This window comes from Sander lucioperca, chromosome 15, assembly GCF_008315115.2.
Source record: "Sander lucioperca isolate FBNREF2018 chromosome 15, SLUC_FBN_1.2, whole genome shotgun sequence".
Classification (NCBI taxonomy): Eukaryota; Metazoa; Chordata; class Actinopteri; order Perciformes; family Percidae; genus Sander; species Sander lucioperca.
Genome location: NC_050187.1, coordinates 10,382,094 through 10,454,182, shown reverse-complemented (window position 1 = coordinate 10,454,182; position 72,089 = coordinate 10,382,094). Strand labels below are relative to the sequence as shown.

The following is a 72,089-nucleotide window of genomic DNA, read 5'->3' as shown; positions in this document are numbered from 1 at the left end:
CTTTGGTGGCCTTCTGTAGGTTATTTTGGCCTACAATGGTTCTGGAGAAAGCTGCAAGCAGTAATAACACAGGCCAAGCAATCGGCCTGTTCCAAACAGACATGCACATGGAAATGCACTAGTATGTTAAAAGGAAAGGTCAAAATGTACAAAAAGTAAATGGAAATAAAATAAAATATTTATATAGATAGCCTACCACCACTATATTTGATATAATATCAAAAATAGTCAATACATTACGCACTATATTACATTTCAAGAAAAGTGGAGAGGTTGCAGCTCATGACTTTGAGAAAGTTGCTATTCTGACAAAACTTTTTTGTAGCAGTAGAATTATGTAAGTAAGTAAGATTTGGGTAAATTGGTAATATAAGAAGACAAGAAGAATACAATAAAGCACTGATTCTTCTAATAATCCCCAGTGATTTTGTAACCTTGTTGTAGACAAAACATCAATATACAATTTCACTATTTAACAATTATAATTCATCTTCCCTGCAAATATAAAATGAGATTTTTTTCACATTTAATGCCAATTTACTTGTCTGAAACCATTTTAAATATGCGAGAAGGCCAGTGTTTACTTCATTAATGAGTACTGTTAAAATTTATTGTAGATAAATGAGTATAATCCGCAAATAATATTGGAAATATAGTGTTGGACACTGCTGCAAGATCGTTTACTGTATGTAGACAAGAAACAGTAAGGGTCCTAAAATAGAACTTTGTGGTACCCCACACTGAATAGCTATCTTAGAATCTATACCATCTATTTTAACATATTGCTCTCTGTTAAAAAAACATAAATATTAAGCCACTTCAAGATATGGTCATGGAATCCAAATTTATGCAATTTTGCAAGTAACATGATCAACAGCATCAAACGCTTAAACAAAGATCCAGGAAAATACCACATGTAAACTCTCTTTTTTCTAAGGCAGTAGAAATTTTGTCCACTAGCTGTAAAAGAGCCATATATGCAAGTAATTTTTGCGGAATCAAGTAATTGTTTAGGTTTTTTTTAATGGTAAAATTTCCAAGAATTCTCTGCTATCTATTTTTTAGATCCCCGATTTTTTTTATGTTTCTAGACTGGCGCACAGATAAAAGGGCTGCTCTGTGGGAGCACTGACTGAGCTGTTCCATGGAAGTAGTTGAGATTTAGTGCCTTGCTCAAGGGTCTTTGTTGATAAGCAACTCTGCTACTCTCAAGTGGTCTTTTCTTCCCCACCCACTGAAAGATTTCAATCCCTCCTTTGAAGCCATAGTGACACCAGTGACTCCATATCCATTATGCAGATGATATATATAATATTTACAAAGATTGTCAAACTACAACCCATGGATGAAAGCTGAGATGAAAGTGTTGGTGCAGGCAAAGACAGAGCAGAGGAAAGAAGAAGATGACACACAACATAGTAGCAGAGGTTACGGTCCCAGAGGTAAAGGCGGATGTAGCCTAAAAACTGAGAGGTCTAGCAGGACCAACATAACAGGGCTTTACAGATGTTAGCTGGTGATTTACATAGGTTACCCCTTGACTCTCATATGAAAATAAATAAAAAAGTACAGACATGCCAGTTTTTATATGAGGTAAGTCATTTGTTTCATATTATAAAAATATAATACAATAAAAACACAGCACAATGATTGATAGACAAAGCTAAAACAAACCAAAACACAGAAATGAAGATCTAAAAAAGGCTTGCCTATAAAGATGGGTTTTTATAAGCCACTTAAAACAGTGTGTGCTTTGGCTTGGAAAGTTTGTAAGAGGGGACAGTGGAGACAAGGTACATACAACGAATGACACTACTATATGACAGGCATGTCATCCACATGTAAATATAAACATGGACAGGCAAAAAAAAACAGTGCCATCCATACCTATTTTGTTTCATGATGATAGTTAACTGTAGGAGTCACCCTCTTCTCCACTAAACTCTAAATAATGTATCTACAGGGAGCTTTTTAACCCTCTGATAAATCATTATAAGTTTTCATGCTCTCATTTAGTTAAAAAGGTGCATTTCAATCACCTTTTTTTATGTGCATTGTTAATTTGTGCATAAAACAATCTGAGTGGAAATGCCGTAATTCCCCAAAAGTCATGAAATACCAAAGGTATGGGAATGAATTACAATACATCTCACTTTTCCCTTGATAGTCCGAAGTTGCTAAATTTGTCACTAGTCACTTTTTAGAAATAAAGTTGCTAAGAGGGTCTGAAAAGTCACTAAACCTAGCGTCAAGTCGCCAAGTTGACAACACTGCACGGTTCACTCACTGCTGTGTTCAGGAGATATGGGGAGAAAACATGCACAGGGGCAAGGCCTTTTTTAAAGGTCAAAACATTTGACACACAAGTATTCTCTCATTTCTTGCACATAGGTGACCCATCTATAATGGGTCTGAAAGACCTTGGGTCTGTTTTTATTTTTTTTATTTAACCTTTATTTAACCAGGTAGGCCGTTGAGAACGGGTTCTCATTTGCAACAGCAACCTGGCCAAGAAAAGCATAAGCGTGCAGGACAACATACAGTTTCACATTCAATATAATACAGGAATACAGAATACAAAAAGCTACATAAAGTGCAGATTAAGTAGGCATTACAAAACCGGTGCAAAGTGATCTGTAAGTAAGACGAAAGATATGCAAAAGTGATATGGTAATAACACAATAAACATGAATAGACAGTCTATAACACTGCTGAGATGTAGTGAAGAGCCAAACAAAACAAAACAAAACAAAACAAAAACAGTTAGTGCAAATTATGATCTAGTTAGTGGTGTTGAATCAGTTATAACGCAATATATATGAATAGGCAGTCTATGTAAATGCTGAAATGTAGTGAAGAGTCAATACACAGTGCAAATTGTGGTCTGGTTAGTGATGTAGGTCAGTAAGAACACAGTTAACCGGAATAGACAGTCTATGTAGATGTTGAATGTAGTGAAAAGTCAATATACAGTTAGTGCAAATACTGGACTAGGTAGTGATGTAGATAGAAATAACACTATATGCATGAATAGACAAGTCTATACAATGCTGAGATGTAGTAATGAGTCATTATACAGGTGGTGCAAAGTGTGGTCTAGATGTTGATGTAAATCAGTAATATCACAGTAAACATGAATAGACAGAATATATATAAATGCTGAGATGTAGTAAAGAGTCAGTATACCGTTTGGTTGGTTGGTTGGAGGAATGACAGTTGAGCATACCTGGGCGGATGAATAGTGCAAAAGGACGTAAACAGAATATGATTGCAATGCAGGTGAAGATGTGCATCTGTGCAAATATGCAATGGGGCGTGACTGAGGTAATGGATTGCAGTAAGAGCATGAATGATGGAGAACAGTTAGCACGTACAGTGATCGGACAGGAGCTCAGACAGACGTACTTTGAAGGCAGTCAGTGAGATAAGGGTTTTGAGTTTCAGGGTTTTTTGAAGTGCTTTCCAATCATTTGCAGCTGAGAACTGGAAGGAGTGGTGGCCAAAGAAGATGTGGGCTTTTGGGGTGACCAAGGAGATGTAACTGCTAGAGCGCAGGTTGCGGGTGGGTGAAGCTATGGTGACCAGTGAGCGTAGGTACAGCGGGGCTTTGCCTAGCAAGGATTTGTGGAGTTGGTACCAGTGAGTTAAGCGACGAGTGTATAACGAGGGCCAGCCAACTAATGCATAGAGGTTGCAGTGGTGGGTGTTAAGAGGGGCTCTAGTCACGAAACGTATGGCACTATGGTAGATAACATCTAGTTTTTTCAGGAGAGAGTTTGAGGCAGTTCTGTAAATGACATCACTGAAATCGAGAATTGGTAAAATTGTCATTTTCACCAAGGCGAGTTTGGCAGCATGAGTGAAAGAGGCCCTGTTGCGGAATAGGAAACCAATCCTGGACTTAACTTTAGATTGAATGTGAGTTATGTGTTGCTGGAAGGAGAGGGAACTGTCTAACCAGACACCTAAGTATTTGTACACCGCCACGTTTTCTAGTTCCAACCCATCGAGCATGGTAATGCTAATCGGGTGGGCAGGGTTGGGCAGTGAACGATTGAAAAGCATGAACTTGGTTTTGCCAGAGTTTAGCAGTAGTTGGAGGTTTTGGAAGCAGTGCTGAATGGCGTTGAAGCTCTCCTGGAGGTTTGATAGCACAGTATCCAAAGAGGGGCCGGATGTGTGCAGGATTGTGTCGTCTGCGTATAGGTGGATTTGAGAATTCCCAGCAGCAAGAGCCACGTCGTTGATGTACAGGAAGAAAAGAGTCGTCCAAGAATCAAACCTTGGCACGTGGCACCCCCGTAGAGGTAGTAGGTTCAGACAGCAGGCCCTCGGATTTAACGCGCTGGATCCTATCAGAAAAATTGTTATTGAACCACGCAAGGCTGTTATGAGAGAACCCAAGGTAGTTGAGTCTGTCGATGAGAATACAATGGTTAACAGAGTCAAAGGTCTTGGACAGATCAATGTAGACGGCTGCACAGTAGGGGAAAGTGGGGTGTCAGTTGTGCCAGTTTTTACTCTAAGTGACTTTGAAGTGAGGCTATGACAGTAATTCCTTTAACTTAAGGATGTACATATATTTCAAGATGCGGTGCATCCCTGAGAACAATAACTTTGGATCTGAAATAAATTGTTTCAGAAATATAGCTTTTGGGAAAAAAGTGGTCTCATGGCACAACTTACCCCTGGTGCGGGGTAGGTTGTGCCTTTGGGGGAATACGTTGGGGTGATGGGGTGTTATGAACTGTAATGCTATATGAAAGCAAGACAAATTCAATACAAAATTACTCATTTAAGGTTTATTTTGATATTGTCACCCTATTAAACTGTTGGAATAAGTCATATTTTGTAGTTTTTGGGAAAACACAAAAAAACTTAAATACACAATCTATATTTGTGAAGGCAAAAAGGCTTTGGCAATAGTTGCCTGTTGACATACATAGAACGCTGTCTGTCAATTATGTAACATATAAGAATAAAGCGACTAGGCTAATTTCTAAACATCCTATTGTGACTTAGGCCACTTAAAAACTTAATAAAACTTCTCTTTAATAACATAGTGCAAACTCAAAACTGAAATCAGTGTTAGCTAAATTAAACAAATGGCAGGTAGGCCTAAGTCAAACGCTGATGAGGCATGCCCATCTCCTCACTTCTCCAGGTTATCCCCTGTGAGTATATAGGTCTAGGTGGTCTGGATCTGGCCTACTACTTAACATCCCACTTGTCAATGCTGCAGGGGAATATAAACTTCTGCTCCCTTCTGGCTGTATCACCAAGTTTTTGGGGTGTGGGTAGTTTCTTGAGCACATCACCTCTAGAGATGACTCCTTCATCATTTTGTTTAAATGTAAAGATGGGCTTTCCATCCACAGACTTCTTACAACTTTGCCTTAGAAACTTTGCGCTGATGCCTGCACCCTCAACCTTCTCCACTAATCCAATGTAGTTATAGGATTTTGTTTTACCAGCAAAGCTCACAATGACAAAGTCTCCAGCAGACAGAGCCTTGTCACCATCATCATCATTCTGGACATCTGAACTATCATAATCAGTGGTGTCGTTAAGTGGAATGGAGATGTACCTGACGTATGATCTTTCCCTGTTGCACCTCTTTCACTGCTCTGTCCAACTCCACAAGAGGAGTTGAAGCCCTGTCTGTCTTCCGTTTATAAGTGCGTGGCATGATGGGTTTTGGTCTAAAATTAAGAATGTCACATAGTTTAAGTGCTAAAATGTAAGAGTACAATGTACAATTACAAATTAATACTAGAACTGCAAGCAGTTATGACGGGGTCCAAGCCTCCAATGCCAGTCGCCCCTGACGCCCCGGGAAGCTGCGCCACTCGCCCCCGATGACCCGGGGAGCTGCGCCAAAGCGGGACCTAAAACATTACGTAGGGGGAGCAAACATTGGTGAATAGCGAGAGGTTTGATCCGCAAGGTCTGCAGTACGGTGTGAGCCGCGACGTCTGCGGTACATTGCTGTTGCAAATGTAGTGGTTAACAGTTCATCTCCATGCATACACAGACTACCTTTAACAATTCTCTACAATAAACAAACTTCTTAACCCCCCTGACCACAGGGGACAGCAGAGAGAAATGAGAGAGTGACTGAGAGGGTGAAGGGGGGAGGCATGTGTGGTGGTTGAAGGAGCAGGGGAGGTGGTCAGGTTGTTGTAAATGGTGTCATAGGCGCTGATTTATGTTTTCCTCCGTGGGTGCTCACAGGCGCACGCCCTTTAAAAAAAAGTAGTCAAAAATGGTTTGCATTTCAGAACCTTAGGAAATGGACAGCAGCCGATGCGAACACACACGCCTATTAACTCGATAATTAAGCCGTAAAGTAGGTTTCATCTCAGGACAGCGCCACTTCTCACAGATACAGATAGCATTGGAGATGAAAAGTTTAACTGACACGTAACCGCGATCAGCTTCGTGGGAAATTAAGAATCAATGTCACCGACATAACCAATCACACTATGACAGATGCTCCACTTAGCACCAACTGCAATGTTTAATTTTAAATGAATGTAGCCTACTGGCAGTCTGGCACACGTGGGTGCTCAGTATTTTCCGTGGGTGCTCGAACTCCGGAGCACCCATAGTATCGGTGCCTATGAATGGTGTTGATTTTTGATTGAAAAAGTGAGAGAAAAGAGTTGCATTTGTCCACTGTGAAGGTTGTAGAAACTTTGTCAGGTGGGTTAAGAAGTTTGTTTATTGTAGAAAACTAGGGGAGCACGCGAAAGCAAAAACCAAAACGTAACGGTAGGAGGTAAATATCAGTAAATATTGAGAACGAGCACCACAAGTTTCGTTGTAATTGTTTTAGTGTGGCAGAGATATTGCATATGCAAATTTCCCATTTAAATGCATTGAGTTATTGGCCAAAACAAATAAACGTTTCTTATAGTGCCCCCTAAAGGCTGAACTTCGCCAAATTTGGTACAGAGCATCATAGTGGCATGTTGAACAATGATCCCAAGTTCCTTGCTGATAACATTTAATTTGGCCGAGATATGATATGATACGTGTGTGGTAGCTAGCTATGAAAATTTGTTTGGTCGTCAAATGCGCATACTTTAATGTAGCAAAATTCCTTGAGTAACTTTTGGTCAGGTCCATCTGGAGATGCTACCTAACAGATTTCGAGCTGATCCGTCTCACGGCCTAGGACGAGTTTGAAAAAGTTGGTTTTGCGCATTGCGCGATATTGCGAAAAAGATTTTAAGCAAAAATGGGCGTGGCCTATATCATGTGATTCAGTTTGATTCAAGGAACACGTGGATATAAGTATTTCTAATGTGTGATGTGTAATGTGGGGGTTAAAGGCAAAAACACATTATAGCGCCACCTAGTGGTCCACATGTGTAACTTTTGGTAGGTGTGGTCCATGACCCATTGTCTATCTACCCTGTAAATTTAAAGTTGTTCACATTAGTGTAAGTGGTGAATCTAGACTTGGGTCCCATAGGCCACGCCCACTTTGACCCCTCAGTACCCCACTCTAGAGCTGGCCTCAGGAGTGTCCCTAGATGGTACCCATCAAATTTTGTAAATATTGGATGAGCCGTTCATGAGATATAAACTTTTTGTACTTGTAGCGCCCCCTAGTGACCAATTTTCGTAAAACACGTGAGGGACCTCCAGAGGGTAATGTCAAACAAGAATCTAAAGTTTGGTGTTGATAGCATATTTTGGCTGAGATATGGCAAAGTTGGTGTTTTAATAGTTAACTACACAAATTTGTTTGTGCGTAATATGCGCAATTTTTATCCTATAAAAATAATTTTTATTAACTTTTTGTCAGGTCGGTCTGGAGATGCTACGGTCCAAGTTTTGTGCAGATCGGTCGCACGGTCTAGGAGGAGATCGAAAAAGTAGGTTTTTGATAAATCGCGATTTTTCACTCATAAAAGTTAAGGCAGAAATGGGCGTGGCCTATATCACGTGATTCAGTTGGATCCAGGGAACACGTGGATATATGGTTTTTAAATGTCCGGTGTACGGTGTGGGAGTTATAGGGCAAAACGTGGTTTTTTTTTGGCTATAGTGCCACCTAGTGGTGGAAGTGGGTCAAAATTTTTGAAAACGGCAACCCCACACCATGTACGGTTTAGGCTGTAGTCGGAGTTTTAGGCAGAGAAGAATAATGGAAGAAGAAGAAAATCAGTAGAAAAACAATAGGGTTCCACAACTCCGCTGAAGATGTGAACCGCGTTGCCTTGCATTACTCTGTTCCCATGCCCCCTCGGGCTTGGACCCCTAAATATGTTGAAAATAATCATAAGTGGGGGTGAGTTGTGCCACTGGCACAACTTAACCCAGGCCCTTTGGCACAAATCACCCCAGACCCACAAGTTTGAAAAACTAGCATGATCCAGCAGTTAAGAGCTAACATCATGCTAACTCTATAGACTCATTGTGTAGCCTGCTAAAGCAGTAAAACATGTGTGAAATGTTTTCAAACTTGTCTATAATTGTTCAGACACTACAATCGAAAACACCTTAATCATAGAAATTTTACTTTGAAAGGAAAAAAACAGTTTTTTGAGCTAAAATGTGCTTACCTTTTATGCCAGGTGTCTCTCTTCCTTGGAGGATTAGTAACATGGATGGCTTTTCAAAATGATGTGGTCACATGACCAATTTCTTCTATGGTTTTCCAGAAACAAGGGGTGGATCTACTTCCCCTCTGGCACAAACTACCCCACTCTCCCCTAATGCTTTTTGTCAATGGCGACGGTGATGTCGTGATGTCAAGACACAACATCAAATACCTCATCATTAATCAAGGGGACTCCCCCTGCACACAAGCTACTACCTACTTTGTGATTGATCATCCACCATGAGACCTAATTGGACATTATGGAGAAGTCAGAGAGAAAAATAAAATCCAGCCATGGTGAGAACATGGTTCTGCAAAACCTGGGCACTAATCAATAAAATTGAACAGTAAAAGCGGGATGTTGATTTTAGGCAGAAGAGACAGCTTTACATTGATAGCCCAAAAAGAAGGAAAATAGCTCACTCGTTACAGGGCTCTCCTTTAACAATGGACTGATAGCTATATTAAGGCCTTTGTGTGTGTCATCATGCTCTCAGCGAGAGCCCAAAGATCTAACTGAGTGTGTCTCTAATGGCCTGAGCCCTAATGCGGCATGCCTTGCCTTCCTTGTAGCCTGCAGTGATTTAGGATCCCTTTGCTACGGTGGCCGACAAGGGCAAACGCCCTGCAACTTAAGAAAACACACGCAAATAGACAAAACACAAGCAAATTAAGAAAACAACTTCATTAATTTGACAACATATGTGCAGCATTCAGCAAACGCACTGCAAATGCACACAACACAACCAAATACATAAACGCACTGCAAATAAAAAACAATGCAAAAAGAAAAGCACGCAAACCCCGAAAAAAGAAGTGATGCAAAAAGAAAAACAACTTCATTAATTTGACAACACATGCGCAGCATTCAGCAAATGCACTGCAAATACAACAACACAACCAAATACATAAACACGCTCCAAAGACACACAACACAACCAAATACATAAACGCGCTGCAAATATGAAACGAAAAAGAAAAGCACACAAAACCAGAAAACAAATGCAATAAAAAAAACGCTGCATCCAGATTACACAACGGAAGTTCTCCAGACCTCTAGAGGGAGCAGCTAGTGGAACAGCTGGATTTACGACCCCACGGGGAGGGAGAGGGAGAGAGAGAGAGAGAGCGAGAGAGAGAGAGAGAGAGAGAGAGAGAGAGACTGCATAGACTGTAAATATTAAATCTATGTTTGAGATCTGTTTTCTCTCGTTTGGTGGGTGTGTCTCGGCTCAGGTCACAGCTGATACTCAATCAGCAGAGACGTCTGTAAACTCGTGGTGATAAAACATTTAAAACTGCATCAGCGTTTAACGTTGACGTTTGTTTAAGCCACATGAGAGGGTTTAATTTTGAGGTCCGAAATTACTGAAGTATAGGCCTCCTCAAGTGTAATATTGTGATTATGCAACAACGGTTATCAACAAAATAAGTGATTAATCTGTATTCATATTGTGGAGCAATTCGCTCTTGAAATACAAAAAACAGACAGGATTTCTTGTCCCTCCCTGTTTAGTAAACCAGCCGATTTACCGTGTACGGAGCCCCCTTGGTCCCACTTTGTCAAAAAAAATTAATTATAACTATCTCGTGGCCTCAAGATAGTAACTCGTGGCCTCAAGATAGTATCTCGTGGCCTCAAGATAGTAACTCGTGGCCTCAAGATAAGTGTATATAAAAGGAGAATGCACAATGGAGCAGCTTTTCTCTCCAAAGCAAAGAGTGCATCAAGACATTTAAAGGAATAGAAATAATAATAGAAGTTGGTAAATAAACAAGTATATACATGTAAAAAGTATAAATATAGGCTATAAAATATGAAGAATAATTATAAAGGACTATGGATATGCAGTCTCACGGCAGTTCGTGTAAATGTCACGTTATTTTCTCGGGGAAAGGACGCCGGGAGACAGCTGGGAAATGGCCGAAAATGATGCTCTGTAAGCTGGGAGGCCACGAGATACTATCTTGAGGCCACGAGATACGTATCTCGAGGCCACGAGTTACTATCTTGAGGCCACGAGTTACTATCTTGAGGCCACGAGATACTATCTTGAGGCCACGAGATATGTATCTCGAGGCCACGAGTTACTATCTCGAGGCCACGAGATACTATCTTGAGGCCACGAGATAGTTATAATTAATTTTTTTTACAAAGTGGGACCAGGGGGGCTCCGTAACCGTGGGATTTATCAAACTGAATAAATCCCGCTCGCACATATAAACACAAAACTGCTTTGCTAACTCCATCTTGTTGTAAGTAAGACATCTGCTGAAAAAGTTATTATATTTATTAGCATGATTGCTGTACTGTTTAGTTCACAAACATCCAACACACCAAAGTACAAACACATAGTGGACCAGACGCAAGCTTTTATTTTGAAAAGCCGAAACTCTGGGACGGCACCAGCCGGGAGGGCATGAGACGGGAGCATATACATAATAATATATATATTAATAATAATAATAATAATATTAATTTAATATCAGTTAATAACGGTCGAAAATCAAGCTGTTCCACTAGTTGCTCCCTCTAGAGGTCTGGAGAACTTCCGTTGTGTAATCTGGATGCTGCGTTTTTTTGTTGCATTTGTTTTCTGGGTTTGTGTGCTTTTCTTTTTGCATCGTTTCATATTTGCAGCACGTTTATCTATTTGGTTGTGTTGTCTATATTTGCAATGCGTTTATGTATTTGGTTGTGTTGTGTCTTTGCAGCGCGTTTATGTATTTGGTTGTGTTGTTGTATTTGCAGTGCGTTTGCTGAATGCTGTGCACGTGTTGTCAAATTAATGAAGTTGTTTTCTTAATTTGCTTGTGTTTTGTCTATTTGCGTATGTTTTCTTAAGTTGCAGGGCGTCTGCCCCTGTCGGCCACCGTACTTTGCTCCTTCTTGCTTCAGATTTACCCTCTTAATAAAATGACAGAGGACAAATTGTATTGCCTCTTCTAGTGCCGTGAAAGCACTTTCTTCTTTTTCTTCTTCTTCCACTGTGGCACTTGTAGAAGTGATGACAGAGTGCTGCTCATGTGTCAAGGAGGGCATCATTCACAGAGGGTGTTTGGTGTTTTTGCCCCCAACGTCGTCTTCCAGGCAGCGCTGCCTGGAAGGCACTAGGATTAGGCAATGGTTAGGGTTAGGTTTGGGTTAAAACACAACGCCCAGGATGGGCGCTGCGAGGGGCACGGGCGCAAAGGGACCACTGGTGTGAATAAAACACTTAAAAACCTCCTTAAAAAACCAGGTTTGGTTATATAAAAGCTATTTAAAAGAAGGCCAGATATTACAAGTAGGTTAAAAGAACCACTGGACAGGACGGACAGCGGAAGATTACAACTTTAAATAACAGGTCACCTCCACACCTGCCCTGGTCTCTCTTCTGGAGACATTACAAAATAAATAATTGAAATAAATAAAATATATATAGAGTTATGAAAATAAATAGCCCGGCGTCACAATACAAAAGAAATTCTATCTCAATATATATATATATATATATATATATATATATATAAAGACATATTATTTAACCTCAAAAATTAAAATAAAAACATATAAATGTATAAAATACACATACCATTACAAATTTGTAAAACTGTGTTTAAAAGTGCTTTAAAAGGTAAAAAGTGCCACACAATAAATAACCATAAATAATTTAAAATACATCATAGAATAACCACTGTTAATTCAATATGTAATAATTAGGGCTGTCAAAATAATACGTTAATTTCGATTAATTAATCGGAGAAAAAATAACGCGTTAAAAAAAAAGGAGAAAAAAAACGCAGATTAGTCTATTCCATATTGACGTTTGACCCGGAGCCGTTCTAGCCACCATTGGACTGTAAAATGAAGGAGGGAGACGAGAATGTGCTGCCTGGATCATTAATTGGAACATTTACTTGTAAAAATCTTCTTCCTGCCAACCCTGGCTACCGAAATCTGGTGCCACTGATATGTCTGCACTTCTCTCTGATGCTCTGAAACAGATGATACAAGCAACACAAACACTGCTGAACGTGACGCTAGTTAACACTATACTCAACAGCAGCTAACGTTAGCCTACCGCTAGCTAGTTAACACTATACTCAACAGCAGCTAACGTTAGCCTACCGCTAGATAGTTAATACTATACTCAACAGCAGCTAACGTTAGCCTACCGCTAGCTAGTTAACACTATACCAAAGCCCGTCTACGGAAAGCCGTTCCACTCCCTATTAAGCCCCATTGTACCTACTTTGGTTGCAGTTCCACCAGAGTTCCACTGAGGGTGATCACGGTCCAGTGCAAAATGAATGGGACCCTATGGAGCTAGACGGCTAAATTTGTCTCTTTTGCCTGATTGTCGATGAGAAATCTCAGATTGGATTGTAGTTTTTGCAAGTTCAACATGGATTATAGGTCGAAAGTTGAATGAACAAGTACTTATGCCCTTTCGATTTGTTACAGGTTGAGTCGTTGTTGCCCATAACATGCTAGCATTCTGCTAATGAATGCTGATTGGTCAGTGAAGGACAGATTACGATCGGAGATCCCGCTTGACGGCATCCGAAGCAGAACCAGAATGCCAGAGTGAATATTTCGGCGTGGTCTTTAAAACATTAGCAAACCTCTTTCTAGCACGTGTATTGACAGGGAGAGTCTAACCTGTCAGCTGTGTTGTCGATGCCTCAAGAGAAAAAAGGAAGCGACTCAAAGCTTGCCGTAAAGCAGAATCTCTGGCCGTATATGTGTATGACGTCATTGACATTTTAAAAGGCTTTTTAGAACAAAAAAGCCACTTTAAAAAAATCTAACACCCAGCAGTGTGTATTTTCTTAGCCTCCCCTTTCAAATGCAACATTCAAATTACTAGACATTTTGAGGGGTATAGCTCCATAGAGTCCCATTCATTCTGCACTGGCCTGTGAGCGCCCCCTATTTGGAACTCTGGTGGAACTGCAACCAGTTCAGAAGCCGGAAGTAACGAGAGAGTGGAACTTCTTCCCTTATTAGAAATTCTTTGACTATACGCAACAGCAGCTAACGTTAGCCTACCGCTAGCTAGTTAACACTATACTCAACAGCAGCTAACGTTAGCCTACCGCTAGATAGTTAACACTATACTCAACAGCAGCTAACTTTAGCCTACCGCTAGCTAGTAGCTGGATTAAACATGGTTAAAATGCTGACAGCTAACGCTAAACGGTGTAAAGTTTGACTGTGTTTTACTGTAGAGGATTCAACAACAGGATGTAACAATCTGCAGCTGCCGTTGGAAAAACAACACAGATGGTGCGTTCAATGAAACTGGTAAACTACAGTGTCGTGGTACATTTGAAGTTATTGTAAATGTCCTTTTCCCATCTGATGGTTGTTTTTGTCGTTCAACAGCAATTAACTAGTGAAATAAGTTTGTTATTGTTATACATTATTATTAAATCATTTAATTTGGACCATATGGCCTTAGCAATAAACAAGCTGTTCTTTAATGTCACCGACTCTTGTTTAGTACCCTTTTTCTTTTCTTTTTTTACTTTCTTAAAAAGTATTGGTTCAGGCACTGTTAATTATGTATGTGATTCATTTTGATTAATTAATCACGGAGTATGTAATTAATTAGATTACATGTTTTAATCGATTGACAGCCCTAGTAATAATAATAATAAATATTAGCAATAAAGAAAGAAGCACAATCAAATTATTAAAATATAGATAAGGCAGAATAAAAGTTATAAAGGACAACCAAGGCATCTTTAAAATATTTATTTAAAAAAACCCGTAAAAACATAAATAATAAATAAAATCTGAGAAGCATGCTATAAAAGACATAAATATGGAAATATTACAACAAATACAGTTATTATAAATCATAAATATGGATTAAAGCAATAAAAAAGTCATATAAAATAGAAAACGAAGGAAAAACAAGGAAAATAAAAGAAAGCATGCAGGGGGGTTAAGAGTTTGGGTAAGATGTGCTGCAAGGAGGTCCAGATAATACCTAAGGAGAGAGGAAACCAGAGCAGTGGGAGCTAAGTATTTCTAAAAATACCCTGTAAAACTTAGATTAAAAAGAGAAATGGATCCATTTCAGTATTTTTCATTTAGACCCGTAGGGTCTATGGTTTTTAAAAGATGGATCCACTTCCTCTCCGCCACCCGACGCTGAGCTGTGGTCCAGGCTCTTTTGCTCTCCAAGCCCATACTATGTATGTATCACAATACCAGTTGATATTGCGCTGACCATAAAAAAAACGATATATTGCGCAGCCCTACTATAAGTACAATAATAATCTCTTGTAGTCAAGTTTCATGTATGTTTTCAACTTTCTCCAGGTTGTACTGTCTTTTAAGAGCAAAATTCAGCCACAGCAAATGGATCTCACTTCACCCCCAGGTGAAATCAATTTCATCCCCAGGTGCTATGAAAGTTTGTCATGGTGAAAGCAATTGTGTACTTGTCAAACACATGAGTGATATAAAGTTGCAATGATTTTATTTCCCACGATCCTCTTTGTGTCTAATTGGCATTCTTGTCTGTAAGTCTCCATGTAGTGAATGCCAAACACTTAAACTGGGCCTACATTACTGGCAAATTACATTTCTATACTAATATTTATAAATCACTTTTTTATTTTTTATTTTTATAAATGTAGGTACTAATGGTATAGTTATGATCAGCTGGCAAAACAGGCCCAGATCTCCTGCCCAAACAAGTCATGAGAGGAGGCATAAATATGAAGCTGTGTGAGGTATATAGGTGGTCTAATTCAGTTAGGAAGCTGCTGAATAAAACCTAAGATTTTCACACCAAAATGACCTGTCTATGAATGGTGTGGACAGGGCTCTGTAGGTCATTTCTCCACATAAAATACTTTTAGTTTTTCTTATGTGTTGACCCCTGCCCTCCCCTGCCAGTCTGTCAAATGTCAGTCTGTCAAATGTCAGTCTCTCTCTTTCATTCCCTGCAGGCATCTGAATGGTTATGTTGCAGCTTTAGTTCCTCTTCGGTTCTTGTCTTTACTTTGTTTACATGCACTCCACAACACTAACACACTAGCAACACAAACACATCTCCACTCATGCACACCATACACTACTAATTCCAATGACCCCTACTCTTCATGTGCTTTTTGTACCTTTTGTTGTGTATTTAATTAATCTTAGTTTCTTTACTAAATTGCTTTGTTTCACTTTTGAAAACTGTGTGTCTCCCACTTTATCATGACCTTATTACAAATGATAATTTGTATTTTTAAATTAATCATTCCTGCGAATGATTCACATGGTAACAACAGCGGCATTCCCGGTAGTGCCAATGAGCCAAAGGGATGCTACATCCTACCGTCTCATTCTCAAGAGAAATGCTTGCTTGTGGGAAATTGCTGTGTCTTTGTAAATTATACAGTCTGGCTGTCTTGAGATAACTCTTGTTAGGATTTGATACTATAAATACAATTTAATTGAAAAAAAATAAAATAAAACTTAGTAGCCACAGGGGGCCACCTACATGGGATATTTTGTGGCCACAAAGTAACTTTTTGTGGCCACAAGCCATCGGGTTTAATGTTGAACCCTGGCTGGGATATTTAAGTAAGAAAATCATTAATTTGGTCTTTAGCACCATGAATATTTGACAGGATAGTACTTAGGAGTGTAGAGGAAAAGCTACTGAAGTAGAAGCATCACGCTTAGGGACTGTTCGTTGTTTATTTCAGGGGCCACCGGAGGAGTTCTGGGACCTTTAGGCTAAAATGACTTGACCCTCCCCTCGCCATTAATAATTTTTCTATGCCCCTCCAAAATGATTTGAGCTTCACAAATATAGTATTTATTCCAGGGGTACTGCACATTGCATTCTATTGAATAGGTGTTGCATTTATTCTGTCAAGCACTTGTAGATTATGTCTAATGTTATGGATCACTGTCTCCTAAAATCATATGCATACATAGAGCAGTACAGTTACTGTAAAAGGGGGATATATGGGGTCAACTTTATATGATTCTGTTTGTTAGTGTAGTTCAAAAACGGAAGTACCACAAATACGACTACGTAAGGGACAGTTCATTATTTATTTCAGGGGCCACCGGAGGAGTTTTGGGATCTTTAGTCAAAATAGACCTGACCCTCCCTTCACCAGCAAAACATTTTAGATAACCCTCCAAAATGATTAGGAAAAAAGGGATGACCCTCCACAACAATTTATTGAATCCTTCTGTACTGGTTTCCACTTGGCAAAGATGTACAGATGCCCATTGTTTTTTTTAAACAGCCATTACATATGTGACTAAACCTCTGCATTCTCATCTTATGCATCACACTCCTCTGTTATGGTGTGGTGGCCATTTCAGTAGATTTACTCACTAACGTTGTGGAAACACAATAAGTATGGAAACTAAATGCACACTTCCTGCATTACTGCATTACTTCAAATACTAAGTTACTCCTCTAGTAAACTAGTATTCACATGAAATAAAACAATAAAACATTGAGACCATTCAGCAAAGCACACTGGGTAATAAGTAATTCAACACTGGTTGCTATGGACTCGTCACTAGGCTTCCTCAGTCATTGTATATTTTAGCATAGGTAAAGCTGCCGAAGCTGAACATTATCCAAAACTCCATTTCTCAGACAAGCATCAATTTGAGAGCTTGCATGCTACCACTCCTTCCTTCTCAAATGCCTTGAAAAGGTTGTCGTTTGCACAATTTCACAAATAATCACCGGGACCGAAAGGATATTTGCGTCGGGTATGGCTGGGGCTACAGCCTGGAGACCTTCCGTCTCATGCCTTCCCAGCTGGTGCTGTCCGCGGCGCAAGTGTCGACTTTTCAAAATAAAGCTTGCATCTGGTCAGCTATGTTTTCGTACGGTGTTTTGGATGTTTTTGAACTAAACAGTATGGCAATCATGCTAATGAATATTTTTTTCAGCAGATGTCTTAGTTACAACACGATGGAGCTAGTAAAGCAGTTTTGTGTTTATATGTGCGAGCAGAATTTATTCAGTTCGGGAAATCCCACGGTCTCTAAAGCTACAGCTCATATTGTCTGGCTGACTAAACAGGGAGGGACCCATCTGCTAGTGATAGGGGCCAAGACTGAGAGAGCTACATGGAGCTACATGGATAAATATGCACCAAACAAGCCACTTTGAAATTTTGCTGTTCTCATGAATACAAAAGTTGGGTGACCCTCCCCCCTAGACAAAAAGAAATTGGATGACCCTCCCATAACAAAAAATAAAAAGACATGACCCTCCCCTATTTTCCTCCAGTGGTCCATTCCATAAATACCGAACGGTCCCTAATTCATTTTGATCTTTAAACTCTGTATGTACAGTTTGAGGTATAATTGGAAAGGATTAGTGGTTTTAAAGGAACTGATGCAGTTCCTGTTAAAAACGTACCTGTTCGGAACGGGCCCATGGTTTGGCCTGTGGTATTGCTGCTTGCAGCTTTCTCAAGAACCTCACACTACTGTGCTTCCTTGGGTCCTGAGCAATACAACTGCCGTGACATAGTTGCGTCCCCTAGCAATGCTAGCTATGTCATTAGCTAACAGCTAGCTATTTGGGACCAGGCTGTTTTCAGGAACAAAAGCATTCCTTCCAAAAGTTACATTGCTGATGCTTAAAATTAAGCTCATTCAAGAAGACGTCTATGCTTCACACTTCTCTCTTTCCCAAACTAATCTGCTGCATCCTCATCAGCTGAATGTGGGCCTTTACTCTTTCAATTAAACCATCCAGATTTGCCACAATCTCTGTGAGCTATCCTGCGTTGCATTTAAACTTTAAATCTGTTCAACTATTTGCTGCTGTCAGTTGTCATTTCAGGCAAATCGATGCAACCCTCTTCCACCCCATTCACCTCCAGTTCTCATCATTTCCCAGCGCCCAGGGTTCCTCCATCAGAAGCCCCGCTCCACATCACATCCAACCAGGTCTTCAGGCTTCATTTATGCCTTCATCACCACCACCAGTGTCTAAACTCCATCGGGGGTGTAATTCCTATACATCCACGGCCTCTATACCCCTTATAATTTAACATTGCGATGGAGTCTAGTCGCCAAATACTCTAATATATAAACCTATCATGCACCATGTTCATTAAACTTATTTTACTCTTAAATGAAGTTTCTCCTAATAGAAATGTTTGCGTCTCACTTTATTCATCTCTTCTTAAATGTACTGTAGCGAGCGATGGAGAGCGAGCTGTACCCAGCATGCCGCTCGGTGGTGTAACAGTTAATAGGGGACCCCTCTCAGTACACTACACATTATGTACTGTAATTGTAATTTAAATTTTTCCACAGTACATAACGCACTACTAATAAATATGTCCCACAGATCACAAGAACTCTACACCCGCCAAGTGTGAAGTCGACCGGATGAACGGTTGTCAAGAAAACGAAGGACGGACATACAGACAGATACTCCTTCCATTTTAGTTAAGAGTTCACCCAATTAAAATGTTGGCTTAATGTATCAGCTGAAACCCTGTCAACACAGCACAATGAACATAACACCCATCAAATTGGCTGGCACAGTTCCATGTCAGCCTTCTTAACACAGCTGCAGTGGGTGTAAAATGGATCTTCAGAGCTCTAATAAGAGTTTTAAAGACAAAAAAACCCCACTATAAACAGAACCCAATGAATAACTTACATAACTCATAGTAACACAGACTAAATTATGTATTTCCTTATGCGATGTATACTCTTGAATCTCTCTTCCCTTGTTGATTAGCTGCCTTCATTATGCCTATGGAGATGCAGTTACATTTAACTGCTGTGCCTGCTTTTTGATGTTGACAGCAGAACTGTTAATCGTGCATTAACTTAATATTTGGCCACCTGGGGTTATTGCAACAAGGTGGAGACACAGCATTTAATGTCAAAGTTCTCTTTTTGGATGATGTGGTGCCTTAAATAGTAATGCTGTGATGCTGTATGAAGAGGAATCCGCCGACACTGTTCTTGATTATAAAAAGGTTTATTACAAGCAAAGATTCAGCATCAATTTTACAAACTCCTGCAGAGAGCTTGGAGAACGACCAACCCAAATTCTTCCAAAAAGTCATTCTGCCTTTTCTTTGTGTGCACAACGTATATATCTCAATGCATTGTATTAGCATAGGACGTAATATGTGTGAGTATATGATTGGACCAGATAACTGACCAATCAATGCCTGTTATCTGGCACAACTCCAAAAAAGGTATCTTCTGTCTTGGGGGGACCTCTGCTCATGTTAACAGTTTCCAGATGTTTGCAGTAAATGTGGGGTAAAGTTCATGCATCTCCTTATACCAAGAACTTAAGTCAAAGTGTATAGAAAGTTATGGACTGTCAATATACCACAATGATTTAAAGAGCTCAAATTATGCTTGTTGGCTTTTTCCCTTTCGTTTATTGTGTTATATATCTTTATGTGCACGTTATAGGTTTACAAAGTACAAAATACCAAAGTCCACTCCAAAGGGACTTACCATCTCCAACAGAAAACACTGTTCACAAACTGCTCCAAACAGCTCAGTTGTAGTCCAGCCTTTACTTCCGTGACGACCGTGCGTCACTTTGTAACACATGTTATAATGCTCGCCTAGCTGCTAGCGTGGCACTCCCTCATACTCTGCAACTGGCTAGCTAGCAGTACTTACTGTGCATGTGCGACTCCCAACAAAGATAGTACAGAAGTGAGATGTCTCACTCTGTAGCTAAAACAGAGAGCTCAACACACAGGTTGAAAAGATGAGCTGCAGCAATGTGCAGTACAACAAAAATATGGTGTTTTTTTGAAAATTAAACCACATAAACCTATTCTGGTACAACCTCTAAATACAATTATGAACCTGAAAATGAGCATAATATGAGCACTTTAATATTTGAAATTTATTTGAGCTAATTCAGGGTGAGTGCCTTAAAAAAGAAGATAAGTGAAACATAAAGAAGGCATGGGAATCTCTGTGTGCAAATTATGTCATTTCCATAAGTCAGAAACGGAGGTAGCCCAGCTGTAAAAGACAACGCGTTTCCACATGATGATTAATTTTTTTTTTTTTTTTAGATTATTTTTTGGGCATTTCCGCCTTTAATGAATAGGACAACTAGATATGAAAGATGAGAGAGAGGGGGATGACATGCAGGAAATTGTCACAGGTCAGACTCAACCCTTGGACCTTTTGCATCGAGGAATACACCTCTATATATGTGCACCTGCTCTGCCAACTGAGCTAACCCGGCCACACGAGCTGGGTCTAATTGCTGGTGTATAAATATTCCACATCTTTTTTTTTTTTTTCACAAGATGAAAAAGGACATTAGGACTTTCTATTTCCCCCGCATCTTTAAATCCATCATTAATTGATAAGATGTCATCATTTTATCAAGGCGTTAATATTTTATCCCTGAAAAAAAGGAAAAACTGTGAACCAGCCTGAATGAAAGGGAGACGTGTTGTTACTACCTGTGGGTGATTCAGATGGAAACTAAAAATAAATCCAAATGTCAGTAATAGATTTTTGGATGGAGTAGGTAATGAATTTAACTTGCTTGCTAAATTGGGCTCCTATAATTAGTGTTGAGAGATTAGGAAGTGGACAACACTTTGGCACAGTATTCTACTTGATCAATTACAATGTGAATGTTCCAATAAAGAAATTGCCGAATACAAAGTAAATTATACCTGGTAAAACATTTGTTATGCATTTGATTTGAACTTATAGGATCATACACAGTATTTCTTTGTACTTTATCTTACTTGTACTTATCATTTCAGAACCACACCTCCATGTAGGCATCCACATACTGTTGGAGAAATGAGCGTGTGTTGATTGTGAGGCAATAAAGGATAATTAAGAAGTGACACTTCAGTGGACTTGGATTCACTACTAACCAGTCAGTTACCGGTACATGGGTAGCACCATCGTGCACCCGTAATTACAATTATAATAAAGTTTGCAGCAAAAGAAAAGTCTCTGACTTCATCACTCTCTCTGTGCACATCATGTTTGTGGCTCACAATTATTATCACCCCAATGAATACACTTGCTTATCTGCTTAGGCTGTCTGTCAAATAGCAATCTTGCCTGTATCAGGTAGGCATGTTTAAATACAATTTTACAGCTCCTTGCTGCCATTTCAGTCATTTTATTTATATAGCCCATTATCACAAATTACAAATTTGCCTTAAGGGGCTTTACAATCTCCACACAGCATATGACACCCTCGATACTTAGACCCTTGATTCAGGTAAGGAAAAACTCCCCCAAAAATGCATGCTTTAAAGGTTCAGTAGTTTTTGTCACATTTGCTGAAACTGTCACTGACAGTAGTACATGAAATGGATCAGCTGTGAAAAAATCGTGTTTCCTTTTCTCCTCCTAATGGCGTTTGCAAGATTCCACCACGTCCGAAGGAAAACAGCCAATCAGAGCCGAGGAGTCTCTGACGCAGTGTCAATAACTGCTCATGATAAGCACCTGTTCTACACCTAGTCATTTGAGCCATTGGTAAAAATATGAATGTAAAACTATTGCTTAGTGCAGCTTCAATGTTTAAATGATACACTACATCTGGTTGACATTCAGGCGGAGGAAGCATCTTCTGGAAAAAACGCTTCTTCTTTGTATTAAATGTCACAAAGTAGATTTTCAAAAGTAGATTTCAGTATTGGAAGCGCTCCACGGTCTTAGTTGAGATTTGTCATTGGTGGATTTTCTGCTGTGGCTCATTTCTGGTTAGTGATCTCAGTACTTCCCCATTCTCCTTTTTCTAAATGCCATCTGACGACAGAAACAAACATTTGCTTACACTTATCACAAACATCTTTACAGAATAAAAGAATCACAGATTATTGTCCACGGCATGGTTGCTTGACTGCCTGACTGACACTCCCTGCTGTGAAGGGATTTGGAGTGTGATCTCTGACAACCATTAGTAAGTCACACACCTTTAGAGAGCTAGAATGAAACCAAGACAGATGGCAAGTGTGGGCAAGATGGCATGAGATGAGCCCAAATGGTCAGCCAGTGTTCATTTCTCATCACCAAAGAGGGGCCTGTAATGAGTGGGCCCCTGACATTGTACCATGCAATCTCCACTTGGCCGGCTCAGGGTCACACTCTTCTATAATCTAAATACTCAGTATGAATTGCCATTCAGTTGGCTCATCTATTTTCTTGATGACCTCTAATTTTTCCATGCGCGCTAGTTCCTCTTTCAGTTTTCCAAGCAATGCGAAAGGGATTTTCCTACAAGGATGCACAACAGGAGACACACTTTTATCCACACATATTTTGTGTTCCCTAGGTAGACATCCAAGTCCTTCGAAACAGTCTTTATACTCCTCCATGAGTGAGTCATGATCATTTGCAGTATCTGACGATGTCACTACAAACACTCTTTTGACCAGATTGAGCTTTGTACATGCCTTGAGTCCCAGGATTGGTTGTGCACTCGTATCCACGATCAGCAGCAATGCTCTTATCTGCTGGCCTCTGTGTTTGAAGGTTGCGATGCATCCGCCTTTAACACGAACACGTTCTCCAGTGTATCCTGTCACTTTTGTTTTTATAGGATGAATTTTGCTTTTCACAGTCAATGTTTTATAGTCTTCAAAAGATAACAGGTTTACGTGGGCACCTGTATCTAACTTTAATGGTATTGTTGTTTCATTCACTTCGATTGGCACAATCCATTCCTCTTTTTCAGTTGTACGAGCCTGCACCACATCCACAATGAACTCCTCATCATCCTCTTCTTCCTCATCAACTGCATGAACTTTCTGTTTAGAAGCTGATTTGCAACATCTTGCATAGTGATTGCTCCTTCCACAGTTGTTACAGGATTTTCCAAATGCAGGACATGATTTTGGCTTGTGGCTGCCTCTACATTTACCACATTTGAACTCTGCAGATTTCTCTTTCTGGTCTTTTTGTAATGTAGTTTGACTTGATGACATGATGGAATTCTTTATATAATTGATTTATTATGGGATCCTTTGAAAGTGACTCTTATGATAGAGAGACCATTTGGAAATGTAAAAGTATTTTGAGATTCTGATCCCAGTCTGGTTTGTTTGTTAGAGACTCTCATGTTGCCAAGTTTTATTATTGTACACCAATAAAAAGAACTAAACAGATAACTGATAATAGATGATGAAAATTCATCATTTGGCTGATTCCACTAGATTATCTATCTCTTTTTTCGCCAGCAGACACAGAATAGGAACCATCCAATCTGTTTAAATAGCTAGAAGAAAACCACAGGACAGCAATTAAAACACAGATTTAATGGTTACATCTATTTTTCTAAATTGTTTTGTGTAAAAGTAAAAAAAAAATCAAGTAGGTTGCAGGTACAACAATTAAGTCATGCCATATCAACAATTAATTGTTGTGAAAAATAGGACCATGTCCTGTAAAATACCTGCTCTCTACTGTAAATAACTAAGACCATCCCTAAAGTAGTATTAGATCCTAAAAGAAACCCAATAGTAACTTTAATAAAGATTTTTTAAATTAAGAGTTATTTTTCAAAGTTATATAACTTACTATAAACTATAAAACTATAAACTATAAACAACACATTGAAGCTGAACTGACTATGTGAGTTGAAGACACACCGGCGCTAATTTCCAAGTCAAGATTCTTATCCCATTATGATGGCATTTACATGGAACTTCATTCATATGTAGGGTGAGGGTTAAAGGCTGAATCGTTGGGTCAACTGCCTAGCTTACCTATGCCTAAAAAGGAACTTGATGCATGATAAAAATTGCAAAAGTGTTGATAAAAATTGGAATTGAATGTTGCTTGTGGAAAATAGAGAATATAGATAAATGATTAAATGTGTGCCAAGAGAAATAAGATATCATGATTGTCAAATGTTGGTATTTTTTTATCATCAACAATGCTTTGGAATCATATAATAAACATGAAAACAAAAGAATAAAATTCATAGAATATCTAATTTGCATATGGATTCCATCAGAATGTTCCATACATCTACAGTGACATCACTTAGACTATGTTCATACACATTGTGTTGCTTTGCTTTAACTTATAATAAGCAGACGAGGCGTGATAGCTGAGTTTTCATATTTACTCGACAACTTGCACATAACAACCGTTCAGTGCTATTAGCATGGATACACACCCCCACTGCCCCTCTGCGCATGCTCCTAACTACTGTGGCTTGCTGGGTAATGGAGTGCTTCAAGAAATGTACTCATAACATCACATCTTTCCCCCTATAAAAAAGTAATATTTACCCCTGTATAACATAGCCATCTTAAAGTGCTCTTATATATATACTTTTTTAGCATATTAACTTTACTAAACAACTTTTCAACTTAAACACCTTTTTTTTTTTTTTTTTTTTAAATAGACAACAATAAAGTACAACCTGTCTAAGCAGCAAAACACAAACTTAGAATCATTTCAACATTTTTTTTTTTTTTTTTTTTCAACATAGAAGAACTTCAAGTCCATGTTGCTCCTTTGTTCAGCAAAACAAACTAAAGAGACTTTAGCAACTCTCAATCAACCTCTGATGTGGCTGAACATGTCTCTTAGGTCTAGCCTGTCTTTCCGCAGCTGGCGATTTCGACAGTTTGGAAGGTGTCGCAGCAGCTGGTAACGCCGACACTGCTGTCAGACCACTGTCAGTTAGCTCTGTAGATTCAGCCGTGTCCTGCTGAACTGGCTCTTGAGCTGTAGTGTCTTTTTCAGTCGGCTGTAGTTGAAGATCTGTGCGGTTCCTCCTCAGAGACAATCCATTCTCTGTCTGGACCCTGTAGGAGCGTGGAGAAACTTCCTCCTCCACTTGTCCCTTTTGTCTTCATGTGCCTGTAGAGATGTCCCTGAGACGCACCATGTCTCCCGGCTTCAGCATTGGCAGGTGTTTTGCCGTTCGATCATACAGCTGTTTTTGTTTCGCTTTTTGTTCCTCCTTTACTTTTCGGACTTTGTGTGCGCTTTTAGGCGTAAACAAGTCCTCATTTACTGGTAGGTTAGAGCGAATGCGTCTAACCATCAGCATTTGAGCTGGTGATAGTCCGTTCTGTAGAGGTGCACTCCTATAGATCAGTAAGCTTTTCTGAAAGTCATCTCTGTCCTGTGCTTTTTTCATCATGTTTTTTACTGTTATCACAGAGCTTTCTGCCAAGCCGTTGGACTTTGGATAGGTTGGACTCGACGTAGAGTGTTGAAACCCCCATTCTTTGGCAAAGGCAGCAAACTCGCAACTTGAAAACTGGGGCCCATTGTCCGAAAACAGTTCACATGGGACACCATGTCTGGTGAAGACAGTCTTGAGGTAGCTGATGACTGCCTTGCTTGATGTTGACTGCAGCGCTCCAACTTCTGGATAGTTTGAAAAGTAGTCGGTGACCACTATGTAACTCTTTCCATCACAGTCAAATAGGTCAGTTCCCACCTTGTAGTAAGGTCTGTGGGGCACCGGATGAGTCATCAGCGGCTCAGCTTGCTGTCCACATATGCCTGTATTTCTGCAGTGTTCTCGCTGTCCGCACGTTCCCCCTTATCCACTGCTCTAGACAAGGTGTCGGCGGTGTACATGTATTTCCTTTGTGTGTATATCATGCGCACGTCATATTTTTGCAGCCTGATTAGCATGCGCTGTACACGTCATTCAGAGGTTTGTACATGATGGACACAGAGGTTTATGGTCAGTTTCTACTTCAAAAGCTTGACCGTAGACGTATTGGTGAAAACGTTCACATGCATACATGCTCGCTAGCAGCTCCTTCTCAATTTGAGCGTACCTGGACTCTGTGCTTGTCAAGGCTCTGGATGCATAGGCGACAGGTAGCCAATGCTCGTCGTTTTGCTGCAGCAGCACAGCTCCCAGGCCATACTGTGACGCATCTGCTGAGACCCTTGTTCTCTTCTCTGGGTCATAAAACTTTAACACGGGCTCCTGTGTCAGAGTCTCTTTCAGTTTCACAAAACATTGTTCCTGCTTGTGGGACCAGATCCATTCATTCTTTTGTTCCAGAAGACTCCTGAGAGGTGCTGACTGTGCTGACAGCTGTGGGACAAACTTGGCAAGATAGGTGACCATTCCCAGAAAACGTCTGACCTCATCTTTGTTTGGTCTTTCCATGTTGTTGATTGCTGACGTTTTTCTCGGGTCAGGCTTCATCCCCTCTTCACTGACAACATCTCCCACAAAGGTAAGTGTTTTCACTCCAAACTCACATTTGTCTTTGTTAAGCTTCAGATTCACTTCCCTTGTCTCGTCTAGCACTTGTCTCAGTCTTTCGTCGTGTTCTTCTCGATTCGACCCCCAGACTATGATGTCATCCATCATTGTCTCTACTCCTGGTATGTGCTCAAAAATCATATGAATAGTCTTATGGTAGACTTCTGCCAGAAACCTGACGAAGCATCTAGTTTATTGAACCATTTAGCTCCAGCAAACTGTGCCATGATTTCTTCTCTGGTTGGTAACTTCAAGTGTTCTCTTTTGATTGCTTTGTTTAAGTCCCTTGGGTCTAATCACGTTCTCAGAGCACCTGTTTTCTTTTGAAGAACAACCAGTGAGCTGACCCATTCAGTTGGCTCATCTATTTTCTTGATGACCTCTAATTTTTCCATGCGCGCTAGTTCCTCTTTCAGTTTTCCAAGCAATGCGAAAGGGATTTTCCTACAAGGATGCACAACAGGAGACACACTTTTATCCACACATATTTTGTGTTCCCTAGGTAGACATCCAAGTCCTTCGAAACAGTCTTTATACTCCTCCATGAGTGAGTCATGATCATTTGCAGTATCTGACGATGTCACTACAAACACTCTTTTGACCAGATTGAGCTTTGTACATGCCTTGAGTCCCAGGATTGGTTGTGCACTCGTATCCACGATCAGCAGCAATGCTCTTATCTGCTGGCCTCTGTGTTTGAAGGTTGCGATGCATCCGCCTTTAACACGAACACGTTCTCCAGTGTATCCTGTCACTTTTGTTTTTATAGGATGAATTTTGCTTTTCACAGTCAATGTTTTATAGTCTTCAAAAGATAACAGGTTTACGTGGGCACCTGTATCTAACTTTAATGGTATTGTTGTTTCATTCACTTCGATTGGCACAATCCATTCCTCTTTTTCAGTTGTACGACCCTGCACCACATCCACAATGAACTCCTCATCATCCTCTTCTTCCTCATCAACTGCATGAACTTTCTGTTTAGAAGCTGATTTGCAACATCTTGCATAGTGATTGCTCCTTCCACAGTTGTTACAGGATTTTCCAAATGCAGGACATGATTTTGGCTTGTGGCTGCCTCTACATTTACCACATTTGAACTCTGCAGATTTCTCTTTCTGGTCTTTTTGTTTTGTAAATGAGTCCGACTTACTGCCGAAAACCCGGACACAGCTCTCGCTTTGGTCGTACAGAGATTGGATGGCCCTGAGAAGGGACCCCCTCACCCTATACTCCCGCAGCACCTCCCACAGTATCTCCTGGGGGACCCGGTCATACGCCTTCTCCAGATCCACAAAGCACATGTAGACCGGTTGGGCATACTCCCAGGCTCCCTCCAGGATCCTTGCGAGAGTAAAGATCTGATCCGTTGTTCCACAACCAGGACGGAATCCGCATTGTTCCTCTTCAACCTGAGGTTCGACTATCGACCGAACCCTACTTTCCAGCACCTTGGAATAGACTTTACCAGGGAGGCTGAGAAGTGTGATACCCCTGTAATTGGCACACACCCTCTGGTCCCCCTTTTTGAAGAGGGGAACCACCACCCCGGTCTGCCACTCCTAAGGCACCGTCCCAGACTGTTGAAGAGGCATGTCAACCAAGGCAACCCCTCCACACCCAGAGCTTTAAGCATTTCTGGATGGATCTCATCAATCCCTGGGGCTTTGCCACTGTGGAGTTGTTTAACTACCTCAGCAACTTCCACCAGGGAAATTGACGACAATCCCCCATCATCCTCCAGCTCTGCCTCTACCATAGAGAGCGTATTAGTCGGATTTAGGAGTTCCTCAAAGTGCTCCTTCCACCGCCCTATTACCTCCTCAGTTGAGGTCAACAGCGTCCCATTCTTACTGTACACAGCTTGGATGGTTCCCCGCTTCCCCCTCCTGAGGTGGCGAACGGTTTTCCAGAAGCACTTTGGTGCCGACCGAAAGTCCTTCTCCATGTCTTCTCCGAACTTCTCCCACACCCGCTGCTTTGCCTCTTTCACAGCAGAGGCTGCAGCCCTTCGGGCCCTTCGGTACCTTGCAGCTGCCTCCGGAGTCCTCTGGGATAACATATCCCGGAAAGACAGTCGGACGGCTTCCCTGACCACCGGTGTCCACCACGGTGTTTGTGGGTTACCGCCCCTTGAGGCACCTAAGACCCTAAGACCACAGCTCCTCGCCGCAGCTTCAGCAATGGAAACTTTGAGCATTGTTCACTTGGGTTCAATGCCCCCAGCCTCCGCAGGGATGCACGAAAAGCTCCGCCGGAGGTGTGAGTTGAAAGTCATTCGGACTGGGGCCTCCTCCAGATGTTCCCAATTTACCCGCACTACCCGTTTGGGCTTACCAGGTCTGTCCAGAGTCTTCCCCCACCCCCTGACCCAACTCACCACCAGATGGTGATCGGTTGACAGCTCCGCCCCTCTCTTCACCCGAGTGTCCAAAACATACGGCCTCAGATCAGATGAAACAATTATAAAATCGATCATTGACCTTTGGCCTAGGGTGCTTTGGTACCAAGTACACTTATGAGCATCCCTATGTTCGAACATGGTGTTCGTTATAGACAATCCATGACTAGCACAGAAGTCCAACAACAAACAACCACTCCGGTTTAGATCAGGGAGGCCGTTCCTCCCAATCACGCCTCTCCATGTGTCTGCATCATTGCCCACGTGCGCGTTGAAGTCCCCCAGCAGAACTATGGAGTCCCCCACTGGAGCCCCATACAGGACTCCACTCAAGGTCTCCAAGAAGGCTGAATACTCCGAACTCTTGTTTGGTGTATATGCACAAACAACAGTCAGAGTTTTCCCCCCCACAACCCACAGGCGTAGGGAGGCGACCCTCTCGTCCACCGGGGTAAACTCCAATGTAGCGGTGCTCAGCCAGGGGCTTGTGAGTATCCCCACACCCGCCCGGCGCCTCACACCCTGGGCAACTCCGGAGAAGAAAAGAGTCCAACCCCTATCCAGGAGTATGGTTCCAGAACCGAGACTGTGCGTAGAGGTAAGCCCCACCAGATCTAACCGGTAGCGCTCCAGCTCCCGCACAAGTTCCTGCTCCTTCCCCCACAGAGAGGTGACATTCCATGTCCCCAGAGCCAGCGTCTGCTGCCCGGGTCTGGTCCGTCGAGGCCCCTGACCTTCACTGCCACCCGTGTGGCAGCGCACCCGACCCCAGCGGTTCCTCCCACAGGTGGTGGGCCCATGGGATGGAGAGATGGATGCCACGTAGCTTTTTCAGGCTGTGCCCGGCCGGGCTCTGTGGCTAACCCGGCCACCAGACGCTCGCTGACGAGCCCTCCATCTGGGCCTGGCTCCAGACGGGGGCCCCGGGCTTCCTCCGGGCAGGGTCACTCCATCTCTTCCTCGGTCACTCATAGGGTTTTTGAACCATTCTTTGTCTGGCCCCTCACCTGAGACCACTTTGCCTTGGGAGACCCTACCAGGGGCACAAAGCTCCAGACAACACAGCCCTCAGGTTCATAGGGACACACAAACCTCTCCACCACGATAAGGTGATGGTTCCCGGAGAGGAAAGTGAAAACTTTAACATAATAAATTCAGATTTTTGTTCTACAAGTGCTAACATTAAGTCTACAAGCTCTCAAATTTTGCACCATATTGTCCTTCACAGTAACCTCCTGTTGGAAGATAGATAGGTGGAAAGATAAATAAATAGTAGAGATGCACCGATTACAAATTTTAGGCAGATTCCGATTTTTCATTGAGTTTGACCCGCCGATACCGATTTTAGCCAATTCCGATTTCATTCTTTCTAACCATTTTACAGCACACACAAATATTATTTTCTATCTTTTCTTTAATAGAAAATTTACCATTTTTCATAGAACATAGAACATTTTTTGAATAGTTAATCGATCACTATAAAACAAAACTATATCAATTACTACTGGTGAAATTCACACACATCTAAAGTGCAATGTTATGGAAGAACCATTTCCTTCTTTTCACATCCAATATCCAACTAAATAAATTTGATATATTTACCAAACTAAACTTCTGTATGTATGAAAACAGGGAAAACAGGTAAGGGCAATAAAATAATATATAAATAACAAATAAAAATAAAATAAATATAGCCTTGCACTATAAAGATATTTCTCAAAACACACACACAGGCCTGTTTGAACGTTAACAGTAACGTTACCTGAAAACAGCGTGTAGTTGCTTTTTTAGCAAGTTTGCTTTATTTGTCATTGTGCATAAATATGAACAATACCGTTGCTGTCAACAGGCTTATCTGCTGCTAACATTAGCTACCGTTTTTAATGTTGGTTTTGAGCACTATGCATCCCCACTAACCTGGAAAGCGTTTTAAACAGTAACGTTAATACAGTGTGTCGGAGGAATACAGCCTGTCTCATCTGGGGTCTGATAAACAGTAAATTCATCAAAGTTAGTGTGCCCAACGCTATTTTTCGATAAACTGTAGCTGTCATATTTCACGGGACCCGCGTGAGTGCGGTTTTCATGTTCCAGCTGTTCAGCCTCAGAGGGGAGAGAGAGCGGCTGACTGTTCGCCAGAGATCAGTAGAGCGGACGGCTCTGCAGAGCCGTGTATAATTACGACTTTATGACATTTCATAAACGGCTGATTGAGCAGCAGTGCGGCGCTGTTACATGCATATAGCAGAAACCCTGTATGTGCACGTGTGGTGCTGATATTGCACGATGTAAATCATGCGCCTCCAGAGTGAATTTGACCGGCATAAAATCGGCATATGTCAGACTGACCGGCAGGTGGCCGGTGACGTGAAAATCAGCCAATTCCGGTCACCAGCCGGTCAATCGGTGCATCTCTAATAAATAGCACAACATTTTTAAATCATACTACACAAAGTCCAAAAATTAAGAATACGAATAACAACCAACAATTAATAAATACATATATATATTTTGTTTTTACAGCCACCAGAGAGCCACAATAAAAGAAGTGGCCCCAGCTGTCAGTCCAGGATCCTGGACATTGAGAGACCTGAACGGGCTGAGTGGGCTGCACTCATTCAACGTGCAGAGAGGCTGTGGTCTTCACAAAAAGCCAACAGCGATGCTGTTCTGGAGAGAACGGAATTCTCCATCCAGCATGACACCCTTCCCTCACCTCAGCCCCCAGCTTCAATCAAAAGGAATCCTGAATCCTCTCAACAGGGTTGGGACGTCCAGGACCAACCAGAAGTTGGTAGAAGAGGACCCTTTCTTTGAGAAGAAGCTGCGTCTGGGCAGTCAGATGGCAATCGTTGCCTGTAGGATGGCTAAACTCACAGCTGCAAACAGGAGCCCAAGCCCAGACTCCTCACTCAGCTCAATAGACATGAACACTCCCACTGAGCTGAGGGCCATTTCACATCTCAACAATTTTACCCCAACTCCTCCTCCTCCTAGAGCACCCAGGAGACCGTCTGGTCTCACAGTGATGACTATGAGACTAGGTGGGGAAGGTATGTTAATACTGTTGAGTGATGGCTTTCTTTATAGGAACTTGAATGGAAATAGGTGAAGATTGTAGTTACAGTAAATAACTGAACATTTTTGCAATCATGATTATTTTGCTGTTAATCTGAACAGGCAAGGAGGTAGCTGAAGGATGCAAGCTCCAGTCAGCACAAACAGCACTTGAGGAATTTGTTAGGACACTGGAGAAGTTCCAGTTCAGCCACCGTCCTTCTCCTAAACCGCCAGCAGCCCCGTGTAGGACCCTTGTGGTGGTACCCAAGGTTCCAGCACATCTGTCAAAAGCTGCCCTGCCCAACAGAGGAGGACTTAAACATGGGACCCCGGTGGTGGTACCCAGGGTTCCAGCGCTTCCATCAAAAGCTGCCCCCCCCCCAACAGAGAAGGGCTTTATCATGGGACCCCAGCGGTGACACTCAAGGTTCCAGCACCTCCATCAAAAGCTGCCCCACCCAACAGAAAAGGACCTCGTCGTGGGACAAAACTCCACCCTACAAAAGCTCAGGAAGACCTCCAGCCTTCAATCCTACAGAAAGTCTGTCCCTCTGCTTTACGCAGCTGAACTCAGAAGACTGGTAGGCAGAGATGGCAAAAGTACTCACTTCCCGTACTTAAGTAGAAGTACAGATACTTGTGTAAAAAATACTCTGGTAAAAGTAGAGGTACTGATTTAACTTCTTTACTCAAGTAAAAGTAACAAAGTACAGACTTGGAAATTTACTTAAAGTATAAAAGTAAAAGTAGCCTTGCGAATGACAACCATTTTTTATGCAAAGCTACCTGGACCACAGAAATGTTACTAGAGTGCAAGCTGAGAAACTTCAGTGGACATGGAAAAAAGGCTCTTTATATGCCATTGCCTACAATTTAAATGGATGTCTGGGCAGATAACATAAATGATTATTGTGACAGAGACTGGGACTCCAGGTTAGTAATAAGATTCTGACTGAGTAGCAAGATATTAATTCAATTGTGATTCTGTGAGAATTCACAGATCCAGTTTCTCTTTTTTAATCTTCCCCTTAACATGTAAAGGAATCTACATGTATGTGTGTGTGTGTGCTCAAATATGGCTTCTGGAAAGAAAATAAAGGATAAAATATGAATTACTAAACAGACATTAATTAAGAAGTTCCCCATACTTTTAGAGTTACGCAGCACATTCTCCAGGAGTCATTCTTGATACCTACTATCTCAAACATCTCTCTTAGATAAGGCCAAGGATGATTGGGAACAGGGTTCGAATTATGATTTAATCTTTGTGAGGGTCTCTTTAAAAAAAAAAAGCAGCAAATTGCATTAAACATTTCATTTCCTGCATTCTGGTGAATTGTTATGCACCTATTTACCTTTTTCTGAATCAATGTATGCTGGAAATATCTTTATGTAAAGGGAAACATAGATTACAATCCAAATATAAAAACATAATGGAATATATTACAATACGTCTCTCAGGCATTCTGTATTGCTATTTATTCTCCTGTAGATCGACTTTTCTAATTATATCTGAGTCAGCACACATGTAGTCTAGGCATAATTTACTCTTCCCTCCTCTTTTGCGTCTTTTGTTGAGGAAGTAACCTCCTTAAATGTGCACATGACAATTATTCACCTCAATGATACATTATTCATTTTAATGGATTAATAAAGCCCTGGACTGTAATATTTCAGATGTGTTTGAGCAAGATTACTGCTCATGTTCAAAACTTTGTGCACATTCAAAATATATCCCATTTGTGCTCTCTGTGATTTGGAGGAGTCGTGATATTTTGAGAAAAATAAAGTGATAATAGGCTATTACAAGAATAAAGTCACTATATTTCAGTTTAGGGGAGTGGCTGTACGCTGCTCTACATCGAAGGTGGGAAACTGAAACTACGACAGAAATACACGGAGCACAAACGTGACACATCTGCTGCAGCATATCGACACCAGAGCACCTCCATTATAAACCTGAAGCTGTACAGACCACGGACGGAAGGCGCGCTGCCCATTGCTATTTTCTACACCGAGAGTGGACACTAAGTGACGCACAGGTCTGCTTCAGAGCTCCGTGTGTTTGGGAAAAGTGCTTTATTTGTGATTTAAATAATGGTGCTGATGATTTTTAGAGACCCCCACAGGTGTATGATTTTACTGCTTTCATGGGAGCTCATCCTATCTCTATGGGAGCTTAGCTCCCACTGGCTCCCACGTAATTTGAACCCTGATTGGGAATGTCTTGCTGCTTGTCTGCCGAATCTCTGGGATCTCCGTTTTCTTAATTTTCAATCATGTCGCGTCCATACGCTAACGTTACCGCCATCAAGCCGCAATGATTTGCCGCGAATGAATGCCGCCGAATCTGTCGAGTCGTCTTGTAGTGGTGTGTCAAGTGCAACGTATATTCCCATCCAATTAGATTGAATTCGGTATTGATGACGTGAAAAATAATAACGGTAACTCCATTGAAATTATTTAAAACTAAAGTAACGAGCCAATTTTGTAAAATGTAAGGAGTAGAAAGTACTGATATTCATGTTAAAAATGTAAGGAGTAAAAGTAAAAAGTCGGCAATAACGAGTACAATAACGAAGTATTTGTACTTTGTTACTTCCCATTTCTGCTGGTAGGACATGAACATTACAGAAGAGATAGATTTTAAACAGAATAACCAGCACGGTCACAACATTCTGTTGTTCCTAAAGCAGTGATTAACACAGTTGTCATCTAAAGCTCTGGCATGACACCATCCGGTATTACTGCAGACCAAACTGCATGAAGTCTGCCTGGTCCTTGCAGAAGAGGTATTGTAGACATTTTTCTCTTTGTTTCTCTGTTGCATGCCATTCTCATTTGCCTACTTGTTCATGTACCTGTACTGTGTACACAGAAGTATTGACTGATGTTCTTACTTACTTACGCTCCATGTTCACCTGGGCAGGGCCATGGACACTAAGGCAGAGTGGACAGGCATCCTGCTTCTGAAGTTGGCACAGACAACCAATGCCTTTGTTCATCAGCAGGCTAACCTCGTCCTGGATGCGCTGGTTGGGAGCTGCAGCCCACGTAGAATAATAAGCGTTATCCCAAACACAGGGCTGAAATAAGAGGAGAGATTTGATCAGAATTAAGTAGGAAGTGTAGCAGCAACATTTCAAGTAAATGAAATGAAACATAGTCGACATTCTCCTGTTTTTGTCCTTCAGCCACCATTGTGCTGTAGTGAGGGAGAGCACAGCAAAGCACCTCCACCAGCTGGTAGACATCCTTGGAGAGGATCAGATCTTGACAGCAGGGAAGATCTTCGCACAGCGTTTCCTTATTGCTGTCAGTAAGATGGCGGTGGATGCTGCATCCAGAGTTAGGTGGGGTACCAATTCTTGCATGGTTCTATAGTTTGTGGTTCCTGTGAAAATTGCTGTCTGATATTTTTTTATCTTCATTCGGAATATTACTACGGACTCTTCTGGGCATTGTGCCTATACATTAAATTGCTAAATGAGCAATATATTTCTGCACAGGCACTATGGACAGATGATGCGGCCAGGGACTTGCCCACCAGAAGGAGTTCACGTCCTGTGGGATAAGATCATACCAGTGAAAGACAGGCTTCCCTTGCAGAAGATCTTGATGAGGCAGTAGAAGCGGAGGCAACAGAAAGACTTCTGGACAATATCAACTTTAGGCTGGCACAGAGGTCTCACAGGAAGGTTTTGATTAAGAACCAGGCAACCAGCTAGGCCACTGTGTGTGGAGTTTGCATGTACTCCCTGTCCCAGTGGGGGGTTTTCTCTGGGTGATCCGGTTTCCTCCCACAGTCCTAAAAATACGCAGATTAGGTTCATTAGACACTCTAAATTAGGTGTGAACAGCTGTCAGTCTACGGCAGAGATCTTTAACAGGGTTAAAGTTAAAGATCTCTGCCGTTACTTCAGAGGTTCGCCAAATTAATATTACATTTTTTTTTTATTTTTCATTTTTAATTATATAAATTAAAATATTTCTGAAAATATACATTTTTATGAATACAACATATTATTAGCAAAGATACATCAACTTATTCTGGAAAAGAAAAGCATTTAATTTACACATTGATGATGATAGGCTAGCTACTATGGTAGCCATCCACAGATACAGTTAAACTTATCGATTCACTTTGCCTTCCACATGTTTAACATTTAAACATGATGTATAAATAATACTTGAGGTAAGCAACGCCCTTCTCATATATCCAAGAACTCCAAGCAGTATTAATGGTGAATTTGGAAGGAATGTGTCAGAAGTTGCATGACATATATCTGAATAAGCACACACAGCTCTCTGTATAGTGCAGGTATAATATAATGCCTTTATTTTCATTGCACTTTATACAACTAAATTTGCTTTTCATCTACTGAGAAGGTTACATGATCATTTCACACATGATGGCACACTTACGCTGGGTTTCCACAGGCACCTGAAAGAACGGCAGAGTGGAGCCATTCAATTAATTCCCTATGAGAACAGCAGTACGAGCAAAATCCGCTGACAGGTAAATGGTAATGGTAAATAATGAGGCTCAGCTTAAGTTCATTCAGGAGGATATGTATGCTTTTCTATTCTCCTTCTCTCTCTCTTTCCCAACTCTGGGCATTCACTCTTTCAGTTAAACCAACCAGATTTGGCATGATTTCCATGAGCCAATCATATTGTTGCATGCATACTTTAAATTTGTTCTCCTCTCTGCTGTTGTCAGTTTCCATTTCAGGAAAATTGATGCAACCCTCCTCCACCCCTTTCACCTCCAGTTCTCATCATTTCCCAGCACCCAGGGTTCCTCCATCATCAGAAGCCCACCCTACATCACATCCATCCAGATCTGCAGGCTCTTCCTTTACCACCACCAGTGTCTAGACTCCATCGGGGGATATATCTCTACCATAGTGATGGAGGCTAATCACCAAAGACTCTCACATTTAAACCTTTGGTGCATCATGTTAAATAAACTTATTTTCACTCTTAAGGAAGTCTCTTCTGATTGAATTAAAGGGGTGATAGAATGCAAAACCGAGTTTACCTTGTCATAGTTGAATTACGACAAATCGGTGGGTAAAATAGGCATACATAAAACCTCAAAGTCCCATTGACACCTCTTTCCTATGCAAATCTCACAATTTTAAACTGCCACTGAAAACGGGCAAATCTCAACAAAGCCAGTAGTTGACGTCAACTCAGGTGGCTGTACCTTATTTGGCTCTAGTCTGTACCTTTGTCACGCCCCAAAATTTACATACAAACCAAAGGTCTGAGACCAGCTGGTGTTCTGAATGTTGGTTACGTAGATCTTAGACACTTTATACATTGTTCGTCTGCTATTTCATTACTAAATTCACTTCTGAGACTTTTTTATGCGAGAAATCAACTATGTAGAGCTGAAATATGGGCCGTTTTACAAAAATTGATGGCTAATTGCAAATGTGGTTAGACTGTGTCGGAGTTCAGATGCCCCACAGTCTGACGTGACAGCCGACGGGTGCCTGCCGGGGTCAGTGGCTTGCCGTCCGTCCTGTCCACCTTCACAGACCCCGCTATGAGCTGGTTGGAGCTCTCTCAGGAGACTCGCGGACAAGAGGCGTTTATTTCCCCGATCGTTTGTTTAAATAACTCAACACACATATCCATTATAAGATTAACTGGAACCTGTGGTTTTTCGAAGTTATAATGCTCCACAAGAGATTGCGGGCGTAACAAGCTCTCTGACTCGCTGTCTCCCCTTCTGATCAGTGCTGCTGTATATAGGAGAAAGCAGAGAGGGGAGGGGCTGCTCCTCCTCCTTTTGGCGGACACAAGAGAGAAATACATATGCGTGCTTGCCGGACAATACTGGCGTCTTTTCTACAGAAAGTCGCCAGATTTGTCGCTAGTCACTTTTTTGAAAAAAAGTCGCTAAGGGGGTCTGAAAAGTCACTAAATCTAGCGATAAAGTTGCTAAGTTGGCAACACTGGAGCCTTTGCAGCTTCGGTCAGCTTGTTGTAAAGAGGTGTGTGTGTGTGTGTGTGTGTGTGTGTGTGTGTGTGTGTCGCTCATTGTAAACCAACCAATCAGAGCACAGCTCATCTAAATATTCATGAGCATACCATATAAGGGAGAAAACCTCTCATTTCAATCCAGGGCTATTTCACAGGGTTGCATAAGGGTGCATAGAACAGCACCCGGGCCATTTTCAGCCCAACCAATGTTACATACCCTATTTGGAGACCTTAAGGAACAGTGTGAAATACCCTATATAATCATTCTATCACCCCTTTAATAACACCAGAGGGCTTTTGCCTTAACAGGAAGTCTTGAGTCAATTAACAATATTTTTATTTATTTTATGTTCTATGACATTCTACAGATTTATACATTGAAACTGTAGTGTAATGTTACTGGTACGATGTCAGTATGAATATCAACAGATAATTTCCACTGAATATATAAATGAGCAGCAGCAACACAGCATGGTTACGGCTGCTCTAAAGTGTTAACATCACCAGTGCTGCTCAGGTACATGATCATGATTTGGGTTTAAATAGCAATAAAGTCTTGAAGGTAACATTTTTAACTTGTGCACCTACCACAATAAGCACGAAAGACTAATGTTAGCTAGTTAGGTCAAACAACGAATTTGCAACTTTAGAAATCTTACCTGACTTCTCTAGAGATTCACTAAGTTACGAGCCAATCTCCTGCGTTAGGCACGACCTGCTGACATTAATGTAAAAATGAAAACTCTTTATCCCTTCTTCTTCTTCTGTTATATTACCGGTAGTCAGTGGAATTTTTTTTTTCCGGGTGACAGTTAAAATAAAAGCATCGATGACAAAATTAAGGCAAAAAAAAGGTCAAACTGCCAAGTATTTATTTAAAATTAAAAATTAAATCAAATGTTTTTGGTATAATAATTCAACATGACCGGACTCTTTCTTGGGTCTCCAGCAATAAACTCGCAAAGTGTGAAGTTGATCAGTTGAACGATTCTCATGATATGCATGTTGACACAAACAACACCGCTCTAGATTATAGTAGTAGTAGTAGTAACAATAGTTTAGAGTTTAGAATTCCTGTGTCTGTGCGCCACTGTCGCATTAGCCACTAATGCTTGCTCTTGGGGGAATTACTGGAATTGTTGGGGCTTTGTAAATTCTAGAGTGTGGTCTAGACCTACTCTATCTGTAAAGTGTCTCGAGATAACTCTTGTTATGATTTGATACTATAAATAAAATTGAATTGAATACACTAATTTAATTTGGCACAGTATGACTCTCTGGCCTTTAAATCATGACCCCATTATTTTGTGCTGCGTTTTGGAAATGATTGCATCCCGAATAAACTACTTTGCTTTGCCTGGATCCCATAAATATCTAAGTAAAAATGTAAATGTAAACAGGTAACTCATTCATAGAATGTTGCTCAGAGTCTATATTAAATTGAGAGCACAGGGTGCTCCAGAGTTGCCTTGTGTCTCCATCTGTTGGGTTCACTCTCTATTTCAGGGAGTACACTTCCCAAATGTACATACATATAGTGCTACAGTTAAATGAGCAACCTTTGTCCTTGAATTGATAATGCCTGGAGCTGTCTAAATACAATGTGTGTGTGTTATTATACAACAACTGAAAGACACGGGGCTGTGCTTTTGTACTGGTGCAGGCTGGAAGAGGTGCGAACGGTGGAATTTCACAATTGTCTTAGGTTAGGTACACAAACATTTCTATCCGAAAGTGCTATCATGTAACATGGATACACACTATGAGGACCATCTTAATGTTCTGAACAACCCTGCATTCCACTTTTTAAGTGCTTGTTTTAACATAATTGATATAATTATGGGGGTAATTGCAGCCTGGGGGAAAGGTAGACAAATGGGAGTGACTGGGAAAATCTGGGTTGGTAAGTGAATAACGTATTTCTCTTTTTCTTTCATTAACAGTTACTCTCAAAGTTTCCCTAAAGTCAGGATGTTTGACGCAGACTGTAGACAAACATGGCAGTGTACTTCACTTGTCTGAGGATGTTATATTTTGTGTTTCTTTCTAGCTGATAATACAGAACAGTTGTTGTACAGTCTTACTATTTTTCATTTGTTAGATCGAATGCCAACCCTGGTTCCAAGGAATCACACACACTATTTCCCATGTGTGTGTGCGCACTGTCCACAACATTTAATGTGTACAAAATTAGGCTCTATGTTCCCACATTTTCTTTTTCATAAATTTGTATCAGATTTTATCCCCCTAATCCAGCCCCTAAATCTAAAAAATGTTGTGGGATGATAGGGCTTAAATTGAAGGTTAATCTAGGAACACAAGACCCAATTTAATTTTGAAAATGTCCTAGAAATGTGGGAAGATAGGGCTGTGGGAACATAGGGCCTAATTTTAAGAAACATCTTAGAAATGTGGGAACATAGGGCCTAATTTTCAGTGAAAAACAAATTCTTAGAAAGGTGGGAACATAGGGCTGTGGGACCATTGGGCTGTGGGAACATAGGGTTGACCCCCATTTGTGTTAGCCATGCTCTCGCAAATGTACAAATGCTTGCCTCACGGCTTGCTCGCTAGCTAGCTAGCTTAGCTATATTCCACAACACATGTAACGTTATCTTACCTGATGTATTTCATCCAGCATATTTTTATCAGTCGGGAAGCGAAAGAACAAGCAAGACCTGTTGCTTGTGTAAGTAACGTTTGGGGTAAGTAGTTTTTTCCGTTATGTATTTTCACAGTCTTACACTTCAACTGTTTTACGACATACTGAGACTTTCTGGACTTGCAAAATTATCTTTTAAATTGACACACGTATTCATGGCTCAATTTAAATGGGATCAAAACAATATTCTTTTTCACCTCCTCACTACCGTACATATTTTCTCCAAAACAAGGTCCCATGGTGGCCTACTGGAAGGGGAATGACTTTGCCTTTCTATGCTACAGTTCTTTGTTCAAACTTTAACAGGCTGTATGTCACCACTGTGCAGCACATGTGCTTTTTTTTCTTCCTGTGATCTCAAAGTGGCTGTATGTAACTTTCAGTCTGTGTTGATTCTAGCGGCCGCTTTGGACAAAAGCGGTAGTGTTTTTACCACACCTGCTTTCGTAAAGCTCTTTTCTTTACGGTGCTGTATTTCCCACTGTATTAAAGAGTTAGCGTTACAGGGAGGACGTCTAGTCTAGGGGTGGGCGATACTGGGAATTTTGGTATCGATCCGATACCAAGTAAATACAGGGCTAGTATCGCTGATACCGATACCGATACTTTACTTGTAACGTCACGATCATTGAATAATTGTGATTTTGCCTTCAGTTAGTTGATGATGATTATGATAAAACACAGGACAAAGATTTTAGGCAAATCTAAATGTTTTCATTTACTAACTAGAACAATATAAAACAATGTAACGGTATAAAAATAATAAAATAATATAACAAAATATAAATATAACAAAGTCAACAACACAACCAAAAATACCTTCCATTACACACAGATATCTGTGAAAAATAAAGTCAGTTGTGCAAAATAAGTAAACAAAAGCCACAATGTATAAATATGAATATAACTGTTCTGACTCCTCGCTCTCCTCCTCCGGCAGAGCAGGGAGGGGGAGGGGGCAGAGAGAGAGAGAGAGAGAGAGGTGCGCTGTTTGCACACTGCGCACAGACTTGGAGAGACGCTGTGCTCGCATGAACTCAGGAGAGAAACTGCAACAAAAGTATCGATCTCATCACGACAGTATCGATCCGATACCAATACTCATCTTGGTATCGATACTATCGATATTTAGATTGATACGCCCAGCCCTAGTCTAGTCGCGATGAATGTTTTGCTCAGACAGAAAATCTTTCAATGACAATAAAAGAATATGATGTCTCGTAAGCTAGACTGGATAACGTTATCACTGTCACTGTGTCACGAGCCAAGGCATTAAGAGTTTGTTGTAGCAACCAATGTTATAATAACTTAGATTAAACTTAAATTAATTATTAGATTTCATGAAACCCATGGACGCTTTACACAAGTAACGTTACAGGGGGACAAGGGAAAAGAAAATAGTAGGCCAACACAAACGCGGACTAAAAGGATTAAAACGTCCATGCTAAATGGAAGGGGGACGTATTTAATATTGGCTACTGACGTCCAACCACATTGCGCACTGTAAAGTTATTTTATGAATGAAATAGACATATTACATACCTGAGGGACAATTCAGGGTGGGTTATGAATAATTTACAATCCCATAATTGTCTCCATCTGTTGATAGCCCGACCGACTGTGACTCGCGTTATCGGCTGTTGTCTTTCACTTTCCCTTTTAGCTTTTAGCTGTTCTTCGTTTAATTTCCTTCTTTTCTGTGATGGTCCTGCCCCAGTATCAGCCATAACTACAACAGATAACTTGTAAAATAACATTAAAATACAATTATAAAGATATATAAAGAAATCTCCTGCTTCCTTTTACCTGGCTCAACTGGCTGGATAGGCTAAAGGTGTGGACACACAGAGCCGATAATCGGCCGTTGGACAGTCTGGCGAAGTCAGTGACTCAAGTCTGTTCGGTGTGTTCCGTGGCGTTGTCCGTCCGAGGGGCCGTCATCCTTCATTTTGGCCTATTTGACATGGTATAATTGGCGGGGCGGGCACTGCCGCCAGTCGGACTCAAATGACCTATCTGATTGGTAAAGTGCTAACCCGGAAACGGGGAGCGGAATGAGCATGACTAGTGCATGTTCTCAAAATCTGACGAAAATCTTTTAAATTGACCTTTGTTGATCTGAAATGAAGACAGATTCAGCAACTGCATGGCCTATTTCTCACTTAAAATGTTTTCAGAAACACGTTTCGGTGAACTATTTTAGTACAATATGAGATCGTATTCTGAACAAGCCGCCATGACAGTCTGTCTTTGAATTTCCGGAGAAGTCAGACCCATGTGACACGTTCGTCCAATCAGCTGCCGATTTTCATTTTGGGGCGACAATACAGATTAGCGCCGCCTGTCGCTTTGATGTGTTCCGAGGCATTTTTTTTGACCAACTTGGGAAGACTGCTCAGCCCAACTGCCTTTTCTGCCGACGTTTGGCCGTCAGCTCTGTGTGTCCACACCTTCACAGGGTTTCCAGTGTTCCAAAGAAATCTGTGACCCATCAGAATGTGTTACTGTAGCGCCGTCTACCTGCCACAAATCATTGTGTGACTGTGTGAGAAAAAATTAAACCCTGGCAGAGGCCTTACTAAAAACTATTTAAAGTTGGCATTCTTTTCACTGTTAGTCTCGTTTGCTGTTTGAGGTCATTTAAGACCGTTGTATGGAAAATGATAGAGCTTCAGAAACATTAAAAAGTTACACATAGTCACTTTAATTAATTTGTTACCTGGGTGTGTTTTGGAAGGGCATGTAAGAGGAAGTGATTGGGTCATGGTTCCTCACAGACCAATACGACGCCAACACAAGAAGCATGCACAGGCCTTAGGCAACTGTTAATAAATTATACATGTTCCTCATGCTTGAACTCACTTTTGACTTACTAATTCACTTTTTCAGTATTCAACTAATACCGTTATCTTTCCCTAACCATAATCCAGTGCTTTTAGTTGCCTATAGTAAGCTAAGTACAAAGGTTTAATCATGCTTTAGTTGCACGACTGTGAGTACACACAAAGATACACACACTCACATAAGAGCACCTCCTGCAGATTGTTGTCCCATCAATCATTCTGCCTTGGAGGAGGGCAAGGTTTGACAGCACTGACAGCAAACAACACTAGTTTCTAGAGAAAAACAAAGGAAGTGCGAAGAAAGCGTATTGACGAACCACTAACAGTGTTATTGTCAATTTTATCACCATATCTGCAATAAAACTTCTTGGTAACACTTTATAATAACCATCATTAATAGATGGTAAATTCATAGTTAATTAATCTTTAGTTAATTGTCATTTAACTGTTAGCAAACAGTAATTTTACTGTTAACAAACAATGAAATTATAATTAAAAATGTTTACTAATAATAGTGCTGTAAATTAACAGTTTATTGTTACACACATTATATCCCCCAAACACTATATTAGGTATCGGGTAATGATTAAAAAAAATGTTGTTAAACCTTTAGGAAACCATTTTTGAAACATCTATAAACATTACATAGAGAGATGGACCAGATATATACCAACACTTTGTTAAGGGTTACTAGTTGGTTTGTAAACCGTCTATAAACAGTGTCTGGATGGTTATTATAAAGTTGCAACAGATGACTATAATACCTTGTTAAATAGTTAACAAATACTTTGTAAACCATCTATAAACATTATCTGGATGGCTATTGTAAAGTTGCGACTGGTATATGTGTGTGTGTATGGCTTGCATGAAAACATATCCCAGAGAACGGTCGACTCGGCAAACATATGTAATTAACCCCTCGGATAATTTTGCGCCGGATTTGTCCTTTAATGATGGTTAAGAAAGATAACATTATCTTTGACTTTCAAACATGCAGATTTTTAAATTCATATTGGCTTTTCTAGTTCAAACGGACTGTGATCCTGGTAATCATTACTAACATTGCGAACAACAAACAAAATACACCTGTGAAGTGGCATCTTGTTTTTATGATGCTTATCCATTCAAGAGTACATTTATCAAACGCTGCACATGAAAGCTCATTTTATCCCACTAGACACCACAGAGAATATATTTACAACGTACACGCTGTGTTGCATTTTGGTAAGACTGAATAAACACAAACACAGTAATCCTGGGACAGGGCTGGGAGCCTCAGTCTATATAGCATAGAGAGAAGATACATTTTCTAAATCACCAGCAATGTGTCAAATGTTTTTATTTTATATTTTTGAACCCTTATTTGAGAGCACGACAAGGGGATAATTTTCAGGAATGAAGACATGATGTTACCTACTACTTTCCTACTCAGGCTGTGTTCTGGTGACACAAAGCCATGCCTCTTCACAGCTAATGAGGCACTGCAGCTGTCCAACAGCAATGCTACTGCAGAGCAGTACAGAGTCAGAGGCAAACATTTCAAAGGACATATTTGGCCTTTTGTTAGTATTCACAACAGCCCTAATTAAGGATCATATCTACAAGGAGTAGTATTCAGTAACAGCAAAATGTCCTTTTGTTTCTGACACACTCTATAGCTACAATATATAAACTAATGATGACATTACACTGTCTTGCTTACATATTTGGCATTTTTCTTGAAGTAGGAATGGACTTAGCAACCCTTTTAAGCAATACAACAGGCATATATTGGTCTTCATTTCACAATCCCTTTGATCCAGACTTAAATTGGAATGATTGCCATTAAATTTGTTAAAGACATTCATGGTTCCTAAAGGAAAATTTCTGACTTTACTGAATCCCTAACGTTTCGCTTACGTTTAGCGCCACTAGCAGGTTACATTTCTGGTTCAGTGAAATGTCTCTATTGGATGGGTTTCCATAAAATATGGTACGGTATAATTCATGTTCATGTTCCCCACAGCATGAATTGTAATAACTTTGATGAGGATCATTCCTCTGACTTTAATCTAGCACCGTTGAAATTTGTAATTTGTCCAATACTTTGATGTATGACCAAATGCCTGCAAAACATATGATATTGGAATCAGCCTCAGCTGTTGTTTGTATTTAATGTTAATTAGCAAATGTTTGCATGCTAACATGCTAAACCAAAATGGTGAACATGGCAAACATGATATCCTGCTAAATAGTCTGTTAATATTTCAGTGTGAGCATGTTAGCATGTTGACTGCTGTGCCTAAGTTCAGTTGCACAGAGCCCCGGCTGTATGCTCTTTTGGTCAAAATGTGCTGAAAATATACTTTTATTTATACTTTATTGACACTATTACAAAAAGTTGTAGATGATAACACTATATCCTTTTTAACACTAGAACAGCCACAGAGGCGCTCGCTCTGTGAAAGGCGCGGTACACATAGATGGCCGGTGGCTGTCTACATGTTCATATAACTTAATACATCCTCGAACTGGCTGGAATCATTGCACACATCCTCTCCAAGGAGTGCACCAGCAGTAAAATTGCCCAGAGGAAGTTCATGCAGCAACTGGCAGAGGAGCTGAGAGCGAGTTTATGGAGGAAAAAAGGGCAGCGGCGCACAGTCCGAGCGAGCGGCAGCGAGATCCTCTGAGTGGCATTGATGCCTCCGTGGCAAGTGTCTGACGATTGCCACTGAGGCGTCAATCAGTAGTCAGCGCATCGACACGTCTGTGGCAGGAGCTAAGCATTGGCAGGCCATCTGTGGCACTCGTCGACACCCGTCAGCAAACTTGCCGAGCTGAGCGGCACCACAGTGCGACTACCTGTCTGCAGTTTATAAATATATTACATATCTGCCTGGTTGTCCCTCAACTGGGGGGTGGTCAGCTGCTGTAAATCTTTTTTTTATGGCGAAAACTAAACAGGAAAGCTGCCGTTTTTGATAAAAAGCAGTAGCCTAACGTTTACACAGGTTTCATTTATATTCCGGTTAGTAACGTTTCTTCTCGAGGCATACACTTAAATGTAGGCCTACATGAAATGTGCAGAATGTTTTTTACTACGCGCTGACTATTGATCGACACATCAGTGGCGATCGTCAGACATTTGCCATGGAGGCGTCGATGCCACTCAGAGGATCTCGGCCCTACTGGTCCGAGCAGCTCTGCGCACCACAGTAGTAAAGTACCAGCCAAGATCAAATGATCTCTGCACAAAAAGCAACAATTACCACAATATGGCAAGACCTTGAATATGTAATTCCATACATAAGATTTGTACAAGTTAGCTGCATTGCAACTGTATTCAACAGGAAGTTGCAGTTATAATTGTCAATCATCCATCCATCCATCCATCTTCTTCCGCTTATCCGGTAACGGGTCGCGGGGGTAGCAGCTCCAGCAGGGGACCCCAAACTTCCCTTTCCCGAGCCACATTAACCAGCTCCGACTGGGGGATCCCGAGGCGTTCCCAGGCCAGGTTGGAGATATAATCCCTCCACCTAGTCCTGGGTCTTCCCCGAGGCCTCCTCCCAGCTGGACGTGCCTGGAAAACCTCCCTAGGGAGGCGCCCAGGGGGCATCCTTACCAGATGCCCGAACCACCTCAACTGGCTCCTTTCGACGCGAAGGAGCAGCGGCTCTACTCCGAGCTCCTCACGGATGACTGAGCTTCTCACCCTATCTCTAAGGGAGACGCCAGCCACCCTCCTGAGGAAACCCATTTCGGCCGCTTGTACCCTGGATCTCGTTCTTTCGGTCATGACCCAGCCTTCATGACCATAGGTGAGGGTAGGAACGAAAACTGACCGGTAGATTGAGAGCTTTGCCTTCTGGCTCAGCTCTCTTTTCGTCACAACGGTGCGATAAATTGAGTGTAATACCGCACCCGCTGCGCCGATTCTCCGACCAATCTCCCGCTCCATTGTTCCCTCACTCGCGAACAAGACTCCAAGGTACTTGAACTCCTTCACTTGGGGTAAAGACTCATTCCCTACCTGGAGAAGGCACTCCATCGGTTTCCTGCTGAGAACCATGGCCTCAGATTTAGAGGTGCTGATCCTCATCCCAGCCGCTTCACACTCGGCTGCGAACCGATCCAGTGAGTGCTGAAGGTCACAGGCCGACGATGCCATCAGGACCACATCATCTGCAAAAAGCAGCGATGAGATCCCCAGCTCACCAAACTGCAACCCCTCTCCACCCCGACTACGCCTCGATATCCTGTCCATAAATACTACAAACAGGATTGGTGACAAAGCGCAGCCCTGGCGGAGGCCAACTCTCACCTGAAACGAGTCCGACTTACTGCCGAGAACCCGGACACAGCTCTCGCTTTGGTCGTACAGAGATTGGATGGCCCTGAGAAGGGACCCCCTCACCCTGTACTCCCGCAGCACCTCCCACAGTGTCTCCCGGGGGACCCGGTCATACGCCTTCTCCAGATCCACAAAGCACATGTAGACCGGTTGGGCATACTCCCAGGCTCCCTCCAGGATCCTTGCGAGAGTAAAGATCTGGTCCATTGTTCCACGACCAGGACGGAATCCGCATTGTTCCTCTTCAACCTGAGGTTCGACTATCGACCGAACCCTCCTTTCCAGCACCTTGGAGTAGACTTTACCGGGGAGGCTGAGAAGTGTGATACCCCTGTAATTGGCACACACCCTCTGGTCCCCCTTTTTGAAAAGGGGAACCACCACCCCGGTCTGCCACTCCTTAGGCACCGTCCCCGACTTCCACGCAATGTTGAAGAGGCGTGTCAACCAAGACAACCCCTCCACACCCAGAGCTTTAAGCATTTCTGGACGGATCTCATCAATCCCTGGGGCTTTGCCACTGTGGAGTTGTTTAACTACCTCAGCAACTTCCACCAGGGAAATTGACGACAATCCCCCATCATCCTCCAGCTCTGCCTCTACCATAGAGGGCGTATTAGTCGGATTTAGGAGTTCCTCAAAGTGCTCCTTCCACCGCCCTATTACCTCCTCAGTTGAGGTCAGCAGCGTCCCATCCTTACTGTACACAGCTTGGATGGTTCCCCGCTTCCCCCTCCTGAGGTGGCGAACGGTTTTCCAGAAGCACCTTGGTGCCGACCGAAAGTCCTTCTCCATGTCTTCTCCGAACCTCTCCCACACCCGCTGCTTTGCCTCTTTCACGGCAGAGGCTGCAGCCCTTCGGGCCCTTCGGTACCTTGCAACTGCCTCCGGAGTCCCCTGGGATAACATATCCCAGAAAGACTCCTTCTTCAGTCGGACGGCTTCCCTGACCACCGGTGTCCACCACGGTGTTCGTGGGTTGCCGCCCCTTGAGGCACCTAAGACCCTAAGACCACAGCTCCCCGCCGCAGCTTCAGCAATGGAAACTTTGAACATTGTCCACTCGGGTTCAATGCCCCCAGCCTCCACAGGGATGCACGAAAAGCTCCGCCGGAGGTGTGAGTTGAAAGTCTGTCGGACAGGGGCCTCCTCCAGACGTTCCCAGTTCACCCGCACTACCCGTTTGGGTTTACCAGGTCTGTCCAGAGTCTTCCCCCACCCTCTGACCCAACTCACCACCAGATGGTGATCAGTTGACAGCTCTGCCCCTCTCTTCACCCGAGTGTCCAAAACATACGGCCTCAGATCAGATGAAACGATTATAAAATCGATCATTGACCTTTGGCCTAGGGTGCTCTGGTACCAAGTACACTTATGAGCATCCCTATGTTCGAACATGGTGTTCGTTATAGACAATCCATGACTAGCACAGAAGTCCAACAACAAACAACCACTCTGGTTTAGATCAGGGAGGCCGTTCCTCCCAATCACGCCTCTCCATGTGTCTCCATCATTGCCCACGTGCGCGTTGAAGTCCCCCAGCAGAACTATGGAGTCCCCTACTGGAGCCCCATACAGGACTCCATTCAGGGTCTCCAAGAAGGCCGAATACTCCGAGCTCTTGTTTGGTGCATACGCACAAACAACAGTCAGAGTTTTCCCCCCCACAACCCGCAGGCGTAGGGAGGCGACCCTCTCGTCCACCGGGGTAAACTCCAACGTAGCGGCGCTCAGCCGGGGACTTGTGAGTATCCCCACACCCGCCCGGCGCCTCACACCCTGGGCAACTCCGGAGAAGAAAAGAGTCCAACCCCTATCCAGGAGTATGGTTCCAGAACCGAGACTGTGCGTAGAGGTAAGCCCCACCAGATCCAACTGGTAGCGCTCCACCTCCCGCACAAGTTCCGGTTCTTTCCCCCACAGAGAGGTGACGTTCCACGTCCCCAGAGCCAGCGTCTGCTGCCCGGGTCTGGTCCGTCGAGGCCCCTGACCTTCACTGCCACCCATGTGGCAACGCACCCGACCCCAGCGGTTCCTCCCACAGGTGGTGGGCCCATGGGTTGGAGAGAGAGGTGCCACGTAGCTTTTTCGGGCTGTGCCCGGCCGGGCTCCGTGGCAAACCCGGCCACCAGGCGCTCGCTGACGGGCCCTCCATCTGGGCCTGGCTCCAGACGGGGGCCCCGGGCTTCCTCCGGGCAGGGTCACATCATCTCTACCTCGTTTTTTCATGGGGTTTTTGAACCATTCTTTGTCTGGCCCCTCACCTGAGACCACTTTGCCTTGGGAGACCCTACCAGGAGCACAAAGCTCCAGACAACACAGCCCTCAGGTTCATAGGGACACACAAACCTCTCCACCACGATAAGGTGATGGTTCCCGGAGAGGTCAATCAATCAATTTTTATTTGTCACATGAAATCGTACGAGGTACAATTGCAGTTAAATTTTATACCAGCAGTGTCTAAAACTTCTACTTCTAAAACACAGAAGGAGTCACTTGGTGAAATGGCGCCGGCATTCCAATCCAGCCAAGTCTCGGCGAAAGGACACCACAGCTCCCGACATCGCGCAGGAAACCAATGCAAGCAAAAAGGCTAGCTCACCGTCCGATGCCTGCACACAGGATGCCCAGCAGCTAAGTGGCAGTTGGTGTTCAACTCCACGCTTGCCTCAGTGCCTCCTCTGATGTAGAGATGTAGATGGGCACAGAAGTAGTCTTGGTTGTCCGTGTATTTTGGTTTGTAGTAGTGATGTGCGATACTGCAAAATTTGGTATCGATCCGATACCAAGTAAATACAGGGCTGATACCAATATGATACGGATACTTTTTAATATTTAAGGTGGATGCATCATCAAATTGCTAAATCTGAATGAATTTTCATGACCTTTAAGTGGTTTTATGATTTTTCCTTTGGATTATTAATGAGTTAAAACCCAGGACAGAATTTTCATATGCTTGTATAAATTTGTTGTGTTACCACTGTATTTTACAGCCTTTTTACAAATTATACATCTTGCCGTTGTTTCATTTTTGGCCTGAAATAGCCACACAGTGCTTCTCTTCCTCTCTGCCATTCTTCTGCTCCATATCTGTCCTGCTTGTGTGTGTGTGCTGCTGGCCGATGCCGGGCCTGGCTGCATGCATGCTTGTTTGCCTGGCGCTGCTGAGTCACGGTACAACATCAAATCACAAGAGGGAGGAGGAGGAGCAAAGTGTGCCTGCTCCACGCTGTGACAGGAGCGGCACTTGAAAGCAGCGGCACTTACACAGACACAGACAGCCAGGTCGCCTCTTTGATGAAACCACAGTGGTGCATAATGGAGAGAAACTAAAACTAAAGTATCAATCTTATTACACTGGTATTGATCAATATCAATACCAACGTTGGTATCGATATTATCGATATTTTTATCGATTCGCCCACCACTAGTTTATAGGCATAGGTCGTAGCTGATAGCCATCTTCACCTTTTCCTCTGGGTCTGCACTGATCTTTACATCTGAAAACCTTGAACGGCCAGACTAGCAAAGTCAGCAGGACTGGACTGGTGACTTGGTGAGTTGTCATGTGATGGCCGCAGAGATGGTCTTGCTAGTTTGAGCATATCTTCTTCACCTTTTCCTTGGTGTTTACTCTGATGTTTGCATTTGAAAACTTGATCAACCAGCTGACCGCTCAGGCTAGCAGTCGGCAGGAGGTTAACAAAGTCAGCAGGAGACTGGCAAGTTGATTGCCTGATCACGATGAGGGATTTATAGCCTATGCTATTACCATCCAACATCAACCACATAAAGCACCCCTAATAGTAAAATAGACAATTCAGCATATTTTTTGCAGAACTGATGGAGAGGCCACTGGAGAGGTCTGTGGCTTCTAGAACAAGATGTGTATGTTATTTGTTACACTAAATAACAGTAGTAATCCATTAATTGTTTTACTTTCCCTCATGCAAATTGATTTGACAACTTTATGATAACTGTTTGTTGTTCCGTGATATCCGCTGAGTGTTTGAACTCAGAGAAAACCTTCATCCTTCAGCCTCCTTTTTTGTCCTAGCATTACAGTCACAGCCCCACAGTTCTGACTGTGATCGCAGCCTGTATTAAAATGCATGACCAGCCGAGGTTTTCACATGACTCCCATGCCCTCGCAGAGAGTTAGGGGTGAGACAGGCCTGCTTGCCAGCACCTGGAGTCTAAAGCCCCAGAGGGGTGCCACAAGTGCAGCTCTTTGCCTGAGGGCCACTCCACCATCCACATAATGTCGACCACAATCCATCAGTGTGTTTCTCCACAGCCATGACTGACATGCCACTGGCTGATTAATCAGTGAGACTGACCCAGCCCGACGTCAGCACTGCCTGGGGGGCCTCATCACCACGCTGATGCAATGAGATCCTTGCTATCTCGGGATATTTTTTGTTATACACAATGGTAGAAAGGTGTAATCTTTTCCCCTAAAACTGGTATAATGGATGGCAGAGTTAATAACAAGAAGTTTAAATAATGTGAGATTGCAGATTATTTCAATGAAAACATGCATTTTGATCTCCTGCTCAAGAAAAACCAATTGTGTTTACTTTCTGATCAATCTTGGAGAACTATTCCACTTAACAACTGGTCAACTGCTTCTTGCATGTGGAAATCATTTAATACTGTCTTTAGTATCCTTAAAAATATATAGGAAGGTAATAATAAGTTGGTACTGTATTTCTGGGTCTGCAGAAGAATATACCAAAAGAATATTTTGGTCAAACCCAATCTGATTGCCTGAAAGGAACGTCAGTACTGATCGATTCTACAAAACCTCTCAGTTCTTTTAAATCACGGCAAGCTGCCTTTTTTTAAATCCAGCAATTGTTAATTAATTACATTGCACTGTAACTTGTATTCCTTTATGTTATGCCTGTCTTGTTTTATTTTAGCTTGTTTTTATTTTCTATTATCTTTTTATGTTTTTGATTGTTTGACTTGCTCTTTAATGAACTCGTAAAATAAGGACGTTTGGACAGTGTCTGTCAGCGTCTGATGCGACGAAAAAGGTGTCTTTCAGCGTGTTTGTGTAATGCACCGGGGAGAGCAGCAGTCAAACACAGGACTTTCACCCAGCAGAGCGGGGTTCGCGTCACGCTTGCAATAGTCGCTTTTTTCTTTCCTCCCGCGTGTCACAGAACCGTACGCCCACCCACAACCCTTTCCTAAACCCAACCATCCTGTTCTTCCCGCGTGTAACGGAACCGTACGCCCACTCACGAACCTTTCCTAAACCCAACTGTCCCATAGTTCCCGCGTGTCACGGAACCGTAAGCCCAACCACGACCTTTTCCTTAACAAAACTGTGTCAAAAGGGACAGCAATAGTCCCGACCAAGCGTGTTTACTTATAGCGCTAAAGGAGACTTTTAGCGTCAATAAGAACGACAAAGGCACCTGACCAAGCGTCCATATTTTACGAGATGAGTGTGAGAACGTGTTGAATATATGTAAAGCACTTTGAATTGCCTTGTTGCTGAAATGTGCTATATACATTAAGTTACTTTGTCTTGCCTGTTTGCCTTCAGTCGTCTCTACTGCGACTTAATGAGGCTTGTGCTCCACTGGTGCAGCTAAATGGTTTGTATGGCTATCAGTCTTTCTTCATGAATCAGTGTTAATTACTAGTTTTTAGTATTGTACTTCATGCATCAGTGTTAATTAATAGTTGTTATTGTACATTCTTTTGTGCACCCTGCAAGTCAGCATCTGTAGAGTATTACAGAGCAACAAAAACTACCCTGCTGCCTCTCTGATATGTTTGATTTGGATGGAAAATCATTAAAGAAACACATGAGACAAAAAGGCACATTTGGATTAGGATTCACAGACATACACAAGCCATCAAGAGCTCAAATGGATAAAAGGTTAGGGAAAACACAGCGGATCCCTGCAGCCCATGGGGTACAGTTAACAAAATGAGAAATCAATCCCCACACTAGGCACAGAAACACAATCAGCTGCCAACAAAATGAGAAATCAATCCCCACACTAGGCACAGAAACACAATCAGCTGCCAGCAAATTAACTTCTTCTACTTGACTAAGTAGCTATTTTACTCTAATGAGAGGCCAGAGATTTTATTTAGCTCAGCCCACTCAATCAGAATCAGAATTTCCTAAACACACACACACATGTCTGTGGTGACTGCATAGTACAAAAGTCTAAAGGCTAACATATTAGATCATCTGTGCTAATGAAACGGTTCAATAAGCTTACCTTACGTGAATTAGCAAGATATATTGCAGGCCATATCATTATGGCGTTATATACAGTATGTGCTTCATTCCTGAGCGAGTAATTGTATGTTTTGAGCACAGAGAACTATATTTTGAACAGAAATTAACGCTCGCAAATATTATTTTGTTTGAGCAAACAAAAACCTATTCCGTGCTAAATAAATGTATTTGCATGTTTGCTATTATCCATATTAACGTGCAATAATAATGTGCACAAAACCAACCAATCGGAGAATTAAAAGTCAATTTCGAAATCTTTTTCAGTCAACACCAAGCTCCCAGGCACAGGGGTCCTTGTTTAAAACGTCACATCTTTAACATTTACTAGTAGCCAAATCCAGAGATATTAAACTAGGCATGATGAACGCGCATAATGGATGCGAGCAGACCCGCGGGACTGCGCCCGCCCATGTCGCCCTGCACTGCACATGCTCATATGACTGTTTTCCCAAGGTCTTGTAGCTGTAATAATGGATATAGCTAATGGTTGTAATTCACCATGTGTTCTATTAATACATCCATGGTATTATCTTATGATACATCCAAGGGATGTATGGATGTATGCATGTATGCTGTAAAGCCTGTAACGTGGATGTAATGTCATTAGCGTTTCCCAAACTGCCGGGGCTATCGGCTAGTAGCTAACATCGGCGGTAGCTAGCATGGGTGTATTAAGAGAACGGTAACACAGCTAACATAGCTATACCAAGGGGTTAAATTGTGATTTGTTATGTGGGGGGGCTCTCCCTAGGGGGGAAAAAATGTGAAAAATAAATCATTAAATGGCACTTTCTGGAGAGTTTTGTGCAAAGAAATGGAGAAATCGAGTCTTACATGAGATGTGCAAAACTGCAAGTTCTAAGAGTCTATACTATGTTGTAGTATCAACAGGTATTAGGGCATTTAGCATTTACATTACTGTTAATCAGTCATCACTTGATTACACATTGTATTACCTTGTTATGATATAAGAAGTGACCCATACAAAGTGCCAAACACAATGTGCCACATGAAGAGAAAGTGCAGCATATGACAGTAGCAACAGCCGTGAAGATTTGGGTCTGTAGTGACCAGGTCAACCTCACACAAACTTCCTTCTCCCATTATCTCTCTTTACTACTACAACACACACACACACACACACACACACACACACACACACAAACAAAGGCAAATAAACACACACATAGTCTAACCAGGACTCAACATAAACTCTTCAAGTATGTAGTTTGATTACTGGCTCCAGTGGTTGCCTCATTACAAACTGCCTATTATTAAGATATAAAAATGATGATAACACTGGTTAGTTTTACAATCAACATTTGGATTTATTAGTGTTTTACCTTTGTAATTTAATTTGGGTTTTACATTTCATACAAATTCTTAAAAACAGTACACAGTACAGAGTACACACATCTATAAGTCATAACTCATCTACTACTTCATTACTTCCCATAATGGCTGGTATGCAAACACCTCAGTATTAGTCTGCCTTTTCTTACAGGCCAGGTGCTCTGCAGATCTCCTCCTTGCTACCCACTTTCTAACAAATTTAGTGGGGTCCCAGGATGCTAATGGAGGGCCGACAATGTTAAAAAACAGAGAGGACACATTTTCAATTCTCAGAAGGGAACGTAAAAGTGTAACAATTGCGTTCATTTCGGAAAAAACACATTCTGCACTGCTTACAGCAACTGTTTCAACCACATGTCTGAGTGTTAGAAGTTGTGTAGTCATTGGTTGACATATTCTTTCTGCCCAACATAACGGCAGCTCCATCTGAGCAGAAACCCACCATGCATTCTTTTAGAAATGCTTCATCAAGACCATGTTTCTGAAGACAGTTAAGTAGGTCGGCTGTAATCCCATCTGAAGTGGTGCTCTCTGGCTCAAGCAAATCTAAAAAGAAGGTCAATGGATCCGAATTATGGACAGATGTCCTGAGGTACACAATCAGGCAGGACCTCTTGCTTAACGAGGTGCTCTCATCTACAATCACTGTTAGCTTTGGTCGACTTTGTTTGATGCTGGCCAACAATGCCTGTCTCATCTGCCTGGATATGAAATTAATGATCTCAGTACATGTGACATTTGAATGGAGAACACGTCCAACATTCACACTGTTAAGCATCTGCAAGTCAATGAGTTTTGGATGGTCAGTGTAAGGCCGGTTGCTCTTTGCTACATAGTAGGCTGTTCTAAACACACTGAAAGTAGACTCAAGAATTTTAGACTCGGTTCTGAGAAAACTTGTTTCTAATGTTTTGTCTTGTTGCTTTTTAAGTATACTTTCAGCTATTTTATGACTTTGGGAAACACTATGTACATTTTTTTTCTCAAAGATTTAATTTGTTTTGCAGTCGTGTTACCATAAGGGCCAACCAGACAATTTTGCCAATTACTTGATAACCTGAGTTTACCACTATGCTCTGCTCCGAGTGATCTTACAGCACTACATGTTTTGCATCCCAACTTTTTCTCTTTTACCATAAGAAATGGGTGGGTCTTACAGAAGTATTCATAATGGTGTACCTTCCAGCAGTCTGGCAAATTGTGACAGGCTCCACCTTCTGCTCCAGTGCCCTGCCCCATGTCCACAGCTCCAGTGTCCTGCCCCATGTCCACAGCTCCAGTGTCCTGCCCTATGTCCACAGCTCTAGTGTCCTGCCCCATGTCCACAGCTCCAATGACCTGCCTCATGTCCACAGCTCCAGTGACCTGCCCCATGTCCACAGCTCCTCGGCACTGTCCAGAGTAGAGGTGGGGGAGATGGATATAGTTTAATATGGCAACATTTTCTGCGAGAAATTATATTGGTACAGTCAGTCACTACATGTATTACAATAGGCAACAAATTCTCTGCACTTGCACTTGCAGAGAAGACAATTGTGTGCATTACTAACACAAGGGCAAGTGCCAAATTTGTATTTGAAGGACTCAAATGTATCAGTTTTCCTGTAGCCTAGAGCGGTGAGATTAAGCAGCTGAATAAGCATACGGCCGTGTTCCGATTGTTCTCATCTCAGCTCCTACGAGACAAAATAGACACGCCATTTCAAAAATCTTTCATTTATTGTCAGAAATATCATGTTTTCGAAAGCATCACTTTCATAAAATTTTATGTGACATATTTCCAGTAGACAACTGACTGCAAGCAGGCACATCAGGACACAAACGAGCAGGTTTATGTGCTGGGGCTGAGTCCCGGAGAGTCCCGGCCCAATTTAACCACTGGCTATACCTAGGCAAAGCAAGGCAAGGCAGCTTTATTTAAAAAAATTAAAAACAGATAAAATATGAAAATAAAAGTTACAAAGAAAGTGACTTTATGAACTTGATTTTAAGATTTGTATTTGTTTATTATATATTTAATCTAGTCACACATTTGAATCTAGAGTCAATATTAGGGTTGGGTATTGTTTGGTTTGGATACCGGTGCTAAAGCGGTACTTTTAAAACAGTACCGGTGCCTTAACGTGCCTGAACCGATACTTTTTAAGAAAGTTAAAAAAAAGAAGGGTACTAAACAGTTGGCGACATTAAAGAATGGCTTGTTTATTGCTAAGGCCATATCGTCAAAATTAAATGTTTAATAATAATGTAATCACTATAACAATAACTTATTTCACTAGTAAATAGCTGTTCAATGACAATGAATGAAAACAACCACCAGATGGGAAAAGGGCATTTAACAACAACTTTGAATGCACCACGAGGCTGTAAATTACCAGTTTCATTGAATGCACCGTCTGTGTTTTTCCGACAACAGCAGCTGCAGATTGTTACATACAGGTGTTGGAATCCTCTACAGTGAAATACAGTCACACTTTACACCGTTTAGCATTAGCTGTCAGCATTTGTTTAATCCACTAGCTAGTGGTAGGCTAACATTAGCTGCTGTCGAGTATAGTGTTAACTAGCGTAACGTGCAGCAATGTTTCTGTTGCCTGTAACGTCTGTTTCAGAGCATCAGAGAGAAGTGCAGACATATCAGTGGCACCAGAATGAGGCACCGAAATCCGCGTTGCTATTCCTACAGCAGCAGGATGTGTTACGAGGAAGTACGGCAAAATAGTAGCCTGTTAGGCACGACGCAAAGCCGAGTGAAGTGAAAATAAATTAATAAATGGTGGCATGCAATTAATACGATTAAAAAAAATTAACGCATTATGCTCGGCCCTTAATCGCATCGCGATTAACGCGTTAATGCTGACAGCCCTAAAAAGCACATAAAATAGGAATTTCTCTTTATATGCTTATATAGATTGTCATACAGTGTCAACAATGCAACTTCAGTATAAGAAATGAACAGTTATTTAAAGAAAGGCAACATCAAAAAGATAGGTCTTCAGCCTTGATTTAAAAGAACTGAGAGTTGCAGCAGACCTGCAGTTTTCTAGGAGTTTGTTCCAGATATGTGGAGCATAAAAACTAAACACTGCTTCCCCCTGTTTAGTTCTGATTCTGGGGACAACAAGCAGACCTGTCCCAGACGGCCTGAGAGGTCGGGGTGGGTCATAGTGTAGCAGCAGATCAGATCATATTTTGGCCCTAAACCGTTTAGTGATTTATAAACCAGCAAAAGTATTTTGAAATCAATTCTTTGAGTTACTGGAAGCCAATGTAAAGACTTCAGTACTGGAGTGATGTGATCCACTTTCTTGGTATTAGTGAGGACTCGAGCAGCAGCGTTCTGAATCAGCTGCAGCTGTCTGATTGATTTTTTTAGGCAGACCTGTAAAGACACCGTTACAGTAGTCAAGTCTACTGAAGATAAAAGCATGGACAGGTTTTTCCAAATCCTGTTGAGACATAAGTCCTTTAACCCTTGATATATTTTTAAGGTGGTAATAGGCTGACTTTGTAATTGTCTTAATGTGGCTGTTAAAATTGAGGTCTGAGTCCATGACTACACCAAGATTTCTGGCTTGGTCGGTTGTTTTTAACATTGTCGTTTGAAGCTGAGTGCTGACTTTTAATCATTCCTCTTTTGCTCCAAAAACAACCACCTCAGTTTTTTCTTCATTTAATTTAAGAAAGTTCTGGCACATCCAGTCGTTAATTTGTTCAATGCACATATTCAGTTGTATTGGACTATAGTCCCCTGGCGATAAGGTTATGTAAATTTGTGTGTCATCCGCATAATTATGGTAACTTATGTTGTTGTTTTCCATAATCTGAGCCAGTGGAAGCATGTAGATGTTAAACAGAAGAGGCCCCAGATCTGAGCCTTGGGGAACTCTGCACGTCATATTTGTATGCTCAGATGTATAATTACCTATAGACACAAAGTAGTCCCTATTCTTTAAATAGGATTCAAACCACTTTAGAACTGAGCCAGAAAGGCCAACCCAGTTTCCCAATCGGTCTAGTAGTATGTCATGGTCGACCATATCAAATGCAGCACTGAGATCTGAAATTTTGCCACTATCTGTGTTTAAGTGGATGTCATTAAAGACTTTAACAAGAGCCGTCTCAGTGCTGTGGTGTGGTCGAAAACCCGACTGGAAGGCATCAAAACTGTTGTTTAGTGACAAGAAAAGGTTGAGTTGTTGAAAAACCGCTTTTTCAATGATTTTACTTAAAAATGGAAGGTTTGATATTGGCCTATAGTTGCTCATTAGTGACGTGTCGCGATTGTTCTTTTTTAAGAATGGCTTGATGACTGCAGTTTTCAGGACCTGTGGGAAGATACCTGAGAGAAGAGACGTGTTTACAATCTGTAGAAGATCAGAAGACAAACAATTCGAAACATTTTTGAAAACACCCAACAACACCGTTGTATAATGTCATCCAGGTTTTTATGGTTGATCGTATGAAATTGTGTCATATTGGAATTCTTTTGCGTGAACACTGACAGCACATATTCTGTACTTGATACAGAGGCACTGACCTAGAAAACGTTACTACAGACATAGGCTGTGACTCAAACCGCCTACTTGCACACTTCAAACACTTAGTTTTAAGTATATAGTGTAGACAACGCAAAAAGTCAGTGCACTGAAAGTACCCGGATGACCCCCTAAAAATGGTCAAAAAGTTCAGTGTGGAACGATCAAGGGGGTAAGCTTCTCTCCACAATGCGTACCTCCTATGGTGCCATTTTGATGCCAACAAGCACTCACCCGCCGTTACCATTCCATGACTGCCATTCATTTTGACGTCACTTTGACAGCAAATAACTTTACATCTGAAGCGTTTAAATACTTTATTTGTCCATTGTTTATATCTAAAGAAACACGACAATGTATAAAAGGCTCCATTACCTTGTACCTCACGTTATGGCTCCGTAGCAGACATTTTTGTAAAAATAGGCTAACGATTGTGTCATAACCACGCAACTTACTGTCGCATAGTAGAGGAATTACCGTATAGTACAGGAGAAGCTTGCAGGCGGTTTCGACTTACATTAGCTATTTAAGTTTAATTACTATTGTTAACTAGCAGTTTAGTTAGCAATAATTAGCCTGTGCCTATGTTATCTCCTTACATATACCTACGCTCTCCGTCTCTGCAAGATTCGGAATGTTTGAGATTTCTCTTGGCACAGCTACCAGAAGACTTACAACTTTCAAACAGGTTGCTCACGTCACATCTACGTCTTCAAGCTCAGTTGGATGCTGCACAGTAACGGTCAGCCCTCACCGGAAAAGTGCTTCTAATATTGACCCTTTGCAAACACGTCACACGACCACGTGACGGCGCCATGACGGACGGCGGAAGCACAGGCTAAACAGTAATGGACGAGCGGAAAGTTTCATAGTTTCAATCAGTTTGAAATACATAACACTAAATAAACTGTATTTGTGGCTTTATATGGCTTCTTCTATTGAACAACAAGTTGTCGTGCCGTTATCGGTCGAGGTAGGGCATCTGGTAGGTGCTCACAAAGAGCAGTATTTGGAGAAGTTGGAGATAGCAGGATTGGATACAGACCCTTAATTCGTTATCCCTCCATTTTCACGGACCTCATTAAATCACAGAGTCTGCCCGACTTAAGTCCACACGATCTGTACCACTATGTGGTAAACGGGATATCCCCATATACTGGTGCTGATCTCAAAGCTTTTAAAAGTGTGGATGCTAACCAGTTCTTTGTAGCTGGCTGGGTTAGAGGTACGTGATGCTACGCTAACGGCGGGGGGAGGTACCTCATAATGGCAAAGATAAGACATCAATCTAGGGTTTATTTTGTATTAACATCTATTCTTTACTTAAAAGGAGAATTCTGGGCAATTTTTACGTTAATCTTGATCGCTATAGCTACGCGAGTACTTTCGATAGAAAAAAAACCCGACCCGAATCAGTGCAGGTAACACGGAGAAGCTGCAGCTACGTACTACAAGCGTCCACTGAGCTAAAACGGCAGTGGTCGGGGCAAGTTTTAGAGTGCCTTTGTGCCTCTTAACAGACACAAAATGCAATTAATATGTCTGTGCCACATGAACAGGGCCCTTACGTGTCAACAAGACGCGTTTTCAACTCAGACATTGTTTAAATTCACCTACCCTGGTCCCTGTCTCGATCCTGCTGGTAGCTAGCTTGCCCTGCTAGCTGATAGCCGTTAGCTGCTAGCTGCCGTCCGGTGAGTGTATTCAGACAGGCTTCTGTGATAATCATCCCAATAATAATCCGCGGAGCGGCAGTAGTGTGGCTATGTCCTCCAGAGGACAGGTCATGTCACGTCTTGAAGTTTATTCCCCCCCTAAAAAAAAACAGTAGTGTGGTAGTAGCTGGACGGCACTCACCGGACGGCAGCTAGCAGGGCAAGCTAGCTACCAGCAGGATCGAGACAGGGACCAGGGTACGTGAATTTAAACAATGTCTGAGTTGAAAACGCATCTTGTTGACACGTAAGGGCCCTGTTCATGTGGCACAGACATATTAATTGCATTTTGTGTCTGTTAAGAGGTACAAAGGCCCCGACCACTGCCGTTTTAGCTCAGTGGACGCTTGTAGTACATAGCTGCAGCTTCTCCGTGTTACCTGCACTGATTCGGGTCAGGTTTTTTACTATCGAAAGTACTCGCGTAGCATAGCGATCAAGACTAACGTAAAAATTGACCGGAATTATCCTTAAGTAAAGATTTATATAACACGTAGCCCATGTTTTTAGAGGACATGGTCGGTCGTGGCTACCCATACCGTTGTTCACTGGGTGTGCCAATTGATGCAACTTCCTAGCTAATGGATGCCTGAACACATCCCAGCTCTTGGAAGTGCAGTCATTAATTATCTATCACACGTTAATCCATGCAGTAAATCACGTGTCTATGACCAGTAGTAACCACACATAACTGTAACATCTAGCCATCTTCTTATCTGTGATTATATTCGCTGCGTAGCCTATGTTTAGATTTGACCGGTGGATATTACGACGCGATGGGCAGCAGCTAGCGAGCCGTCCAAAGCTAGCTGCAGCTAGCTCGTCAGCTAGCCGGGGTAGAAGCTCCGCAGACCCGCATTTAACTCGTTTTTGAAGCTAGTTTCCGTGCCATGTCATCTTTAATTTAACCGATATTTTTTGTATGTGTGTTAAGTTAAATGATCAATGGAACGGCTTTCTTTTTTGGATATGTAGCTAGGTCAGTGAATAACCGATGTTAGCTAGTTATGTGGGTCATCATCGGGTTGGACCTGTTAGCTGGTTAGCACGGCAGCAAGCTGGTTGAGGATCATTTTATTTATCACTCATTTCCATTTGAAACAGAAAGGCAATACATACACATGCTTGTGTTGGTGAGGATTACTCTGCACATTGTGAATGTGAGAACACAAACACGAACGAAAACGTACGAGTTTAGCTTGCCGTCCATCTACAGCTTATAGCTCTTCCGCCGTCCGTCATGGCGTTCATAATTCGCGCGAGTGGAGCGTGACGTCACGTGCAAAGGGTCAATACTTCACTGGTCTCCGTCCAGAGCAACGGGATCTGTTGTCCATTTCTTTAACTGTCTATGGGAACGATGGACACTATGCACACTAAACGGGCGCCATCTTGACTACAAAGCGGAAAGGGGAGGGACCAGGGACCTCGACCTGATTGGACGAACGCGTCATGTGGGTCTGGCTTCTCCCGGATTTCACAACAGAGCATAATGGCGGCTCTTTCAGAATACGATCTCGTATTTTACGAAAATAGTTCACCGAAACATTTCTGAAAACATTTTAAGCGAGAAATAGGCCATACAGTTGCTGAATCTGTCTGTTTTTTTGATCGTCAAAGGTCAGTTAAATAGATTTTCGTCAGATTTTGAGAGGCGGCGAGCCGAGCCGACCCCTCGTCATTTCCGGTAAATGTTTTAACATAAGTGTTCCCTTTGGGACAATACTAACCATCAAAAGTGGGCACTATGGCAGTAAGTGGTCAATGCACATTAGCAGTGTACTGACGGAAGTATGCGGAATGAGAAACAGCCATAGTGATTACATCGCCTTGGTTCTCTCAAAACATCCATCGTTTATTTTGATAAACATTACTAATTAATACATGCCAAAGTGAAGCGTTATAATGAACATTGTCGTTGACTGTTGATGTCAATGACTAGCTATATACAACATATCTACTGTATGTCCAATTGTTTGTAATAAAGTTAAACATATATTATTATATATATTTTTTTTTGGTGTATTATATATGGTGGCACTCAGTTTCACCTCCTGGTGATAATAATAAAAGCATTTAATTTCCTTTCATATCGTAATATGAGACAAAGAGAAAGACGGTACAACATCAACAATGATAGAAAGGTTTATTTAATAAAATAGCAAAACGTGTAACGTTACATATAAGTAACATGTTTATATATTCACTATGAAGCCATGGAGAGAAGCTCTGTTCACGAAACTGCAGGCTAACCTTAGTAGCTAGCGCTAGCTAGTAGCTAGCTAGTAGCACAACATAATGATTACATCTCCTTGGTTGTCTAAATACATCCATTGTTTATTTAGATAAGCATGTAAACGATCTGGAACAACGAAAACACAATGTTTAAAGGAACACGCCGACTTATTGGGACTTTGTCTTATTCACCGTAACCCCCAGAGTTAGATAAGTCCATACCCTTCTCATCTCTGTGCGCTTTGTTCCGACGGCTCCACCGGTAGCTTAGCCTAGCACGGATCCCAAGGTAACTGGTTCCAACTAGCCTACTGCTCCAAATAAGTGACAAAATAACGCCAAAACGTTCCTATTTACATGTTGTGATTTGTATAATCACGGCGTGTACAAATAACAAGGTCACATGAGACACAGCCATCTTTTAACCATATATAAACTGGGAACTATAGTCTCAGAAAAGCGAAGCATTTCTACTCTCTGTCCGGTGCTTCTCAGGTGCAGGCATATCACTCCGCCCAAGTAGCAGAAGTAGCAGTGCTTCGTCTTTGTGAGAATATAGTTCCCAGTTTAAGTTGGCGTGTTCCTTTAACGTTAGTGAATATATTAGACAATGAAACGGCGAGTTCATGTACGAGACACGAGAGAGAAGCTCATGAACGAGCATGTTGCGTGGCGTGTCCGTTTTTATTTTGGCTCCCATGTTAACAGGTTAGAGCTTACACACTGCCTGCATGACACGCACGTCTCAGGCGCGGCTCGAGCCACGCCGAAAACGTGTGCATGCTAGAAATAGAACCGACGCCTATTTTTCACACGACACGCAAGCATGTTGGAAGCGTTTCCAGGCAAAATAGAATAGCTCCATGTTATCTTGTTTAGAGTATTAAGTATATTATTCTGTGCAAACAGTTTAATAATAACAAGAGAGAAAGTATGTAAATCAAAATTTCCCTAACAATATGTCATTTTGACACAAATACATTTAATAAATGACATTTTGATGTTTGAAAGTCTCTAGGTTTTGACATAAATGCAGATATCAATGTAATTTACAAAAAATAATAAATAATTATCGATTTTCAAATATTGCACCTGTCAATACAGAACGAAATATTCTGTAGCCTATTTTGCCGTCAATACTGCCAACGTTGTATTTGCTGTAATCAAATCAGTATATATTTATGTTTAACATGAAGTATACTACTGCTTGAGTGCAGTAAATCAATGGGAAATATGTGTACAGACAAGGCTAGCAGCAGCAGTGCCACGTCAGACACGTTTCTGGTGTGAAAAATCCACGCAGCCACCACGCAGCTGACACGTAACAGAAATTAGGCCTGGCAAACTCGATTCCTTTTAAGGATTCGGGTTATTCTGAGTCACTCACTAAACTGATCCGGGTTGTGTGAGTCACTTGAGTAAGTATTGTAGGCTACATCCAAGGCAAGCTTTTGATTTGGATAAAATGCCATGTTTTCATTTAGAATCTTTTAATTTTATTTGGAAAACGTTATATCCATAAATGTAAATGGTCTGAAAGAAAACCGAATATTCATTTAAAAATGACATGAAATTATATTTTGAAAAAAAATTCCATGCGCCCCTTTTTCATGTATGTATGCATTTAATGTTTTCAATGTGTATGTGTATCTGTACTTGAATAATAACGTTTTTTGAAGACAAAAAAAACATGAGTTGTCAGCGAGGTGACCTTACTTGCCCTAATTGCATTTTAATATACTACACTTATACACCGAACCTACAGTAGGCCTAGCTAGGCTACGTGCAGAACATTGTATGTTATTTCAGAAGTGAAAGAATGGCTTTTGTTGTTGATTTGCTTTACCCTGAGCTCGAGGAGAGACCTCACTCGCTCGTCTGAATCAGATCCACTCATAACAACGTAGCCGGCTGATTCGCGGGTTTGACTGACTCCCGCGAGAACTCACGAGTCATCAACAACTCACGAATCATCGAGGACTCGTGAGTTGTGCTTTACTCTGAGCTCAAAGACAGACTTCACTCGCTCGTCTGAATCAGATCCACTCATATATCCAGCTGAGTCGCGGGACAACTCATGAATCACGGACAACTCATGAATCACCGACAATTCATGAATCACCCAACAACTCATGAATCACCCGACAACCCATGAATCCCCGACAACTCACAAGCCCTCGATGACTCGTGACTTCTCGAGTGAATCCCATGGTCTGCGAGCTTCCGGCTCTGAGTCTGCGGGTCGGGACTGTCTCTCTGCTCACTCAGGCGCTTGAGTTGACTTGTGGAGTTGCTATTGCCTACGAAATTGTAAGTTATAAAGCTTTTTGCAGCTATGATGGCTAGCATAGTAGAAGCTAATGTTGTAAGAGGTTTGTGTGTGGCGCTGTTATAATTTTAGATTGAATTGTAGTAGGACTCAACTGAACCGGGTTAATGATACTAGAGACTCGCGATTCGTGAGTCAATTTAAAGACTTGGGTTAAAGATCCGAGTGAATCACGACTCAAACAGGTTTATTCATTAATGACTTTGGGGATCTTCTCACTAGTGCCACCAGCAGGTGAATTTTCACGTATTAGTAAATAGCTTAGTATCTCCTAGTTACACTGGCACACAATTTTGTTCAGATATTCGCAACACATTCTCACTCCCATCGCAAAAAGCAACGCTTGGTCTGGTGCCTTTGGCGTTTTTGTTATTGTATTGACACAAAAAGTCTCCTTTATGAGGCGCTTGGTCGGGACTCTTGGCGTCACTTTATGACGCTCTGGACTCTTGGAGTCACTTTTTGATGCTCTGGGTCGGGACTCTTGGAGTCACTTTTTGACGCCCTGGCTCAGGACATACGTTTAACTGACATGCGGCACAAGAACGGGACAGTTAGGTTTAGGAAAAGATCGTGGGCGGGGGTACAAAATGTACATTTCAGTAACACGTGGGACAAGAACAGGACACAAAGCCCGGTCTCCTGATCCTGGGTGAAAGTTCTGTGTTGTTTGACCCATCCACCACCCCAACCAAAATGTTCTGTCTTTCATACTACTTGTTACTGTTACAGCGCCGCGGTCGAGCTATGGCTATGCCCAGTGCATCCCATACAGATGCTAAAGGGTGATTTTTGCATCGGTATCTGATGCTGAGAGCCACTGACCAAGCGTCAGTATTTTACAAGTTGGGAGTGAGAAGAGGTTGCAACACATGGTTCCTAGACAATGTGTTCTAATGTCTTTGGTGATCCCCTAACATTTCATCTAGCGCAACATCAGGTCAAAGTTTCAATTACAATACTTGTCTGCTGTTTGACCAAATACCTTCAAAACCATTGACATCCCATCAGCCTCGGCTGCACTTTGTATTTAGTGCTAATGAGCAAATGTTAGCATGCTAACATGGTTAGACTAAGCCTGTTTAGCAGGTTAGTGTTATCTGCTTAATATCAGCGTGTTAGCATTGTCATTGAAAACATGTTAGTATGCTAGTAAGGCTGCACAATTAGTCGCAATTGTCTCCAAATTGCAATATGGACTAGTGCAATATCCAAATCGCAGTGGGGGCGCAATATTTGTTAAATGCTAAATATCTGCCAAACCAATCTGAATTAAGTTTTGTGGTGCTGCAGAGACATGCCAGCCTACAAATAATATCCTACAGACTAAAGAAAAAATATTTGTTTGGTACAGATCCTGGCAAAAATCACACTATAATCATTTACATTTTTAAAATTTTAATATTTTTCATTGAAAATGAGAATAATGATACAAAAATGATCATTCCCTCCAATAATGTGAATCATATCGCAATCGCAATATCTCATATCATGCAGCCCTAATGCTAATGTTACTGTTTGGCTCAAAGCACTTGCCCATTTGGCAACTTTCTTCCTACATTTAGCGACTTTTCAAACCCTCTTAGTGACTTTTTTTTTTTTTTTTTTTTTTGAGCGTCAAGCGGCCAATTTAGTGATTTATTTAGACCATCAGGGAAAAGCAAGAAATATATTCAAAACTATATTAAATATGCATGCTTCTTAGAGGAATTACTGTCCACTTCTGCCAACTGCACGGGATCTTTCACTCCCCTCTTGTGCCGTGTGCAGATAGTCAGTAGGTTTGGGGTAGGCAGGAGGATGCAGCTCGCCACAGAAGTTCAGTTCTAGTGAGTTAATATGGTTTTAATTCAAATATACGATGACCCTGTATTGAGTATTATTTGGCTTTAGGTGATTTCTCCCTCACTGCAACTCACACAACACTAAGTTTTATGCGAATTACATCACTAATATGAAGATGAGCGTATGACTTTTGGAGCTAGTGCCATGTTGGCTACTTTCTTTGGAAATGAGTTGGGAACACTGAAAGCAAGGGCATTGTTTCAGCAATAACTTTATAAACTCAGAGGGGAATGGGTTCGTGGTAGTCAGCACGTTTTTTAAACTAATGTATTAAGAGCGACTACGGTAGCGAGTAGTATGAAAGGCCGAAAATCCGCGCAGGGAGGTTGTTTAGGGTGGTGGATGGGTCAAACAACACAAGCCTTTCACCCCGGAGACCAGGGATCGTGTCCCGCGTGTCACGTTTCCTTTCCCCGTTCTTCTTTTCCTAAACCCAACCGCCCCGTTGTTGTCCCGCGTCCCGTTACCGTTTTCCTAAACCCAACCCGGAATCGTGCTGTGATCATGAAAGATGCTTCCCATTGAAATACATTAGTTTAAAAAACGTGCTGACCATCACAATAAAAACGAGATAAACGTGTCCGTGTACACGAATCAACAGATTAAAAATTACGTAAATTACATGACCATTTCACGAACTGCCGGGAGACTGTGTTGGAATACCATGGTGGTTAATGACAGCTAAAAGAGGGAATTGGAAGAAAAAAAAAATAATAGTAAGGGCAGAGATGATAAAACAGAACATATTAAAGACCAATCAAACAGTGAAATAAAAAAGAACCAATAAGGGACAAACAAATGGTGTTGAAAGATACATAGAAGGAGAGAAGGGTGGAGGGGGTAAAGTTATAAAAGAATATAAACCCATGTGAGTTGCGCAGTAGCATCTGCATTTTTCTGCTCTTGTTCTTCACAATTTGACCTTTTCTACTTCTTGCCAATCTTCCCTCTGAAATATCTCAGATCTGCAGCCAAACAGAGAAAGTCAGAGAGTCAGTTATGTGTGGTATAACATTAGAATTAACAGTACCAGTTTACTAGTTTACTTAATACATTTACTTATGTTTATGTCAGGGTTGGGGACAGAACTCTAATTTGGTGCAAAATAATCTGTTTATTAAACAGAGTGAGTTGGTAGTGGTGGGTGCTGAGTCCAAAGCAGGCTGTGGCTGGCAGTTGAGGTGGTGGGTCCGGTGATGTTGGAGCAGGCAGTGGAAGTACTGGTTCTGGAGAAAGCTGGGTTGGCAAAGGAGATGCTGGGTCCGAGGGAAGGCTGAGCCACAGAAGATTCTGAAGGTGAGTATTTCTAGGAACACGAAACAGACAGATTAGATACACAACAAGAACTAGACTGGAAATAACTAACGTAGGCTGGAGGATTCTCATACTGGTTGGTAAGCAACAATCCGGCAGGAGGAGGAAAGTCAGTCTGGTCTTTATAGGTGGATGATGAGCAGATGAGTTGCAGGTGCGCTGATGAGGGATTGGTGCCAGATGCGGAGATTGATTTTACCCAACAAAAAAAACGGCATGTTTCTAATAGTTGCGTGACCAGAGACGTAACAAACCCGTCTGGGTAAATATTAGAGATGTATTTGAAAGATGGAGACAGCTTAGAGCCCAAAAGGACGCAGAGTTGGCTAATTTCCTCCTGAACAGGTAAGCATCAGCTTCAGGCTAATTTATCACAGCTACTAGGGACGGGCATTTTATGTCATTTCAACATTTGTGTACTCACATTGAATTATATAGCTAGAGTACCTGAGTTGGTTACTCGCAAAAACAATTGAGACACAGCCAGTGAAGTGATCCTGACTGGTCCTGGCTAACGCCGCCATGCTAACCCTGCTAACTGCTAACGTTACCAGGACCAGGCAAGCAGCCACGGCTGTTTACAACATGTAAGCGGCTGTAGCCGACAACAGTGAGTTATTTGAAGCCAAGAGAGGGGGGCTGTAAATCGGAAAGAGAGGACCTTGAGTTTGCAGTGTGTTTAGCGATTGTTGCTGTAATTCTAAAACAATAAAGTGTGTTCAGTCGGGTGGAAAAGGACAGCAAGGTAGCGGTATTTTTAGCGGTTCCTATTGTAATTCTAAGCCGAGGAAGTGTGTCTGTCTGGCGTGTGGAGAGGATGGCGAGGTTGTGGGATTTTTAGCAGTTCCTACGGTAATTCTAAGCCGAAAAAGTGTGTCTGTCAGTTGGGTACAGAGCTCCACGTGACCACGGGCTTTTATGACAATATAGCCAGCATCTAACGTTAGCTACTCCGCTATGCTGTGGAGTAATGTCTGGCTATGTGAGACAAGCGTCTAGCAACATTGTTGTGGATGCTCCGGTATCAGCCTGGCCACCAACGTCCTCGAGTCTGGGGAGGAGGGGGCGGGGGAGACAACTCTCTCCAGTATTTTGAATTTGTACTGCAGTAACTATTTTAAACACTAGCTGCCAGTATTACATATTGCACCTTTAAAATAAATCTAATCAATTAAAAAGTTATTTTATACATAAGTGTAATTAATTTCAAATCGTAATTTTGTCTTTTGATCTATTTGTTTTCCAGCTCATTTCAGAGAATATGAGTGAAAGCAAAGGCAGTTCATGATCATGTAGCGGATGTAATGTAAGGCAGCACAATGTTCATTCTATATGTTAGATGTTTCTGAGTATTTTTACAACACGCTGTGTTAATGTCTTGCTCCTTTACTGTACCTGCAAAATGAGAAAGGAATGTAAAGAATTATTATATTTTTATAATTCCCCAGATAATAGGTTGCACTACATTGCGTGTACATTACAAATCGTATTGTGGCGGTGTACTTCAAATATGTGTAAATATATAATGTTGTGGCAAGTGGTACATTTCTGTGCTTATCTATTTGGAATTCCACCTCAGCAATTTCACTGATCCAAGGCTTATGTGAAATTTACAGCGCTGTCAGCGGGCCTTTTCCATCTGCAAAAGTCAGTGTTATTGTGCTGCAGTTGTTTCATCATAGCTGATATTACTTCAGTTTACTGGCTATAAATGTGTGGGTGTGTGTGTGTGTGTGTACTTGGAGAAAAAAACTGACATGTATGACTGAAAAAACAAGCACATTTCTATTTGCAGACTATGCAAATAATCTACAGAAACATTACATCCTTGTGCACTGTCTGCCAGTAATGAAATTGTCTTTGTCTTGGTTTGTGAAGTGTGAAATAATGAGACTTGTAATGTAACAATTTCCTCTCTACTGCCCTCCACCTCTCATGTGAAACTCGGATGGCCATAGTCCTGTATACTGGCTCATCATGTGAGCGACATAAAGTCATCTCAACACATTGAATTATAAAATCAAGAATAGCATGTGTGCTTAGGCGGAGGGCTGCTATCCTTGCTGTTCTGTTATGATTGTACCCCCTAATTGCATTTTTAAGCATGGATAATATGATTATGACTACTGACACCAAATGTGAAAAGCCCAAATCTTACAATGCTTTAAAACTAGGGGGAATTGTTGGTAATAAAATGATTACTGGCTGTTTTTCCTCTTCCAGTTCAAAGTGAAGATGCAAATAATAACCTGAACCAATAAATACGGTTTTGGTCAAAATACTAGTGCATTATTTGAGAGAGTACATATCAGAAAAAGCCAGCAGTACATTCCTTGTTTTTTTAAAAAAATAAGTAAATCTGTA

General features: G+C 41.8%; 2 long non-coding RNA genes across 2 annotated transcripts; one reads left to right on the top strand and one right to left on the bottom strand.

Annotated features, from left to right (window-relative positions):
* The first annotated feature begins 19,664 nt into the window (after positions 1-19,664).
* LOC116039328 lies at positions 19,665-39,492 on the top strand. The gene is made up of 3 exons (XR_004102373.1): positions 19,665-19,676; positions 38,206-38,208; positions 39,347-39,492. It is a non-coding gene; the product is annotated as an uncharacterized LOC116039328 (long non-coding RNA).
* Positions 22,110-42,074, bottom strand: LOC118493178. The gene is made up of 3 exons (XR_004895153.1): positions 41,946-42,074; positions 32,919-32,923; positions 22,110-22,129 (listed from the first exon to the last, which is right to left on the bottom strand). It is a non-coding gene; the product is annotated as an uncharacterized LOC118493178 (long non-coding RNA).
* Positions 42,075-72,089: the final 30,015 nt, after the last annotated feature.